The sequence below is a fragment of the Lepus europaeus genome, chromosome 2, assembly GCF_033115175.1.
Source record: "Lepus europaeus isolate LE1 chromosome 2, mLepTim1.pri, whole genome shotgun sequence".
In the NCBI taxonomy this organism is placed as follows: Eukaryota; Metazoa; Chordata; class Mammalia; order Lagomorpha; family Leporidae; genus Lepus; species Lepus europaeus.
The window spans coordinates 85,193,473-85,263,441 of NC_084828.1; the positions used below are offsets into that span (position 1 = coordinate 85,193,473).

General features: G+C 56.8%; 1 protein-coding gene across 1 annotated transcript; it reads left to right on the plus strand.

Annotated features, from left to right (window-relative positions):
• The first annotated feature begins 250 nt into the window (after nucleotides 1-250).
• CPN2 (carboxypeptidase N subunit 2) lies at nucleotides 251-13,944 on the plus strand. The gene is made up of 2 exons (XM_062177323.1): nucleotides 251-340; nucleotides 12,055-13,944. Exons 1-2 carry the CDS (start codon nucleotides 338-340, stop codon nucleotides 13,687-13,689), a joined length of 1,638 nt encoding a protein of 545 aa, XP_062033307.1. The 5' UTR covers nucleotides 251-337; the 3' UTR covers nucleotides 13,690-13,944.
• The last annotated feature ends 56,025 nt before the right edge of the window (nucleotides 13,945-69,969 follow it).

Below are 69,969 nucleotides of genomic sequence, written 5' to 3' on the forward strand. Positions count from 1 at the left end.
GTGTGCAAGGCTCTGAGAACTCTGCAGCGCAGACTTCTGGAGCCTTCTAGGGCTGCTGGGTGACCTTGGAGTCCTAAAAGCCCCAAGCCTGCGACCTCTGTGGGGCTTTGGCCTCGCCAGGTGTCTGTCCGAGGGAGCAGTTCAGGGTCATTGTGTAATCTTCAGAGGCCCTGTGACCCTGTTGACATTCCAGGAACACTGGGGCCACGTGAAGGGAGGAACCACTGCTCGGACCTTTGATCAGCGCTGGGGCTGGATTCAGCTGGCCACAGACCACACAGACACCCCCTGCTCCCAAGAAAAAGCCAGGGTGCTGTCGCCGGACACAGAGCCACTCATGGTAGGCGGCCTGGGTGGCTCCCAGCTCCGTGGAGGGTGGAGGAGGGGGAGTGTCTGGCCTGGGGGCTCCACGGGGGCAGCACGGGGGCTTTCAGCTCTTCCGGGTGCAGAGTACTCCCCAGCTCCAGGTGGGCTGCAGGGTCTGCCCCCCCCCTCCCCCAGGGCCTGGGGAAGCTCCTGAGGGCTCAGCTGGGGTGGGCATGGGGAGAGGAAGTTGGGCAGGGGGGTTTGAGAGGAATGCCAGTCTGTCCTCAGGGCCTTGCAGGAGACGGGGAATTCGGGTGGCTGGGTTGCCTGGATCCCAGCTGGTCTATTCCTACACCCTGGCAGCACGGTGGCTAGTCCCTCCTGCCATTCCCGGAAGTGACTCGGCTTATGAGATCCAGCCCACGGTCGCTCTAGGAGTACAGTCTGCACCGAGTTACCTTTTACTGAGCGTTCACTGATTGCCAGGCCCTGTGCTGGGTGTTTTATATTGACTGCTCCTGCATGTTTGGCACCCAACCCGATCCCTGCTAGCCCCAAGGGATGAGTTTGAATTATGGGGTGGGGAGGGACTGGGCCAAGCCCACGCAGGTAGTAGGCATCACACTGGAACCCAGGTGGCAACTTGGCAGAGCCAAGAAAGTGCTTTCCCCGTTCCCCTAAGCGGGATGAGGAGCCGGGCCTCAGGTTCAAGGTCGCAGAACGCTGGGACACATCCTGTTCAGTAGCACACGGGCTTGGGCTCCTCCTCTGGGCCCAGCCCCAAGCCAGGTGCCTGGTGCAGAGCTGGATACAGAGATACAGCAGCATGACCCTGGCTCCCAGGGGTGCTGGGTGGGTGGGTGCCACTGGCTGGAAGGCGGCGCCGAGGGGCCCGCAGAGGCGGCAGGGGACGGAAGTGACCTGCAGATCCAAAGGAGAAGCAGCAAGGTCGTGCAGGCCTGGGAGGGCGGCAGAATCCGGGCGCAGCAACAGGAAAGGCAGGCCCAGGTGTATCAAGGGACGGAGGCGTGCGGTGGAGCCAGGGTGCTGGCCCGTGGCAGGGCCTGGTTCGCAGTTCCGTCTTGCTTCAGCTGTCTCCTCTGTGGACAAGCTCCCTCTGGCGGCCTTTGCATGGCCCCTGGCAGGAAGGAAGGAACTCGTGAACTGGGCTGCGGGAGCTGCCACCTCGCACAGCCACCAGCTCCTTCCGGAGGGGTCCATAGCTGGGTGCTCGCGACCACGCCTCGTGTGTTCCACGATTATCTCAGTTTTTGAAATAAAATGTCTTCCCACCTTATTACCAACACGATACGTGTTCACTCTTTAGCATTGTAGACTACACATCCAAATATTTAGTGTACAATTGATTTATTATTTATTATGTTGTCCAGGCACAAGTGCACTCTGCAAGTGAAAAATCAGTATTTTAAGCCTCAATATACTTGATTTAAGATGGTGCAAGCCTCTTGTCCATAAATACTGACCGGTAATACAACAGTGTGGCCAGCACAGGAGGCCGCCACACACCTGTGCAGTGTCATTCCCCCAGGAACCCCTCATGTGAGATATTCAGGCTGTTTCTGGCATCATCCAATGCCTCTTCTCTCATGTGAGAGCCACAGTGGCCCTAATGGTGCTGCAGGTTGGGTGTTAGGATGGTGACCCGCAGATGCAGGGGCAGGGACTCAGGGCGCTTCTGTCCTGGGGACACTCGTGGGCAGCAGGTGGGGGCGGGCTGCCAGGGAAGAGGCTCAGGCTGGAAGCCAGCCCAGGCGTCAGACCTTGACCTGCTCCGTGGTGTCTGCTCCAAGGTCTGGGGAGCAGCAGGTCCTCCCTGGGGCTCCAGCCGGGCCTCAGCGGCTGCTCTTGTTCTGGCAAAGCTGGCGTCCAAGCGGCAGAATCCGGCCCTGTTGGCGAAGCAGATTCCAGGGCAGTGAGCACTGAGTGTGTCCCCTGGGGCTCTGGGCTCCTGCCTCCCTCTGGAACTCTGGAACGGGTGAGGTTTAGCTCTGTGGTGGATGACAGACTGGCTCGAGGCACACGCAGAAATGCACCCGCCCAAGAGCAACTGCAGAGGAGCAAGGAGTCCACTTGCTCCCAGACAACCAAAAACAGTTCTACAAAACATTACAAAAAAGCTTAAAAAAAGCCAGACTCCCCTCTGCTTGTGGAACATTTTTGTGGGTATCTGCTGGTCTGGCTCCCAGATGGAAAACAGGAGTCTCCTGGCCCCTGTCCCACCGTGGCCCTCTAGTGCCAGTCTCTGCTGTCCCCAGGCTAGGGGATAGCCCATTTCCAGAGTGCCCCAGTGACCTGCTGTCTGGATGGAGGGTGAGTCGGGGACCTGTCCATAGGCCTCAGGGTCTGTGCACCCCTAAACCAAAGGCAAAACCACTACACTTTGCCTTGGCAGGAAGGGACCAGAAAGTGCACAGACAGGCCCCGGAGGGGCAGTGGGATGATCTCATCGGGTTTCCGTGGCTAGCCCCTGTGACTGCTTGAGAACCGAGCTGGGGCTGGCTGAGCTCGGAAGGCCCGAGGTCCCGGGTGTGGCTGCACGCTCACCGTGTGCCAGGCTCAGGGCTTGCAGCTCTGCACCCTCCTCACTCAGTCGTCACAGCAGCCCCTCTGGGCAGGCAGCATTGTACCACTGTTATGTTTTTTTTTTTTTTTTTTTTTTTTTTTACAGGCAGAGTTAGACAGTGAGAGAGAGAGAGAGAGAGAGACAGAGAGACAGAGAGACAGAGAGAAAGGTCTTCCTTTTTCCGTTGGTTCACCCCCCCCCCCAAATGGCCGCTATGGCAGGCGCACTGCCCTGATCCGAAGCCAGGAGCTGGGTGCTTCCTCCTGGTCTCCCATGCAGGTGCAGGGCCCAAGCACTTGGGCCATCCTCCACTGCCTTCCCAGGCCACAGCAGAGGGCTGGACTGGAAGAGGAGCAACCGGGACAGAATCTGGTGCCCTGACCGGGACTAGAACCTGGGGTGCTGGTACCGCTGGCGGAGGATTGGCCAAGTGAGCCTCGGCGCCAGCCTGTGCCACTGTTTTGAAGATGAGCAGAGTGAAGCACAAAGAGGTCCAGGGGTCTGGTCAAAGCCACACAGGCCGTCATGGGTGGAGACAGGACTAGAGTCCTGACTGTCTGACCCTCAGCCATGACAGAGTGACGCGGGGGGCCAGAGTGACGCGGGGTTGAACTCGGGCCCAGAGTGGGTCGTTGGGCACTTATCAGTGTTTGCACTCTTGTAGTTTGCACCATCCCTGCCTCCTTTGCCCCCGTAGCCCAGGGCCAGAGGGGCCTTGACCTAGCCTTTAGCAGGCCGTTCCCCAGTGACACCCTAGAAGGTGAGAGGCTGCCAAGGCCAAGGGCGCAGGCTTACCTGGAGGTTGTGCCCTTACGTTAAACTGCACTTCAGGGACCCAGGACCCCAGCCTGTTGGGGGCTGTCCATGGTCTGTCTTCCCTAGGTGGACAATGCCAGGCCTGTGGGTGTCCCTGGGCGGCCATAAGTGGGGTCCCTGGGCCCTGCAAATGTGGGGAGTGGATGTACCATCCCCCACCCCCGCCTCTGCCTCGGCAGGAAGTGTCATGGTGTGGCGGCGAGCACTCTGCGTGTGGCTCATGTACGCCCACAGGCCGCTCACTGTGGCTGTGGGAAGCCCAATATCCCTGTCCTGGGCACTTCCAGGCTTGTTCTGGGGATCAAGGTGTGTGTGGGAGAGTGCTGAGATCTGGCAGGTGGGCATAGCACCCTCTGCTCAGCCCCCGTGTTGGCAATGCTCCCCCCACCCACCTCGGGCACCTACACAGATTTGCCTACCCTGACTTCCTGTGCCACCAATGCCATGGTTAGGATGCAGGACCTGGAGCTGCTTCCTCTGTGGGATGCTCCCACAGTGCATTGCTCTGAGTGACAGTGGAGCAAATGGGAGAGGCCCTGGGGAAGAGAGCAGCACGCAGGCTCTGGGTGTCTAAGCAGAGGAGGCACAGGCTCCCCAGGAGCACGGGCTGTCTTTTCTCAGGCCCGCCCACCTTGGCCACCGCTGACCGGCTGAAGCAACTAGGAAAACCGGGAGACAGGCTCTCCATCCAGCTCTGCAGGGGCACCCTGGGGCCCTGTCTTGCTATCTTGGATGCATGTGGGGAGGCTGGCCACAGTCCTCCTGTCTCAGTGCTGAGAGGCCCAGCATTCCGGTGGGACTTTTTTCTAGAAACTTCCTTGTGAAACCAGCAGCCAAAGAAGTCAGTAACGTAGACTGAGTGGTACATAACTAACATCATGGCATGTTAAAAAAGGAGATGGGGCCAGTGCTTTGGCATAGGGGGTAAAGCTGCCGCCTGTGATGCCGGCATCCCATATGGGTGCCGGTTCAAGTCCCAGCTGCTCCACTTCCAATCCAGCTCCCTGCTAATGTGTCTGGGAGAAATTAGCGGAAGATGGCGCAAGTATTTGGGCCCTTGCCACCCATGTGGGAGACCCAGGTGAAACTCCTGGCTCCTGGTTTCAATCTGGCCCAGCCCTGGCCATTGCGCCCATCTGGGGATAGCTTTTTCTCCCTTTGCCTCTGTAACTCTTTCAAATAAATAAGTAAAAATCTCTCTCTCTCACTATAGATATCTATATCTATATATCTATGATATCATATATACCTCTATATATCATATATGATCTCTCTCTCGAGAACTATAAATACCTATATATCTCTATATATCATATATCTGTATCTGTATCTATCTCCATCTCTGTCTCTCTATCTCTATCTATACCTATACCTATACCTATGCCTATGTCTATCTATATCTATATCTATATCTATATCTATCTATCTCTCTCTCTCTCTCTATCTCTATCTCTCTCTCTCTCTCTCTACCTCTATCTCTATCTATTTCTATCTCATCTATATCTATAGGAACTGCTCTCCTTTTCCTCCCAGGTGGAATTGAGGTATGACTGGGGCTCATTAGCCCTGGCTCCAACCATTCTGGGGCCCGGCAGCTCTGCCCCCAGGCTGCTCATCCCATCCTTGGAGGGCTGCACTCAGCACCACTGTTACTGGGCCCACAGAGGCCAACACCATGCTGGATGCTGGGCAGAGGGATGAGAACCCCCGACTTTTCAAAAAAACAAATACATGAAACGAGAGCTGTGAGGCGTCCTCTCCCCGAGACCATGCCGAGGGTTAGGGAGACGCATCTGCAGGGCCAGAGAAGGAGGCTCCTTTCAGGGCCCCTGGGTCTTGTGTAGTTGCTTCAGGGGCAACAAGGTGCTGCAGGTGCAGGCAGGACGATGGTTACCCCATCCGCTTCATCCAGAGCCTGGTGCTTACCGTCTATCCTCTGTACAGGTGCAGTCCTAGGAGAGCGAACAGGCTCGAGCTAACGTTCACCTCTGTGACTGCTGGACTGGGGAACACACACAGGCATCTTAAGCAGCAAGGATGTTTTTCTTTCCCTGGAAGTAATGACAGCGGGGAGGTAGCTAGCAAGGAGCAGCTGAGGTCCCCAGCCCCTCCCTGTAGTCTCACCGGTGATGCAGTCCCACCTGTACCACCCCTCCCCCACCTTCCATGCAGCATCTGCCATTTGGTAGCTTAAACCCAGAGCTGGCTTCTTCCAGGTTTCCCACGTGGTTGCAGGGGCCCACACACTAGGGCCATCCTCCACTGCTTTCCCAGGGCACAGCAGAGAGCTGGATGGAAAGTGGTGCAGCCGGGTCTCGAGCTGGCATCCATATGGGATGCCAGCGTTTCAGGCAGCAGCTTTACCCACTATGCTACAGTGCTGGCCTGGCAAATCATTCTTGCGTCTCTGCTGACCTTTAGCTACATCTTGTCCTCAAATTCCCTCTTGGGTCAGAGACAAGAACCTGGACCGAGACACCCCAAGAGAGAAGGAGCCATTGCAGAGTTCAGATTCGCATTCCAGTCCCGTGGGTATTATTATGAGCGAGTGCTGCCTTCTCAGCTGCCAGGTGCACATCAGAGGAGCTGCAGGAGGTGCACGTTTTCTCAAGGAGACATTATTCCTTCCCTCTTGATAAGACAGAAACGCTGGCAGAGGCTGTGAGCCACTGAGTGTCTCCAGGGGACGGGGGAGGGGGCTGTTGAAGTACAGAAGCACTCCCTTTTCTGGCATTTCCTTTTCCATGTTTCACTTCCAGGAAGCCATCGATTACTGTCTGATGATATTAACTGGAATATTCCAGAAGCAAACAACTTAGGGGTTTTAAATTGCACACTATTCTGAGTGGCATGCCCAGCGTGTCCGTCCTGTATACACTGTCCACCTGTTAGTCACTTAGTCTCCAGCCTCAGCTACGGACCAACCTCTCAGTATCTCAGTGCTTGTGTGCAAGTAACCTTATTTCGCTTAATAATAGCCCCAACGTGCTTGAGTACTGATGCTGGAAATATGCATATGCCAAGAAGAAATTGTGGAGTGCTTTCTTTTAGTGAAAAGGTGGAAGTTCAACATAGGTGTGTATGTATAGGGGAAAACACATGGCGTACATAAGGTCCATCACTGGCTGTGGTTTCAGGCAGCCACTGGGGCCTCAGAACAAAGCCTGGGGGATAAGGGGTGACTGCTGCACTGTTTTGTGGCTTGGACAGCAGGATTGACGGAGGAGGTAGCCAGCAGAGGGCAGCAGAGAGAGGGTCAACGCTGAGTCAGGAGCCGGGATTCCCACCCTGAATGAACTCTGACCAGGAAGAGGTAAACTGAGAACAGTTAGGATCCTGTTCACTACAGAGAGAGCCAGGGATCTTTCTTTGTCAATCTTGGTAAGTTCAAATGTATTCTATCTAAAGGGCATTTTGTCCTCCCTACTTTTTTTTGTGAAATAAAACCTCTTCTGTCACAATAGTGGCTTGCAACCTTGAACATTAGTGAATAAAGTCTATTACTTGGTCACTCTCTGCCAGAGCCTGACCTAAAAGGTCAGCTACACTTACAAACTTAATCCTCACCATCGCCCTAGCACGGTGGGAACTACTACATCCCATTTGACAGATAAGCAAATGGAAATCACGTGCCCAAGACCTCAGGACTAGAAAGTCTTAGGCTTAGCATTCAAATTTACGGATTTCCAGCCACTCCCTATCATGTACACGAATCACACTTGATTTGTGACCTATAGATGCTGGAAACTGCTTACAAAATAATATTTGGGGGCTGGTGTTGTGGATCAGTAGGTGAAGCTGCTGTCTGCAATGTCAGTGTCCTGTTTGGGTGCTAGTTTGAGTCCCAGCTGCTCCACTTCCAATCCAGCTCCCTGCTAATGCACCTGGGAAAGCAGTGGAAGATGGGCCAAGTGCTTGGGCCCCATGCACCTGTCACTGGAGAAAAGGGCCGTGGAAGCCGTGGGGTCCTTGTCTTCATGCGAGAAAGACTTCAGGTGTGAGAAAGAGAGCAGAGTGATAAGGCTTTATTGGGGACAGGGCATCCGTCACAACGGAAGGGACAGAGAGAGAGCGCTCAGTCGCTCAGACTGGCGGAGGTCAAGGTTATGTGGTTGAATGGAGAGAACACACCTGGGCAGGCCAAGTGGGTGGCTCAGCAGAGAGGCAAAGGGCTGAGCGCACAGTCTGTTTGGACACCCCAGGTTTTTAAGAGAGTCTGTTTACCCACCTCCCCCTCTCCTCCAGGACAAAGGATGGGGAGTCCTGGCAGAAGGGTTTGTTGGATGAAAATGAGCAAATTCCTCCCCAGGTTTGTTCGGGCCTCGGCTGATTAGAGGGAGGAATTTGCTCATTTTCACAACAAACCTTTCCACTGGGACTCCCCACCCTTTGTCCTGGAGGAGAGGAGGAGGTGGGTAAACAGACTCTCTTAAAAACCTAGGGAGTCCAAACAGACTGCGCGCTCAGCCCTCTGCCCCACTGCTCAGCCACCCCAGGTGTATTCTCTCCATTCAACCACATAACCTCGCTCTCCCCCAGTCCAAGTGACTGGGTGCTCTCTGTGTCCCTTCCGATCTGACGGATACCCTCTCCCCAGTAAACCCTTTTTCTGATGTCCTACCTAACAGGAAGATGGCAGAGGATGGTCCATGTGCTTGGGCCCCTGTACCCACATTGGAGACCCACCTGGCTTCAGATCAACCCAGCCCTGGCCATTACAGCCATCTGAGGAGCGAACCAGCAGGTGGAAGATCTCTCTCTCTCTTTCTCTGTCTTTCAAATAAATAAATAAATATTTGATTTGAAAGAGTTATAGAGAGTGAGTGAGCAATAAATCAATATTGATTTACTTATTAGAAAGGCAGAGTTACAAAGAGAGATTTTTTCTGTCTGCTGGTTCACTTCCCAAATGGCTGCAATGGCCGGGGCTGGGCTGATCCAAAGCCAGGAGCCTCCTCTGGGTCTCCCACATGGGTGCAGGGGCCCAAGGACCTGGGCCAACTTCCGCAGCCTTCCCAGGCACATCATCAGGGAGCTGGATCGGAAGTGGAGTAGCCGCAACTTGAACTGCCGCCCATATGAGATGCCAGCTTCGCAGGTGGAGGTTTAACCTAAAAAAATCTTAAAAACAAAACAAAACAAAACAAAACTATGGGGCAGTGGAATCTCCAGGTCTTGGAACTGAGAGTGGACACAATGGCCTGTTGCTTGTGATGTCCTCAAATAATCAGCTTCAAGTGTGAGTTGCTCAAAAGAAAGCTTTTATTTACCTGTGACGATGTTGTGGGGTGGCATGTCTGGGTAGCAAGAAAGAGTTCCAGGACAAGAGGTGAGTAAAGGTCAGCAGAGAAGCAAGATTTATTTGCCTGCAAAGCAGAAGTACACACTCAAGGAGTGCAAGCGTGCTCATCAGAGGTGTGGGGCCGGCGCTGTGGCATAGGGGGTAAAGTCGCCGCCTGCAGTACGGCATTCCATATGGGCAACGGTTCGAGTCCCGGCTGCTCCACTTCCGATCCAGTTCTCTGCTATGGGCCTAGTAAAGCAGTAGAAGATGGCCCAAGTGCTTGGGCCCCTGCACCCGCATGGGAGACCCGGAGGAAGCTTCTGGCTCCTGGCTTCAGATTGGCGCAGCTTCGGCCGTTGCAGCCATTTGAGGAATGAACCAGCAGATAGAAGACCTCTCTCTCTCTCTCTGCCTCTCTGTAACTCTACCTTTCAAATAAATAAATCTTAAAAAAACAAAACAAGAGGATTCCACTCAGTGAGGTTCAGATCCATCCCTTTATATGATGTGGAGACATAGGGGGTGTCTGGGGTGGGACTGAATTGAGTATTCACAAAAAGGGGTTTGGGGCGGGGCTTGAGCACCACTTATTTGGTCTCTTTTTGAAAACTTGAGAGTGTCATGGCATCACATGCATGATGGGAGTAGGAGTGTCAGCCATGGTGATTTTATTATAATGACATTATAATTACCTAAAAGTCATTATGGTGGCATAGTCAGCAGCCATGTAGGGTGTTTTTGGCTACTGTTAGTTCTGAGTGGTGTTGTCACAGAAACTTGTGGTTTTTCTACTGCACGGAAAGTAGATGTGCCCTTAGCTTTTGTTTACATTGATTTCAGTGAGTCATGGAAAAAGGGATGTGCACACTAATTGTCCCAGCATCTTTGTTAGCCATCTCTCTCAGCAAACAAAACTTACCTGTGCTGTGATTCCAGCTGGGCTGCCCCTGGGCACAGGTGGGGTTGCAAAGTGCAGGTGCTGGGCTAGTATGGGATGAAAGAGAATCAGGGCTTGATTCAGCACCCCTAGGGAGGGTTCTAGCAATGGGACAAGCTGAGCCCGAGGGGCTGGACCCTGCCCACTTGACCCATCTGTCGACTGTATTGTGAAGCTGGTGTCCCTAGGAGGGCGTGGGCGGACCGAGCCTGCAGCTCCCCCTAAGGGTGGGCTGTGGAAGGGCGCCCTGAGGGCCTGGCTGTAGGGAGCATTGAGCATTTCTTCTCTCTCACAGAAGAGGTCCGTTTGAAGGACAGGATGAAGGTTGAGGGGCCCATGTGGTGGTCAGCTTTCCCCCTTCTGTAGCCTAGACTGTGGCCAGTGGTGCAAGAGGAAATGAGCTTTTTCTTGATGTAACATCCAGTGTAAAGGCTTCCCAGTTTTTAAGGAGGTAGCCCAGGGTGAGTCCACGGGGATGGATGGGGAGTTACCCATGGTTGAAAAGGCCTCTACGAGAACTTGGGGACAGAAAAAGCAAGGTAGGGAAGGAGCAGGTCACGGCTGGCTGAGAGCCCAGTGGGTGGGCTAGGTTGGATCTGGTGTCCCTGGATCTTGACCATGTCCTCTAGTGTCCCGGGGGTCCCTGGGGATCCCCTGCGGACTGTGACTGGTTCCCAAGTATGATCCTTGGTACCTAAGCATCCTCAGCTCCCTTCATTGTGCCCAGGCATCCATAATCCCTGGGGCTTCCCGTGAGTAGGAAATATGGGGTTGGCCACAAATGAGCTTAGGCCTCATCTTATTTTAGCAAGGTGGTGACCTTCATGGCACTTCAGATGCAGCCAGTAGCAGCTCAATATGACTGTTAAAATAATCCTGAATGTTGGGGCTGGCATTGTGACATAGCAGATAAAGCCATCACACATGACACAAGCATCTCATATGGGCATCTGTTTGAATCTCAGCTACTCCATTTCTGATCCAGCTCTCTAATAATGGCCTGGAAAATCAGCAGAAGATGGCCCGAGTGCTTGGGCCCCTGCACCCAAGTGGGAGACCTGGAAGAAGCTCCTGGCTCCTGGCTTTGATCTGGTCCAGTTGTAGCCATTTGGCGAGTGAACCAGCAGATGGAGGATCTCTCTTTCTCACTCTCTCTCTCTCTCTCTCTCTCTCTCCTTCTCTAACTCTGCCTTTCAACTAAATATATAAATCTTTAAAAGAAAATCAGGATACATTTGTTAAAAATGATCCTGAAAGTTATCATTTGATAACTCAGAGGAACTTTTGAATGGAGCATTCTTTAGAACACTTGTCAGTCATGCCCCAGGACCACACAGTTGGGAAGCCTGGGATGAGTTATGGTTTCGAAATTTCCAATTCAGGAATCATCTCCCCAGTTTGCATACAGCATTGAAAAATTCTACCATACCCATAGCCTACTTTCCACATTTGTCTTTTATGCCTCGTTGGTCTCTTTTCTACTTTTTCCTCTAATTTGGAAAGGACACAGGAAGTCCAAAAGACCTGGGTGTTGGTCTTGCCGGGGCCGCTACCTTTCGGGGTGACAGTGGACAGCCCACGTGGCACCTTCATGCTCAGGAGGTGAGAACCCTGGCCCCACCTATCCTGCAAGGTTGCTGTGAGGTGGTGTGCAACAGCTATTAAATATACCAGCTATGGGCGGGCGTTTGACCTTGAGGGTAAGCTGCCACTTGAGATGCCCACATCCCCTCTGAGAGGGCCTGAGTTCGAGTCCTGGCTCCACTGCTGACACCAGCTTCCTGCTAAAGCACACCCTGGGAGACAGCAGGAACTGGCTCAAGTATTTGCATCCCTGTCACTCACATGGGAGACCCAAATGTAAGTCTCAGCTCCGGCCTTTAGCATAGCCCAGCCCTGGCCACTGTGGACATTTGGGGAAGAACCAGCGGATGGAAGAGTCCTTTCTCTCTCTCTCTCTCTCTCTCTCTCTCTCTCTCTCTCTCCTAAACAGTGGCCTCCCTGATGAGGCTAGCTCTCGCTCACAGCCTGACCCCTATATGTGCTCTGTGTCCAGTGCTCTGGCCACTGTGCCTCACTGCCCTTGGTAAAGGCACCGTTCTGTTCTCTCTCCCTCTGGGGATCTAGGAGATGCTCCCCGGAGCCTGGCTGCTCTGGGCCTCGCTCCTGCTGCTCGCTGGGCCCGCCCAGGCCTGCCCCATGGGCTGTGACTGCTTCGTCCAGGAGGTGTTCTGCTCCGATGAGGAGTTGACTGCCATCCCCTTGGACATCCCGCTGCATGCCACCAACGTCGTCTTTGTGGAGACCTCGTTCACAACGCTGGGGACCAGGGCCTTCAGCGGCAGTCCCAACCTGACCAAGCTGGTCTTCCTCAACACGCAGCTGTGCCACTTTGGGCCGGAAGCCTTCGGTGGGCTGCCCGGCCTGGAGGACCTGGAGATCACGGGCAGTGCCTTCTCCAACCTCAGCGCCGACATCTTCTCCGGCCTGGGCTTGCTGGGCAAGTTCACCCTGAACTTCAACAAGCTGGAGGCCCTGCCCGAGGACCTCTTCATCCACATGAGAGCCCTGGAGTCCCTGCAGCTGCAGGGCAACAGGCTCCAGACCCTGCCAGAGAGGCTCTTCAGGCCGCTGACCCAATTGAAAAGCCTCGACCTCGCCCAGAACCGCCTGGTGCAGCTGCCTGAGGGGCTGTTCCACCCACTCGCCAGCCTGCAGAGCCTGAAGCTGAGCAACAACGCCCTCTCGGGCCTGCCCCAGGCTGTGTTTGGTCGCCTGGGCAGCCTGCAGGAGCTCTTCCTGGACAGCAACGCCATCTCTGAGCTGCCCCCGGCCGTGTTCTCACGGCTCTTGAGCCTGGAGACACTGTGGCTGCAGCGCAACGCCCTGGGGCACCTGCCATCCACTGTCTTCTCCGCCCTGGACAACCTGACCTTCCTGAACCTGCAGGGCAACACGTTGCGGACGCTGCCCGCTGGCCTCTTTGCCCACACGCCGCACCTGGTCGGCCTGTCCCTGTCCCACAACCAGCTGGACACGGTCCCCGAGGACGCCTTTGCCAACCTGTCCAGCCTCACTTCCCTCACGCTGTCCCACAACGCCATCACCCACCTCCCTGCCAGCATCTTCAGGGACCTTGGGGCGTTGGCCAAGCTCTACCTGGGCAGCAACAACCTGACAGCCTTGCACCCGGCCCTCTTCCAGAACCTGTCCAAGCTGGAGCTGCTCAGCCTGTCCAGGAACCAGCTGACCACCCTCCCACAGGGCATCTTTGACACCAATGACAACCTGTTCAATGTGGCCCTGCACGGCAACCCCTGGCAGTGCGACTGCCACCTGGCCTATCTCTTCAGCTGGCTGCGCCAGTACAGCGACCGGTTCTTCAACATCCAGACCTACTGCGCAGGCCCTGCCTACCTCAAGGGCCAGGTGGTGCCTGCTCTGCAGGAGGAGCAGCTGGTGTGCCCCGTTAACCGGGACCGCTTTGGCTTCCTGGCCCCAGGGCTGGACGACAGGGAGCCAGGGGCCAGCTGGGATCTGGCCGTGGAGGGAGAAGTGGCCCCGAGCCGGTGCACCTACAGCAACCCCGAGGGCACGGTGATGCTGGCCTGCGACGAGGCCCGGTGTCGCTGGCTGCACCTGCAGCTGTCTCCCAGACAAGGCTCCCCAGGGCTGGCGTACAATGCCAGTGAGGAGTGGGACTTGAGGTCCGGCTGTGGCTCCGTGCGGGTCACTGTGTCTATCCAGGCGCTGGGACCCTAGGTTCAGGGTGTACTGAGCCAGGAGCCTGGCAGATTGGGCTTGGGGTGGGACCAGGTGACAGGTGCACAGGGGCTGGGGAGCTGGGGCTCGAAGCTTTGCCTTTTCCAAAGCAAAGGGACAGGTCGCGTGTCCTGGGGGGGTGGGGGTGTCAGGCCTGCTCTACCTTCATCACCTCCTCCCTGAGTCTGAGACCTCACAAGACCACCCTCGTGGGGAAGCTGCCCATGTGGGCAGAATAAAGAGCCCGGGCCCTGCCGCGATGTTTCCTGTCGGTTACTACCCAGCCTACTCCTACCGCACCCTGGGGCTCCAGCCCCTGGGGTCCAGTCCCCGCTGCTCCAGCAACTTGGAGTGGGCGCCACCTCCTGGTGAAGACCCAACTCAAAAGGCAAGTGACTGCTCCCATTCCTCTCCCGGCAACTTCATTTTTAACAGGTACAGAGAACAAAGTGGGTGATGGAGGCTGAGGCAGCCAGAAAGTGCAAGGGCAGGGTCTGGTGGGGGCGTGTGGGAAACAGGGGCGCCGTGCCAATCCCCCGCTCCCAGGCTGTGTCCAGGGGAAACTGCCATCAGGAAGGCAGACCCACCCTCCACTGTGACAGTACCAAGCCCCAACGGGCCGCTGCGGCTTCGCCTGTTCGCCCGCAAGGTGCAAGGTGGCTGACCCCCCAGAAAGGAAGGCAGAGCTGGCCGGGGAGGAGGGGCGGACACTTTGGGGTCACTCATGTGCTGCTACTGTGCCCCCTTGGTTTTCCTGGTGCTTCCCAGTCTGCTGCTTCCTCACATCCCCAGAGTGGGTCCTGCTCCAGCCGGCTCCACACCAGCCCCAGCCTGCCTGGCAGCCCCCGTGTCCTCCCGTCCACCACTCGCAGGTCCAATCCAAATGGTCCCACTGCGGGTTCCCCTTCCACAGACTGGCAGGCTCACCGCCCCTCACCTGAATCCTCATGGCCAACATCAGGCCTGGTTGGAGATAAAGGCCAAGAGAGCCTGGGATGCTGAAGCAATGGAATCAAATGGGATTAGCAACCTGACAGCTGGGGCGAGGGGACTACAAAAAGCTCCAGGAAAATGTTCATTGGGAAAAGACTGCATGGATGTTAAAAACAACTGGTGCTACAATAAAATCACCTCTGATCCCCTTCCCCCAACATGGTGGAGCACCCTGTATTCAGATGGATGGAAAGACCCACGGGCCATGCAAGAACGAGGAAGCTGCACCCCGCTGCGGTGAGGGTGTGGCCCGGGGCAGGTGCAGCCGCTCTGAGTCAGAGAAGCGGTGAGGGTGGGCTTGGGAGACGCAGGGAGGGGGCAGGCTGGGCAGCTGGGTCAGGGAGGCCATGGGGCAAGGGCCCCACATGACACAGGAAGCATGAGTTCTCCTTCATCTCCCATGGGAACGTTCTGGAACACATTTCCCCAGAGAGTTCAGCAGGTGTGCCGAGGCGACAATCCCGACATTCACTTGGTTGGTCCATTCCCCACACCACCTGGCTCATGACTCATCCTGACCAGTTCTTGCCAAGGCTTCCTCAGAAGGGCAGGGGCTGCTGGGGCTCTCCGGCTTCTGGCTGGGTATTGGGTCTGCTCTCACGGGTGTAGGTGAAGCTTCCCTGTCTCCCTCACATGCACGCCTGTGTGAGCCTTAGACATGGTCCAGCCATTGGTGTGCTGGCAGGGACGAAGGGATACGAGCATCAGGCAGACATTTCTGTCAATTATACCCCCCCCCCAATAACTATGAAATTAAAAGATAGTCATTTCTCTCTATGCTGCAAGCTGATTGGGAAAGTGCACTGGCCGACAGGCAGCTAAGACCAAGGTCACCTGGGGAGAGGCGGCTGAGCGTGCTGTGCACCCCAGGGGTCCCCACGTCCTATCTCCTTGTGGGCAGCCAGGTCTGGTCCAAGAGCAGAGTCTCTGATGAGCTCTGGACTAGAGATCAGCACCTTCCCTGCCCTTCACCTCTTCCTTAACACCCGGCGCTTGGCGAGTCACAGCTCCTTGCTGGGGGCTCACTTCCTCAACTGTTTCACAAAGAGGTCGGTTCTCAACCAGGTTCATCCCAGAAGGATGTCAGGGTCAGGTGTCAGGGTCAGGTGTCAGGGCTGCCGTTGTGGTGCAGGGGTTCAAGTCCTGGCTGCTCCACTTCCAGTCCAGCTCCCTGCTAATGTGCCTGGGAATGTGGCAGAGTGTGGCCCAAGTGCTTGGGCCCCTGTCCCCCACATGGGAGAGGCAGATGGAGCTCTAGGCTCCTGGCTTCCGCCTGGCCCAGCCCCCATCATTGCAACTATTTAAGCAGTGAACCAACAGATGGAAGATCTCTCTCTCTCTCCCCCTCTCCCCCTCTCCCTCTCTCTCTCTGTAACTCTGCCATTAAAAAAAAAAAGACATGTACTTGGGCCCTACTTTTCATGAGATTCTGATTCAGTCTCCCTGAGGGGAGGTGTCCTGTTATCAGCTTTTGGAGGGGGGGGGGAGAGAGAGAGAGAGAGAGAGAGATCATCCAACTGCTGGTTCACTCCTCAAATGGCTGCAACAGCTACAGCAGGGCCAGGCTGTGACTAGGAGCCGGGACCCCAGTTGTTGGCAGGGAGGGCTGTAAGCAGTTGGGCCATGATCTGCTGTCTTCCCAGGTGCATTGGTGTGAAGCTGCATTGGAAGTGGACTGGACTCCAGCGTGGCACGTGGGCACCCCAGGTGGGGACTTACCCTGCTACAGCACAATGCCTGCCACAGCCTTTTAAAAACAGCTCCTCCGGCGGGGCCGGCACGGCACGGCAGCTTAAGCTGCCACTTGAGACACCTGCGTTCCGTGTCAGAGTGCCACTTCCATCCCCTGATCCTCCGATTCTGATCCAGCTCCCTGCTGATGTGCCTGGGAAGCAGCAGGTGACGGCCCAAGTACCTGGGGTCCTGTCACCCATGTGGGAGACCTGGATGAGTTTCCTAGCTCCTGGCTTTGGCCTGGCCCAACTCTGGCTGTTGTGGCCATGTGGAGAGTGAACCAGTGGATGGAAGAGCTCCATCTTCCCGCCTTTCTCTGTCACTCTGCCTTTCATATAAATAAACAAATCTTAAAAAAAAAAAAAAAAGTCCACAGAACATCCCCCAGTGACTCCAACACAGAGCCAGGGCTGGATTTGTCTCAAGCGCTGGACCCAGGGCAGAGGGGCCACTGCCCCCACTCAGATCCACTGGTGTCATGCTCTGTAGGCTCAGGAATGCCACCGGACACAGACATCACATGCTGCCTTGTCTTCTTCCAGTACAGGGCGGTTGCTTCTGGCTGGGGAGTGCTCCTCGGTGATTCCCTGCTGCTGGCCAGCCCTGCGGCCTCGGGCAGGCGACTGACTCAACTCCCTGTGCCTCAGTTTCCTCTCCATGGTGTCCCTGACATAGCAGGATCTGCCTCATTAGCATTATCGGTGAAGGTAGCACTAGTGCATCCACGGAGAGCACACAAAACAAGGACACAGTACATTCTGAAAAAAGAGAGCTACCATCCATTATGGTTCTATTATTTCTAGACAAGACTTGTGGGTGGAGACGAGGGCAGGAAAGTAGTGGCCAACTGCTTTGGCCACCGCATTTGTCTCTCCTGCTCCGGCTGGTCTGCTTTCGGGAGATCATTAAAATTGCAGCTTGTGGGGCTGGCCGGCATTGTGTGGGTAAAAGCCACCGCCTGCGATGGGATGCCGGTGCGAGTCCCAGCTGCTCCACTTCCAATCCAGCTCCTGCTTATGGCCTGGAAAGGCAGTGGAAGATGGTCCAAGTACTTGGGCCCCTGCATCCACGTGGGAGACTTGGATGGAGTTTCTGGCTCCTGGCTTTGGCCTCACTGGATCCTGGGCATTGCAGTCATTTGGGAAATGAACCAGCTCTCTACTCTCTCTGTGTAACTCTCTACCTTTTAAGTAACTTAAAAAAAAAAACGTTCGGTGCCAACAGTGACTTGGAAACCTGCACGAAGCTATCAGAGACCAGACGCTCCAGCGTAATGCAAGCGCAAGGGCGAGCGTCTGTTCTTAGCTAGCTTCCGCCGCCAGCATCCGCACGCATCCCGAGTCCCAAATCTGCCACGGCAGCGATCCTAGTCCCGGAGCGCCGCCTCGTGTCGCAGGCGGAGAGCGGCCCGGGGACGCCGGGCGCGGGCTGGGTCCCAGGAGGGTTCGCGGCTCGCTCCTCCCGGAGCCGCGGGGCGCCGGGCTTCCTTCCGCTCAAGTCAGGGACGGCGGGCACACGCACTCGGTGGCCTAGGGACGGCTCCTGGCGGGCGGGCAGAGCGGCCGAAGCGCAGGGTCCCCACCGCGCCGCGGGGCTGGGAAACGCCGCAGGAATGCGCGCCGCATCCCAGCCAGTGCGGTCCCAGCCAGTCCCGCGCCTGCAGCGCCTTCCAGCTCCAGCCAGACGAGGATCCGGGGACCTCGCAGCTACACCCGGACCCACTCGCTTCACACCAGCCCCACAACAACATACAGAACTGTTCCACCTCGGAAACCTGATGGTTCGCACCACTTCGGCTTCAGTCTTACTGCGACTATGAGCAACTCATCTCTCTCCAGGCCTCAGAATCGCCACCTGGTAGCCAGGGGCTGAAAGTTGGGAGCGCTGAAGTCCTGTTCAGGTGGACGAGTGGAGGGTGTCACCTCCGGCTCCCACCTTCCATGGGGTGGGTCATCTCGGGCAGGCACCCCACATCTCATTTGACGTGGGGGAGGTGGTGCGCCTGCCCTGGAGGACCCAGGCAGAATCGAAACTCTCAGAGCTCCTGGGGCCGCTCATGTCCTCAGCCACAGCTCCTGTGCAGAGAGCACCATCACACATCTGGCCCCGCCCCTAAAGAGCCCTCTCAGTAACCTCTCTCCTCTGCTCGTGCCCAGTGACTGTCGGCTCGCGTGCTCCTCAGGTGGCCCAGCCTTCTCGGGGCAGTGGATTGGCCAAGCGATCCGTGACATTACAATATTCCTGCTGTCCCTGTGGTTCAGAGTAGATGCAGCCTTCACAGTCCTCCACGTCATCCCCTCCCGGAGGCTGGCTCTCCAAGCACTTGCTTCTCACAAGTAGTGTCTTCAGCTCCTCTGTGTCCCTATCAGAAAAGCCACCTAGAATGGGCCACCTAGAATGGTGTGTCTCTTTGCAGGCTGGGGCTCAGCGACCCCATGGCAGGTTACATCTATTGCTGACTTTGGGTGATTTTTTTTTCCCAGAGCTGTAAGGCTGTCCTGCCTGGGTCCTTTGTTTCCAACCTTGTAGAATGGATTATCCCAATAACAGCCTTTCCAGGCGTTCTCTGCCAAGTTCAATGTCACAAGGATTCTAGGGACACTGGGGTCAGCCTTCATAACCAAGTGCCACATGGCCTTGGGTGTGAATGTTCCTGCAAGGTTGCAAAAGTGCAGTGTGTGCAGGGTCTGCTCGAGGCCTTGGGAGCAGGTGCTCCAGCTGGCGGACCCGGGTGCTCAGCGGTTTCTAGATCTAAGGTGCTCAGGCACCACCTTGCCAGGCACAGAAAGAGATGCCCAGTATTCGGAACGAATCTCTAGAAGAGACTGCTAGATGGCCTTGAGGGCTGGAGGAACCGGTCCTGAGGAATCTTGATGAATCTGGAGGTTTCTTTCCCTCCCAGGGGCGCAGGGAGCTGGCTGGCCTTTGTGCACTTGGTTGAGGGAGAGAGACCTGTGCCCTCCCCGAGAAAGGCTTCCAGAGACCGTGCTGGCTGGAAGCGCTACCGCTAGCAGAGGCCAGGGTCGGATGCCGTCTCTCAGGCTTCAGGACGACCCAGTGGGCCTGGCTGAACGGAACATTCAGGACAAGGGGTGGGGAATTTTCCAGGTGATGACTCTGAAAGCAGGAGAAGCTCAGCTCAGGTCCCCAAGGGCATGTCTGGTGGCAGTGAAGCTGTTCTCCTGGGAGCTGGGACCCGCCCGGTTAGAACAGCTCTTGCCGCTGCTGAATTCCACAGATGCAGGTTTTGAGCTCAGCATGGGGACGCGTGCAGATTCCAGCTTGGAGGCTGATTACATCACCCCCTTAGAAGGTGGCATGGGTTCTTCTCTTGCGAAATTTGGGGAGTTTCTCCCTGGAGTCCCCGAGGCAGTGAGCTTGTCTCAAGCACCTGTCACAGCCTGTCCAAGCTCTCATCCACGAGCGTCCTCCTCAGGTGGCCCCAGAGGACCCCCATGTGGATGAAGTCAGCATCTCACTGCCCCCCCTCCCCAGGGCCCTGCTGTGCTCACAGTATCACCAAGGCTGCACCACCCTCAGGGGCAGCAGGGGTGTCAGCCCCGTGACCGTGCTGGCACCCACCGAGCCCAACCTCCCTGTGGCAATGACCACATCCTCATTGGCAGCCCCCGCACTGCCCCCAGCTCTCCATCCACGCATCAGAGGCTAACCCTGCAGCCAGCATTGCTCCATCCTGACAGCCTGTTAGACAACCATGGCCCTCCCACTCTAGCCCCACTGCTCCCTGCAGCCATGCTCAGAACGCTGGTCTTTGGGTCTTCATGGCCATGGCACTGGACTGGGGCCCTGGGACTCCAGGTGAATATTGTCTGGACTTGTCTAGACTTCATGTTCCTCTTCATTAGGGAGCTCTTGGCCACCACGTGCAGCTCAGCCTATCCAGGGGGGAAACTCCCGTGGCCTGCCTGTCCTAGGGCAGTCCCCGCTGTCAGGCCCCTCCTATCTTCTGTCTAAGCGTTCCTACAGCAAGTCCCCACATGCTCATGCTCACCCCCCATCGTCATCAGCCCAGAAAACACCTGGGAGACAGCCTCACTGACCCTGCCGCCCTCACCCTCCTCCTCCTGGGGCTCAGGTATGGGCTATGAGCGGTAGGTCTGCTGGAGTTTGTTCTTGCACATGAACCTGCAGCTTGGTGTTTGGTGGACCTCACTTCACTGCACCCTGTGCTCCTGAGCATGAGAAAGTTGGAGGGGAGGGAGGCAGGTCCCCAGAGCAGGATTCCACCAACATGAGGAATCCTCTCAAGCCCCCACAAAGCCAGCCAGGGTGGGCACACCCCTCCTCCGGCCCACAAGAGGGGAAGCTGGACTCTGGGTTAGACTTAGAGGCTGTGGGGTGGGGGTAGGGGTTTCAATCCCTGCATTGATTTTGTTTTTCTCTGAGGTCTGTAGGAAACCACTGCTTTTAGTGTGTGACATTGTCTTGACATCTGTGAATAAGGCAAACTTGTGAAGACTCTTGGAGTCTTTAAAACCTAGATCTGAGACACTGGTGCACCTTAATGCATAGTCTTGCTTTGTGATAAGCGGTATCAGACACCACAAAGTTCACCTGCAAACACAAGGCCATGTTTAAACTGAGATGTAAGAACTCACACGAAACATCACTCTCCAAATTACAGCTCTAAACCCTGGGGTATAAAGTCTCCTGGGCAGCCCACCCAAGCACCAAGGACCATGCACGGAAGCTCAGTGCGGGCTCAAAGGAACGTCCCTCCCCTCAGACTCTGTCCCGTTCACCTCGGCCACACGCCTTCTAGTTTGGTCAAGTGAATCCCAGCCCATGACAAAAAATGACCAGTTTGGGAGGAGGGCGGCAGTCCTGTTGGAGGAAGCTGGCCCACAACACAGAGAGTGAAAGAAAAACTGCAAAATCAGGCCCAGGCTCCCAAAGAAGAGCAGTCCGGGCCATCGGGTCGGGGCTGCGTGCAGCTCCTGTGGGCAGCACAGTTCCAGCCCAGGGCAGGAGCCGAGGGGAATGGTGGGGCCCTGAGCTCCCTGGCAGAGGCGACATTGTTGATGACACCATCTTTGTTTGCATTTCCCTGAAAGCAGAGTGTGAGACAAGATCTCCGAGGTGGGGTGGAGGGGGGTAGCTTAACTGGGAGGCGACCCCAAGGAGCCGGGGCATGGACAGGGAAGGGGAAAACAAGGGGAATCTGTGTGATGCTGAGATCTGCTCGCTTGTTCCAGACGCCCCCTGTGCCTCAGGTCCGGCTCCTCTGCAGACCCTGAGCTCAGAGTGCCAATGAGGTGAGTTCTTGAGAACAAGGGATCCCAGGAGAGACAGGGAAGGAGTGGGGGCCACAGGCCAGGGATGAGCTGAGCCGGGTGTGTCTCGGGGAGGATCCAGCCCCAGCTGGACCCTGTGCAGGGCAGCTCCCAAGGGTGAATGCTTTCTCAGAGTTTGCCCGCCCCGGCAGGGGAGTCGGGCATTTAGGGTTTGCCTGGCTAAAAAAGGCTGCATCTGCTGCAGCCCATGGGGTATGGGGGGGCACGAATGTTTCTTCCTATTGTGTGGCAGGTGCCTAGGTTGATGTGAAAGAACACAGAGGTGGGGAAGGACCTTGGAAGCAGGAGGGGACCTTGGGTGGGCCACTGTGTGCCCTCTGCCTCTCGGGGCAAGACTGGTCTTGGACACTGCTACTCCCAGTGCACTGCACCCTGGGTGACCTGGTCCTCCATATGACCCTGGGACCCAAGGGAAGTCACTGCCTGTCTTTTTTTTTTTTTAAATAAGATTTGTTTATTTATTTGAAAGAGTTACACAGAGTTAGGAGAGGCAGAGAGAGGTCTTCCATCCGCTGGTTCACTCCCCATCTGGCTGCAACAGCCAGAGCTGCACTGATCTGAAGCCAGGAGCCAGGAGCCTCTTCCAGGTCTTCTATGCGAGTGCAGGGATCCAAGCATTTGGGTCATCTTCCACTGCTTTCCCAGGCCATAGCAGAGAGGTGGATCAGAAGTGGAGCAGCCAGGTCTCGACCCGGTACCCATATGGGATGCCAGCACTTCATGCCAGGGTGTTAACCTGCTGCACCACAGCGTCAGCCCCAACTGCCTGTTTTTTTAATTTTAAGACTTAATTATTTATTTTGAAAGTCAGACAGCCACAATAGTCAGTGCTGGGTCAAGATGAAGCCAGGAGCCAGAAGCTTCCTCTGGGTCTCCCACATGGGTGGCAGGGACCCAAGCACTTGGGCCATCTTCTACTGCTTTCCCAGGTGCAATAGCAGAGAGCTGAACTGGAAGTGGAGCAGCTGGGACTCGAACTGGTGCCCATATGGGATGCTGGCGGTGTCGCGGATAGCAGCTTTATCCACTCCATCATAATGCCAGCTCTCTCTCACTCTTTGTTTTAAAAAAAAAAAATTTACAATTTTTATTTGAAAGGCAAAGAGAGAGAGAGAGTCTGTCTCTTTGTACTTCTGTTTTCCGTATGTAAGCGAGGGGGCTTGGCTCTGTAAGACCCCTCCCCTCTTCTACCTACAGAAGCTCAGCGCTGCATGGGGGGCGGGGGGAGTTACTGATAGGAGAGGCCATTTTGTCTCCTTTATTTGCCATCTAGAGATAGATAACTGATGCTCTATTACAAGCCTGTGCATGATGAGATAGCCAAATAGTGTGAGGTGCTAGACCCAAGTCGTTAGGGCGTTTCATGAGAATGCGTCACAAGAGCTCAGGAGAGTTTGAGAGGCAGAGGAAGTGCCTTTTGGGTACTGCTTTGTGGGGAGTTGAAGCAAATAAGGCTTAAGAGCAAAGGGGAGAAAGCCAAGGTCACTGCCACCGGGACCAGGACAGGGGAATGTAAGCAGCGGAGTTACTGCCCGCACGGCCTTTTGCCCACCCACCTTGCCCGGGACGCAAAGAGCCAGTTTCCTAGGAGCTGCAGAGGGAGACCCCTGCCATGTGGAGTCCACGGTGACCAGACCCAGGGCCTGGATGGACGCTGCTCCCTGGAGGGCTCCTAGAAGGGGGCGGGATGTTGAGTGATGGGCACTACGTGCCTGTCTCTGGCAACCATAAAGTATCCCAGCAGGACTCAGGGACTGTGCAGAGCCGTGTGCTCCCAGCTGACTCATTCTGGGCCTGGCCAGGGACTCTGTGCCCCAAAGATTGCTTGGGGCCCAGGCCGGGTCACAGCGGAAGCCTGCACGCCAGGCAGTGATTAGGGGAGATGGATGGGAGGGGCGTGGTTCCGGGAGGCCGGGGTCTGTTGCCTTGCACTGCTGTTATTTATGGCCTGCTGGGGCCGCTGTCACTGGGCTGACAGCTCCCTGTAAGCTGACCTGCCTGTCCACAGCCTGCCCATCCCTCGGCGTGTGGAATGTCAGCCTCCGAGACAGTGGTGTGCAGGAAGGATTCCAGAACACGGCCCAGCCGGAGACCTCTGGACCCAGAGAGCGGTGTGTGCGGACACACGCTTGTTTCCCTAGGCACTGAGGGAAGCGCACGCTTGTGAAATACACACAGCACAGCTAAGTCGGCTCTTGTCTTTGGGACACAAGAAAAGGGCACAGATTATCCTAACTACTAAGTGGTCCAAAGCAGTTCTTTGTAATTGGCTTGGGGAACACACAGGGAAGGGGTTGGTTTGTGCGTGTGCTTTGGGCTGGCTTGTTTTTGCTGTGTGTGTGTTTCTATGACGACAGAAGTACCTGTCTGAGCCTGCTGAACCTGCCTGGGCTTAAACAGCCTCGTGGACAAGGAGTCCAGAGCTGTCCTGGGTGCGTGCTGCTAAGAGGTGGTCAACGGTCTGGGCGATGCAGGCCTCCCCACATGCACACAGAGGATGCACCCTGGGGTGTGTCTGGGGGTTGAAGTGCGCGGCGCAGTGGTGTGGAGCCAGAAGTCCCAGCGGGAATCCTGGTGCCACCACATCCTTGATCCGTAACATGGGCCTCTTTCCTCCAGCGTGGCTTGCCTTGGGGGACAGCATGGAGCTTCAGCGAAATGACGGAGGGGGAAGTGTTTGGAAAACCAGGAGGTGCTCACGGGGAGGTCTGTGTGGCTGTAAAATCCCCTGCCTGGGGGACCTTCTGAGATAGCAGGACAGGTTGTGTTTGGGGCCCCTGGGGTGGCTCCCTGGGATGCAGCCTTGAGGGGTGGGGGAAGGGATGCATGCCGCCTGTTATCTGGCGTCACAGCTGAGAAATACAAACACAGGAACACAGGGATGGGCTGACTTCCACCACTCTCCAGGCTGCCAGGCTGGACCCCTGAGAGCCCCCCGGGGAACCCCAGGCTGATATGGCCCCTTCCTAAAGCCACAAAGCATGGGACAAGTTTCATTTTCGCCAACATTTCATGCATTTAGGAAAATTTTCTCTGACGTGTTAAGGCTTATGGAACAGCTACTTCCATTACCTGGGAGGTTTTTTTTTCCAAAAAAAAAATTGATTTATTTATTTGAAATTCAGAGGTACAGAGAGAGAGAAGGAGAAGCAGAGAGAGAGAGAGAGAGAGAGAGAGAGATCTTTCAACCAGTTAACTCCCCAAATGGCCAGGGTGGGCACAGCAGAAGCCAGGAGCCAGGAACTTCTTCTGGGTCTCCCACGTGGGTACCATTTTCTGCTGCTTTCCCAGGGAGCTGGAGCAGAAGTGGAGCAGCCAGGACTCGAATTGGCACCCTTATAGGATGCTGGTGTCACAGGTGGCAGCTTTACCACTACGCCACAGGGCTGGCCCCAGGAGTTAGTTTCTGGTACATCACATAGTCTCTCTGATTTCCCAAGTCTCGGTGGATGAACCTCCGTCCAGGGTCCCTGTGGCGCCCTGAGTACTGCTGCCCCGGCCCATGGCTGTGTGGATGACACAGTGGCCCTGGCCCCCAAGTGCTCACTCTGCCAACTGTTGCCCTCCTGAGAAAATGCTGTGACACAGAAACGCACAGGTGACCTGGAATTCCACAGCAGCATTTTTGTCGACGGCTGCAGGACAAAGCCCCTTCCTCTTGGTGGTTTAAAACAACAATAATCGTTGGTGATCTCCTGGGGTCTCTGCAGAGTGGGCAGACAGGCTGGCCCCGTGCCATCACATGTGGCCTCGGCTGGAGACGCGGGCAGCAGCCAGAATGGCCCGCTGGTCCCGCACTCACTCGTCTGCCGGTTGATGCTCTCCCTGTGCCTGGGGCTCCTTGCATCATGGCAGCTGGGCTCCCACGGCAGGGGAAGAAAGACCAGAGTCGCACAGCATCATTTCCATGGCGTCCCCTCCATCAGGGGAGTCGCAAGTCCCAGCTAGGTGCCAGGGGAGGGAATGCAGACCCCTCTCCTCGGGGACGGAAATGTTACCTTGCGAGAAGTGAGGCTGGTGCAGGATGGCGCGAGCAGGTGGCAGGGCCCAGCGTTGGGAAATGCAGCTGTCACTTGGGTCTGGCACAGGAGACCAGGCTGTCAGGGGAGGCACTCCAGGGGAAGTGATGCTTGGACGGGGTCTGAAGCCTGTAGGAAGTAAGATCTGAGGAGGGGGTGGTGCAGGTGGCAGGAGCAGCATCCACTTCGGGCTGTGGTGTTGGGGCAACCGCAAGCTGCACCCTAACACTGGAGCCATGAGAGGCAGGGTGTGGAGGAGACAGGGCTGCAGGGTGGAGAAGTCATGACCCCTGCCCCACACCCCAGGTTTACCAGCCCCTCTGAGACCCAGGGGAAAGAAACCCCCAGCTGTCAGGGGCCTGCGTCAAGCTCCCTGATCCAAGGTCATTGCAAAGATCCTGCCCTGCGCCTTCGGTCCCACAATTGCTTGAATCTGTGAATGAGACTCTAAGGGAGGGAGTGACAAATTCCAGTCTCCACCGTGCCAGGAAGAGTCCGGGCCTTCTGTGAGGGAGGTGTCCCTGAGCCAAAGCCAGCAGCTGACAAGCCCCAGATGTGAGTCCCTGCTGCGCCCTTGGCGGCAGGCACCCTGGGTACACAGAGCGTCACCAGTGCATGGCCCGGAGCTTAGGGGCAGGCCTTCAGCAGGTGCCAGGCACGTGTGCTGCGTGACTCAGCCCCGGTCCGTCAGTATGATGGGGTGGGAAGGTGGGTGCACATCTGAGGTCAGCGTTTCAACACTTAGACTCATGGACCAGCAAAGAGCATGGGTGCAAGCAGGCAGGTGTGTCTTGTACCGATTAAGCACTTGGTCACGGTCATGGTCATGGGTGTGGGTGTGGTCCGCTGGGAGCCTTATTTCACCAAAGGACACTAGAGACCACACAGAAGGATGGACCCCACCTCAGGATACAGTGCTGTCTTCCTCAGGGCGAGCCCAGGCTGGTATGCACGGACACATCGCCGTGTCCTGCACGCTCTTCCCGGGGCCTTCCCCTTCTCCTGTGCCATGGGCTGCCCCAGGCTCTCTCAGGCCAGCACCTGTGCAGACCCCATTGGGGTTTACTGTCAGCTCCATTGCTTCCCTGCCTGGAAAGGAGGAGGCTGATGGTTCTTGCTGGGGTCCCACCTGCTACTGAGCTTCTCGGTCATTATACATAGAAATGGGACCGTACAGCTAAAACCCACCAAAAAGGAGACTGCTTGTAGAGCAGTGGGCAGCAGGGCTGTGGCCCCTGCCACCCTGGATGTGCTGTGGCCTTGGGGGGGGGGGGTCACACTCACTCCGGCCCGGGGCCTCGCCCAGCCGGCAGCATCACCAAACCCTGGCTGGACTTGGCATCCCCTTGGCATCCGTGCTCTCCCTCGCTCCCTGTGCACAAGACGTTTCTCTGTGATTTGATTTGCATAGTAGTGAGGGTTGCTGTGAGCACTGGGGCGGTGCTACAGGTCCCACGTAGCTTCTCAGGGCCAGCCCTGCTTGCACTGCGCCTGCCAACCGGCCCATCACCGCCACCCAAGACGGCTTTGCCCCTGCTCCACTCAGAGGCTCCGCTCCTCCAGCACCGGGTGACTCAGGCCGGAGGCGGCTTTGCCCTTGGCTGGGAGAGGCTGAAGCAGAGAGGCACTGCCAAGCCCGCCACGCCTGCGTCCCCGCACCACAAACCAGACGCTCCTTCCTGGAAGGTGCCACACACTTCCTCCTTCCCTCCTTCCACTGAGCTCGGCGTCAGTGCTCCAGGTAGCCAGGGATTTGGGTGCTGTGTCTGGGCTGGGATGGCAGGTGCTCAGGGTACCAGCTGCCCACCCAGTGCCTTGGAGAGGGGCCTCCCAACCCCGAGCCCCTCCCTGTTGGAGCAGTCGCCTCACCTGGAGTTAGGACCCATCCTCTCCAAGCACCAGGGTGGTCCATGCCAGCGACACTCTCAGGGGTGCTGGCTCAGGTTGCGATTCTCTCTGTTTTCTGCAGTGCCCATAGCTGAGTAGGGTAGCCAGGCATGTCAGAGAGTGGGCCCGACAGAGGGGAACCCACACCACCCACCCCACTTGTACTTAGCAGTTAAAAAGCAGCCCTCCTGGAGCCTTTTGGGAGTGGGTAGAATGGAGCCCTCCCAAATGACTTGCTTGTCAAAGACCCCCAGTCATGCCTTCCTCACAGCCTCAGAGTGGAGCTTTGCCTCACGGTAGTGCGCTGCTGGCCTCTGGACAGCTTCACTCTTCCAGAAACTTCCATCAGCGTCACTCCCCTGCATCACAGCTCAGTCGGCTTGCCCTGAGACCTGGATAAAGCCTCAGCTTGTCAACTTGAAATCCCAGGCACTTCCTCCCTGCTCCACCCTCCCTCCTCAGACTTGGCTCTCATGGTGGGAACCCTGTTTTCATTCAGACCCCCTGATTACAGATTCCAGGCAGGCCACCAGCTGGGCCTCTCCACCTTGTCCCTCAAGTATAGGTTCCACCAATGCCCTGCTTGTGATAGCTACACCCCCTCCAAGAAGCCTGCTCTGATTTGCCTTGCCCACCTGCTCCAAATGCTACCCCACTGCTCCTCATGGACAATGACACCTCTGCAGCATTGTCATAGCAATGTCATTGTCATTATCTCACGTATTTGTCTAGTCTCATCACCTGGATTCTAACTCCGTGGTCTCTGTGTGCCCCTTGAGACTGCCTGCATGAATAAAGACCCCAGAAAAAGAACTTACATGTGACAGCAGCGTAGCTCAGAGTCCAAGTTCTCATCATTCACCTGTGGTTCAACACCAGCCAAAGGACTGGTGCGCTCGCCTGCAGCCCAGAGCTGCCCGGGCAGCCGCTTTGGCGTCAGGACACAGGTTTGCTCCTGGTGCCGAGCAGGCCTCTCACCTGCCTCTGCCCTGAGAATTCAGAATCTTCAGAAAAATGGACATGAGTCTCAACACTTAGGGTCAATGGCTGACACTCCACTTTAAAAAAATTATTGGGATTGTTATGGTGTAGCAGGTAAAGCCACTGCCTGTGATACTGGCATCCCACATGGGCTCAGGTTCAAGCTCGGCTGCTCCACCTCCAATCCAGCTCCCTGCTAATGTGCCTGGGAAAGCAGTGGAAGATGGCTCAAGGGCTTGGGCCCCTGCACCCATGTGGGGGATCTGGAAGAAGCTCCGGGCTCCTGGTTTCCTCTTGGCACAGCGCTGGCTGTTGGGGCCATTTGGGGAGTGAGCCTGCAGGTGGAAGACCTCTCTCTCTCTCTGTGTCTTTCTTTCTCTTTCTGTAACTCTGCCTTTCAAATAAATAAAAATAAATCTTTTTAAAAAATCACTCATTTTATTTGAAAGACACTCACAGAGATGGAGAGAAGAAGAGAGGTCTCTAAAGCCAGGAGCCCAGACTCAACGCAGGTCTCCACATGGGTGGCAGGGACCCACGCACTTGAGCCGTCACTGCTGCCTTCCAGGGTGTGCACTGACAGGAGTGGAGCTGGGACTCAAACCCCAGACACAGCAATGTGGGATGCAGGCGTCCCAAGCAGCGTCTTAGCCACTGTGCCAAAGGCCCACCACTCAACATCTAAACCGGGGTCACCCCGTACGGGTCACTTCCTGCCAAGTCCTCCGCCATGGATTTCCCGTGTCTCTGTCCCTGCACCCAGAGCAGCGGGGAGGCAGCCTGGGCCACAACAGCCGAATTCAGGGCTGCTGCCCGGGATGGAGATCAGAGGCGGTGTGGTGCCCCGTGGAGGAGGAGGGGTGGTCAGTGTGTGCCAGGTTTGAGACACCCAGGAGGCTGAGCCGCCCTGGGACCCAGGGCAGGTCCCGCTTTTCTCTGTGCCTCAGTTTCCCCCATCTGTCATGCCAGATAACTTCCCAGATAATCTGGAAAGATCTGTCCAGCTATCATCCAAAACTGCTGCAGAGGTTGGGGGAGGAGGGACGGGGTCCTGCTAGCACTCCACGCAGCCTGGTCGTGGAAAGCCTGACCAAAGCGCGCCAGGAGCAGCGCCCCCAGCCCTGAACACCCTGTGAGTCACCTACTCGGAATGGACGGCAGACCCCCGAGGCTTTTAACAAGGCTGGCAGCTGGGTCCCCGACCCCAAGGGTTCCGCCTTAACTGCCTCGGGTGCCTCCAGCACGTTTTCACAGCCCCCCAGGAGACTGTACGGTGAGCTCCAGGACCTTTGGAACGCGCAGAGCACGCCGGCCGGCCGCTTCCCCGCCCCGAGAGGTCGGAAGCCGCTCCGGCCCGCGGCCCCTAGGGAGCGCTGTTGCGCCGCTGCTGCGGCGGGTAGAGCTCCGGGCTGGGGCTCCGGGAGCGGCTTCCGACCAGGGTCCGCAGTCCCCGTGCATCTGCACCCAATTAATGCTGCCCGCGGCCTCGCTGCGCTTGACGTCAGCGATGCGTACTGCAACCGCTCTGCACAGGTCATTTGACTCCGGCCAACCCTGCTGCCGCCTCCTCCAGGCAGAACTCCAGCCCACCCCCAGGACTGAGCCCCTGTTCAGGGTGCGCCTGTGACAGGGAACCCTTCCCCACCTCCACCCTTGTCCATTTTTTCCCTGGCAGTTCCCTGCCCCTTCTCTGCCCCGTCAGTACCCTCAGGGTCCCAGGAAACCCCCCAGGCCAGGGCAAGACTAGGTGCGGCAGGAGTCCCCTCATCCTCCTCCCTCCTCGCTCTCACCCAGGGTTCTGAGCGCTGGGTGTTCATGGGTGTTCAGAGGGAAGAGGGGGGCTTTCTGTGACAGGCGCAGCAGTGCGGTTTGTAAGGGACACTGCCTACGCAGGGTTGTGGGAAACGCCCCTTACCTTTCCCATTTTTCCATCACCCGCGTATGTTGGGGAAAAGTGATGTCCTGGTGTTGATGCTCATCTAAAATAATTAAAAATAGCCACTCCCTTTAAATCGGCTGTCCCTCACTGGGGTGCCAGGGCCGCCTCCTCACACTTCACCCCTGCTCACGCCCCTCCCCCAGTCTGCTCTCCTGGGCTTCCAAAGGGCGGGGCTTGAACTCCCTTGGTCTGGGTGGTACCCGCGGACCCCCTGCCTTCCAGCGCTCCTGATTCTAGGAGGAGGGCTTCCTTCCTGACTCCTGCTGGCCCTGACTTCCGGTGCCTGTTCCCGTGTCTCCCATTCGCACCCCAGCCCAGCCCTGGCCAGTGGGCCTTCACGGCAGCCCCAGGGGGAGGGCACCAACGTTGGAGAGGGACACAGAGGTCAATGCTGGGCCAGCTCAGGTGGGGAAACTGAGGCCCAGTCACACCACGGCTCCCTGACAGACCCCTTTCCCCTTGTTCCCCAGAACTCCTGTGCCCCTCCCCGCCCCCGGACAACCTTGGGCCCCAGGGGACCAGGCTCTTGGATTGGAGGAATGCCATCCTCTCCTGGAGTCCAAGTGACTGACCCCTTGTGGCAGGGACTAAGTGGAATCTGCCTCCTGGGGCCCCAGAGGGGACAGAGCCTTCCAGGCGCTGGGCTTGCCACAGGGCACAGGAAGAGGTGTGGGGAGTGGGTAGGGACCTGCTGCTTCCAACGCGCATCTCAAAGTCGAGAGCAGGCCTTGAACTGGATCTCAAATGGGGCTGGGGGCTGGCCAAGGAGACTGAGGCAGCCACACGTTTGGGCAAGCTTCCCTCCTGCCTCCACGATGTGGCTGGCCAGCGCCCAGCTGGAACGCGGAGGCTCACCAGACATCAGCGGCCGCGGAGTCAAAGCGCCTCCTGCTGCTGCTTTGCGGGCAGGAGACCCAAGGGCAGGCCGAGTGCAGGACTGGCCCAGGGGCACGGGACAGCTGGGAGCAGAGCCTGAGCCGCAGGGTCTGGGTCAGGCGTCCCCACCATGTGGACAGACATCCTGACCCCACTTTGCAGCGTGCCGTCTCTGGGTGCGTGTCAGGGGTCCATGTGTGGAGTGTGGACATTTCCTGTTTTGTCTCTGCTTCCAAACCATATCTGCCCCATAAAACCCGGAGACAAGAGTTCTGTAGCTGCAGCCACCTCTCCCTGGCCGGGTGGGTGTTAGGAAATCCTCCCGGCTCATCCAGATCCCCCAGGCGCTACCTTAAGTCCCTCCAGGTGGGGCTTGCTCCAGGGTCTTCAGGCAAGCAGATGGGGCTGGGGAGAGAGGGAGGGAGCCCCCCCCCCCGCCCGCCCGCCCGACCGCCAGGGCTGTGCTCTGCTGATGGGGCCGCCTTGGGCCCCAGGTGCAGGCCCCTGGCTGGCTCGCTGTCTGCCTAAAGTCTTGAAGGATGCTACTCTTTACAGGAGGGGGGGCGGGGAAGGTTTGCTGACTCCAGCCACTGATTTATCGTCTGTTTACCCAGAGACACTGCTTGCTGAGTTCTGGGTGGGAGGGCAGTGAGGGGAACGGGTGTCCCTGAGCCGCAGAGAGAGCCGGCCGGGATGGCTTCCACACACCCCTGACGGGTGACCTCCAGGAACTCTTCCTCCCTGTCTCCCGTGCCCTGATGAGAAACAGGCCCGTACCACCAGCCGCCTGGAAGGCTTCTCCTGCATCCTTGGCCATGGCAGAATTCCACCCCCCCCCCCCAGCGGAGAGGAGGAGGAGGGAGGGGAGAACTCTGTGCCGACTCCTCCCATCGAGTCCCTGTGTCTCGATCCCAAGACACCAGCCTCGCCTCCATTCCACTGGTGGGAATTTATCTTGGCACAAACAAGATTTGAAATCCACACATGGTTTTTTTTTGTTCACAATATGCATTTTTTTAAATTATTATTTGAAAGGTAGAGTTACAAAGAGAGAGAGGCAGAGGGGAAGAGCGATCTTCCATTTGTTGGTTCATTCCCCAAATGCCCACAACAGCCAGGACTGGGCCAAGCCCACACCAGGAGCCTGGAACTCAATCCAGGTCCCCGGTGTGTGTGACAGGGACCCAAGTACTTGGGTCGTCACTTGCTGCATCCCAGGGTGTGCATTGGCAGGGAGCTGGGTCAGAAGCAGAGCACTGGGTATGGATGCAGGCACCCCAGGGGGTGACCGAACAACCACGCCTCACGCCTACCTCTGCATAAACTTTTTAAGGTACCACATACACATCAGTACTTAGAAATCCTGCCTCTTAGCCTGGTGTTTCTTGTCCACGCAGAGGACTTTTACTTGACAGGTCAGGAAATATCTTCTCAAATCCAAGCGTGACTTTAGGGGTTCAGGGGTGGAGTGGGGGGTGGAGCAGGGGCAGGCACTGTGGTGCTAGGGGTGAAACCACCGCTTGGGATGCCTGCACCCCATATCCAAGCTCCTAGGATGCAGCCCCGCCTCTTGTGCCGATCCAGCCCCCTGATAATGTACCGGGAAGACAGTGGACGTTAGCCCAAGTATGTGGGCTCCCGCCACCCATGTGGGAGAGCAGAGTCCCTGGCTCCTGTCTTTCACCGGGCCCAGTCCTGGCTGTTGCAGGAGTTTGGGGAATAAACCAGATGATGGAAGATTGATCTCTCTCTCTCTCTCTCTCTCTTGCTCTTTCAAATAAGTAAATAAAAGAATGAAACTGGAATCCAGACTTAGTGGTTGTTCCTTTTATGACTTGATAATTGACCAATAATAACGAGAACGGGCACAGTGTTCCTGTGACCATGGCTGAATCTGGAAAGTTCCGTGTTGGTGCAGGACAGGATACTGATGTCATGTGCAACCCAGGTAACTGAAGCAAGAGGTTGGTGTCTGGGACGCTCACGACTTGGAAGACTTGGATTCTAGATCAGGCCCGACTATGGGGAGCTTGGGCAAGTCATTAGCTTTGAGGAGTTTCCCCTTCCAAGTTTTGTGGAACCTTCCTTTATTTCTACCCTGCCACCACCTCCACGACCGGCCAGTCTGTGTGTCTGTCCTGCCATCCGTCGTCTGCAGCACCAGCAGTATCGTATCTCCCCCCCACCCCCCTTCATCATCATCATCTTTCCGGCACAGCCTATATTCAGATCAGCAAAATTCCAGGCCAATAAACCAATTTGGAACACGCCTAGGACTTACTGTGAAGCAGTGTAGCCTGAAAAAAAAAAAAAATAAGGAAGAACAATGCAGAGAGGGTAATTAGCTGGGATAGTGAAATGTTCAATCTTGGGAGATTTGATCAGTGAGGTTCAAGGTGGGGTTCGCGTCTGGGGAAGCCAGACAAGTGTCTTGGAACTTCAGCTGTGGTGGAGCAGCTGTGAAAGGCAGCGTCAGATTTCCCGTGATGGCGGGCAGCCTGGCCCCAGTGCCCAGCCCGATTAACTGTTGGCCTCCCAGTGGCTGGGCTGAGCCAGAAACATCGTCCGCCGTTTGAAGTGCTTATTGGAAAAGCAGATTTCTTCTTGGCTCGAGCTCTGAGCAGTTCCTTGTGTGGGGTACTCCCCAGGGCTGTAACTGAACACAAGAAAGCATCGGCCCACTTTTGGCATTCTTGCTTTCATCTCAAAGTCACATTTTAAAATTTATATTTAAAAAAAAAAAAAAAAGTCAGGGAAAGGGGCCAGCATAGGCTCACGCGGCCACTGGTGCCAGAACAGCCAACACAGCAGGCTGGGGCCAATGCGGTGAGGATTAAGAGGAGGAATTAGAACCATACCTTGGAGCAGTGCTGCACGCCAGCCTCCCGGGGCTCAGCCGCGTGGCTGGAACCGAGAGGTGCTTATTTGAGGCTGGGCCCTGGTGTGATCTGGGCTCTGCAGAGCCAGGGTTCTGTGGGTGCAGATCAGGGCTCCCAAGTCCGATCCAGGTGCACGAGAAGTTTCTGAAAGCCCTGCAGAGCAGGGGGAGCCCAAAGCCTGCTTGCACAGCCACTGCAGGCCCGGGCAGTCAGGCCAGCAGGGTGGTGATGCGTCCCCGCGCTGTTGGGGACCCTGGTGATTGCGAGGGGGAGGGAACCCTGCTGGTTCCGGGAGTGTCGGTGCTCTCCCTCCTCCTCTGGCTCCTCTGCAGAACTCTGAAGACAGCAGGCATCTAACGGGTGCTTGACATCAAACCCTGACCCTAGAGCGCGTGAGCACCACCACGCCTTTTCCTGCAGCTCTTAGTAAGATCTTCTCCAGGGGGCAGAGGCGAGGCCGAAACACCCAGGTTCCTGGAGGACAGAAATGAAATAGTGCCGTGGAGGGGCAGCGGGCGCAGCCACCCAGGTGCCTCGGCGGAGCTGCCCCTGGCCACGGTTATTGCGGTATCGGCAGCTCGTGCCCCACTGTGCCCTTCTGATCTATTCCAGGAACATTGTTTATAGGAAGTCATCATTGCTGTGCAGTTGGTTTCCTCTCTGAGTCTAGGATCCCGCATGTATGCCTGTTTTACATTAAGATCAACGATACCTTGTGTTTTGAAAAAAGAGGAGGAGAACTAAGTGGCTTCTAACAAAGAAAATACATTTGATGCAATCGTTAACATGGTGATCCTGCCTTCGGGACTGCAGGAAAGCCCTGGAAGTCAAGACACAAAAGCAGAAACCGAGGTGAAATGTAACTCAGGCTCTCACTGGGCTGGGCGGCAAAGGGGAGAAGAAGGGAAGAGCTGAAGTCCGTCTTGTTCCTGACGCAGTTCCTGGGGAGTGGCACGGCGGCCCCATGGACAGAGGGGCAGAGGCAGTTTCCACATGGGTTTTCTGTGATGCCCCTTAGTGACTCGTCTGTGAGGTGTCGGTGACCTTGGTGGGGGGGATGGAATGTAGGAAATGCCGAGGAGGCTGACGACGTCATCTGGCTCGTACTGCGCGTGCTCCATTCTTCAGGACACTTGGAATTGGATCTGGGGCAACTAAGTAGAAAGACAAGCTGTGGGGGTCTGACCCTGTGAGCCAGAGCTGATCTCAGGGGAGTCCTCAGCCCACCCTCCGCAGGAAATGAATCCTTTCATTACACAGTGATTCAGCCGGCGCCCAGGTGCATGTGTGTGTGCCCATGTAGGTGTGTGCAACTATGTGCGTACATGTATTGCATATACGTGTAGGTGGTGGGTGTGGGTGTGACTACACGGCCCCCTCCCCTCAAAGCAAGACTCTCTGTGGCCTAGAATTGGCTCCTTCTGTGGGTAGCTGATTTTGAGAACTAGCAAAAAACCCAGGATCTTTTTTTTTTTCCTGAGTATTTTTATTTTTATTTATTTTTTATTTTTTTTGACAGGCAGAGTGGACAGTGAGAGAGAGACAGAGAGAAAGGTCTTCCTTTTGCCGTTGGTTCACCCTCCAATGGCCGCCGCGGTAGCGCGCTGCGGCTGGCGCACCGCGCTGATCCAAAGCCAGGAGCCAGGTGCTTCTCCTGGTCTCCCATGGGGTGCAGGGCCCAAGGACTTGGGCCATCCTCCACTGCACTCCCTGGCCACAGCAGAGAGCTGGCCTGGAAGAGGGGCAACCGGGACAGGATCGGTGCCCCGACCGGGACTATAACCCGGTGTGCTGGTGCCGCAAGGTGGAGGATTAGCCTGGTGAGCCGCGGCGCCGGCCAGGATCTTCTTTTTTTTTTTTTTTTAAAGATTTATTTTATTTATTTGAAAGACAGAGTTACAGAAAGACATAGAGACAGGGAGAAAGGGAGGTCTTCCATCTGCTGGTTCACTCCCCGAATGGCCACAATGGTACCTCAGGCTGGAGCTTTAACCCACTGCCCCACAGTGCCAGGTCATTAACTCTTTGGAAGAACAACAGGACAATTTCTGAATGCTCAGGACCAACAGCCTGTGGGTAAAAGGCTTAATTAGTCCAACTGAATATTTGGGAGCAGGACCTGGCCAGCCACGAGCACTGCGGGAGGGGATCTGTGCCCAGCAGAATTCCTTGCTGGGCCACATGAGCTGCCCTGTGCTCAGGGCGAGATTCCCAAGCCCTCCCAGGCCTGCCTCTGATGGTACTTGCCCCCTCCATGGGAGGCAGTGACTTTTGACGACAAATTTCAAAGATTTATTCATTTATTATTAGCCGAGGACCTGGTGTGTCCCAGCATTGTACCAGCCCCTGGACGTGCTGGCAAGCTTGACCCTGTCCTGGAGGAGGTGGAGAAATACACACCTGCCCCCAGCGTGGGTATAGCTGTGAGATGATGTGGTCTCCTCACTGACGGCAAAGCCACGCCACACCCCAAAGGTCAGCCATGGCAGGGCCAGCGTTGTGAGCAGTGCATTCAGGCGTCACTTATGACAATGGCTTTCCACATGAGTACCTGTTCAAGTCCCAGCTGCTCCACTTCCGACCCAGCTTCCTGCTAATGTGTCCTGGGAAGCACTGGATCATGGCTCAAGTGCTCGGGCCCCTGCAGCTCACGTGGGAAACCTGGATGTTGTTCCAGGGTCCTGACTTCAGCCTGGCCCAGCCCCGGCCGTTGTGGCCGTTTGGGGAGTGAAGCAGCGGATGGAAGATCTCCCCCCAACCCATGCTCTCTCTCTCACCCTCCCTCCCTCTATCACTCTGCCTTTCAAATAAATAAATCTTTATTTTCAATAAATAAATATCTCAGGCCACAAGCATGATAGAAAGAAAGTGGGCCTGTGGCCGTCGGGAGGGAAGGGCAGAGCGGGGGGATGTCCCCATCACACTGCCATCCTCTTGCTGTGTCTGACTTTAATGCACTTGTTTGTTTTGTCTCTAACAGAATCCAGGCTGCCCAGCTCCAGATGGTCATGAGCAGAGCCTCTGGCCTAGTGTTTTCCCAGGCCACCTCCATCACCAAGGCACAGAGAGAGATTACGTAGAGCCAGCTCTACTCCCAAGGGCCAGCTTGCAGGAGCTGCAGAAGACAGGCCTTCACCCGTTCTAGCCCCATACGCTTAGGGGTTACTTCTCCGGAGCGGAGAGTGTTAGCAGCAAGGTAGCCATTAGCCCATGTGCATGACAGGGGCTGTAGAACAAACTGGGTTACGTGCTGCAGGTTTGCTTGCCCCTCTGAACCCCGAAAATGGGCTTTGCCTTCCGCTGTAGCCCACAGCTGGTGAGGGCTGAGCCCAGCAGAGAGTGGCTGCTTGGTGGCCCCGGAGATGACGAGTGTCGGCCCCTGCACACTGCTCTTTCCGGGTGACCAGAGGATCCATCCCTGGGAGGTGGCACACACCAAGGCCATGGGGGGATGGGACGGATACCCTCTCTGCTCACCCAGCCCGAAGGTGATGATCCCCAACCTTAGGCCAACCCTGGATGAACAGGGCCAGGGAGGCCTGCAGGTGCGGACGCAGTGGTACTGGACTGTGACACCAGTGGAGGTGGTACCTGCCGGTGCTTGTCTCAGAGCCGGGAGTCTCAAGCCTGTCCCCCTGCCCCTGCCGGGGGGGGGGGGGTTCGTTCGCAGCCCCATTGTCAGCATCAAGAAGGGCTCCAGAGGACTGTCAGGCTGTCCGTGGCAATAAACAGAAAACAGCTCTTCTCAGCACGCCTGAAGGACCTTTGGCCTGTCCTGGACCAGAGACACCAGTGGCACCTGAGAACTTGCTAGGGAGACGCCACCTGGGCAGCTGAATCAGCGTTCCACGGTGGGACCGAGTGGCTTGTGTTGGATTGAGCCTTGCATGTGCTGCTACCGCAGAACAACTGTCTGGGCCGGTGGTCCTGGGCCAGGGGTGTCCCCTAAGGCATGTACCAGAATCTCTGGAATTGGGAGGGTGGCAGTTGTAGCCTGAAAATGCCCCGAAAGTGATTATAATCTCTTCCCCCTCCCCTACTCAAGAAGCATCCATCTAGAAACTAATTTTGCCTCAGAGGAAACACCTCTGGCAACTGTCCCTATATTCCGATGGCTTTGTAAACTTTAGAAATTCTATCATCAGGGTGACATGTGCTTGGCCTGGAAACCTCCTTCCACAGTTGGGTACAGTTTATATGCCAGGGAGGACTGTGGCCCCAGCAAGTGCCTGGGTTGGGTGGCCAGAGCCGGGCAGGAGTGAGGCTGTGTCGCTCACCATCGGGCATGCACGCACGTCTGGGTTATTCCTATTTTTTTATGGGCTCCCTAAAAGCCACAGTCTTCAGGAGTTTCTTGTTAGTGCCCTAGACGGGGTGAAGGTACACAGGATGTCTAAAACGCTTGCCAACAGTGTCGGCTGTGGGGAGGCCTTTTCCCCTAGAACTGTAACGGTGGAGAAGCCGCCCCAGGTTGGAGGAGCTGGTGGGTGTTACCTTGACGTTAGCCCAGGCCATCTAGCTGCTCCCTGCAGCTCTTCCCGATGCCTCTGCTGTCCAGGACAACAACAAGAGGAGGAGCCTGGCTTCTTGGAAGCGCCATCTTGCTGAGGAAGCAGGCAGCCCGGGCCAGCCCAGCCTGCTCACCTGGAGAACCAGTTGCGCCTCCTCCAACGTGGTGTTCCCCTTGGAGCTTAAGAGGCAGGAAGCAGGTGGCAGGGAGCTGCTTCCCCCACCCCAGCAGCCCCCAGGGAGCCCCATGCTGTGGCAGGAGTTGAGTGGCTTTGAATCTCTGTGAGGTGGAGTTAGCTGATGTGCTCAGTAGCCGGCAAGCTGCAGGCCAGGGCCATAGGTCAGGAGGTCTCTGGGCCTGGCCGTGTGAACACAAGGTCTGAAAGAACCCAGTGTTGCCAGCTTGGGCAGATAGAGGACAAATCCAATGGCCCAGCGGGAGCCTGACCGGGGAGGCGGCGGGGGGTGGGGTGGGTTATGGCTCCGTAAGAGGGGCCCCACCTGCCCTCCGACCTCCCCTCTCTGGAACGCAACTCCTCTCGGCCGTGACCGCGCAGGCGGCCCAAGCACCTGGAGCAGTGTCACACACACAGTAGGTTCCTGAGAAAGTATTTGCTGACTAAATAATTGAATGTCTCTCCCATCCTTCCACCTCCTCACTCCCCCTTAAGCACCCTGGGGAAGGCATGCAAAACCCCGTCCCTGGCACTGTTAACTGTTCTTCCGGTGCCCTGGGGACACCCTTCCCCGGACATTTCCAAGGGACAAAGCGAGTTTCCAGGACCAGGGGCCCCAGGCCAGCCTGCCCCGCTCCCATCCCTGCCCAACTAGGAGCTGGCTCCAGGGGTTCCTCAGGCACACAGGCTTCTCTGGCAGCTCCCCCAGAAGTTGGAGGACCACCCTTCCGGGCTGCAGAGGGCTCCAGCGTTACAGCGGGGCTGGCCTAGGTGTGGGCTGCAGCCAGGGGGCGCTGTGGGGTTTGGCTGAGCGTAGTGTGACAGGCAGCTCCCACTCAGCTCCCCAGAGCCCTGGATTAAAGGACTCGGCAAGACCCTCACCTCCATCCCATGGCTCCAGCCTCAGACCAGAGATTTGAAATGGCTTAAGCAGTGAGTAGCGTTCACAGGATGATAGAAAAATGAATGGAAAGACATTGCCACGGAAGGGCCTTGTAGCTTGCAAAGGCGAGGGGTCCTGGGTGTGGGTCACCACCTCCCCCAAGGCCTAGAGGTGGCGACACTAGCCCTGCAGTGCCCTCCCTGGTGGGGCTGCAGCAGTGTGACAACAGGAGGCGATCAGAGAAAAGGAGAAGGAATGCAATTGGGAGATGCTACGCTGATCTTAAATCCCACAGAAATGGTCATTTTACAAGGAGGCCTAGGCCTAGCCCCTGCTGGGCTCAGCCAGCATGGGAGAGCCGGGGGAAGACCTACCTGAGGCCCTGGGCAGCCCCAGGGTTCCAGGGACCCCACGAGCATGTGGGTCAGGGTGGCCCCAGGCCTCTGCGCAGGGCCCCCTTTAGGACAAGGCTGCACTGCTTCAGGTCCTGCCATGATCTGCCTAGTCTGAACGTGTATGCGATCATTCGATCATTCATCACCCAGCACGTGCCTTCTGAACACACCAGTACTACCCAGCATGATGCAGGTGCCAAGGGACAAAGGTGAGGACGAGAGGCAGGGCTCCTCTGGCCCTGCTGTCCTCAGCTTGTCGTCCAGCTGGCCTGTCACCCGCCAGCCTGCCCTTCCTCCTGGGGAGGGCTCAGCTTCCTGTTTCGCTGAGCAGATAAACGCCGTCAGAAGTGAGTCAAGAGCTCTGGCCCCAGGATGATCCCCCACCCCTAGCGCGCAGCCCGCCTGCCTCGTATCCATCTCGGTATCTCTGCTTCTCTCCTGTGACTGGGCGGGGACACAGCATGCCCTGGCTCCCCCAGGGACCTGGCCCGGCCTCGCCCTTCCCTCCACACCATCCAGCCCTTTCTCCACACAGGTCTCTCCTTGTAGCCCTTCTCGCTGAGAAAGCTACCTTCCCTCAGCCCCGCTTCTTCCCCGGGGGAAAAACGGCCTCTACTTCTCTCCTTTTTGCAGTTAAACTCTTAACATATGTTTCCAAACACGCTCTTCCCATTCTCTCTCGAATCCACCCGTGACAGGCTTCTGGTCAAGGTTCCAGCGTCCTCACATGGCTAAGTCCCATGGGCACATCTTGACCCTCCTCCTGCCGCAGCCCCTCCCTGGGTGGTGCACGCAGTCGGTCCACACCCTGACTCTATTTCTCGATGCTCCGTATCAGTCTTTCTTGCCAATTTTTTTTTTTCACATTCCTCATGAAGGAAGGACTCAGGAGCACGTCAAGCCCAAGCCCTTGGAATTCTATTTATGCATCATCATTCATCCAGTTTTCTATATTTGTTTTTATTTTTTTAAAATATTTTTATTTATTTGAAAGGCAGAGTTCAAGAGACAGAGATCTTCCATCCATTGGTTCACTCCCTGAAATAACCGTGGCGATCGGGGCTGGGGCAGGCTGAAGCCAGGAGCCAGGAGCTTCATCCTTGTCTCCCACGTGGGTGCAGGGGCCCAAGTACATGGGTCATCTTTCTGCAGCTTTCCCAGGTGCATTAGTGGGGAACTGGATCGGAAGTGGAGCAGCCGAGACTCGAACTGGTGCCCATATGGGATGTTGGTGTTATAGGCAGCAGTTTAACACACTGCATCACAACACCAGCACCCCGACTTTATTATTTAAAAGAATTTAGTTGTTTGAGAGACAGACACACAGAACTCCCATTCACTGGTTCACTCGCCAAATGCCCACAATGGCTGGGGCAGAGCCAGGTGAAAAACCAGGAGCCTGGAACTCAATCCAGGTCTCCCAGGTGGGTGGCAGGGATCAAATTACTTGAGCCATCACCACTGCCTCCCAGGGTGTGCGTTTATGGGAAACAGGAGCATCCCACCCCTGTATTCCAATATGGGAAGCAGGCGTCTTTACCAGCGGCTTGACCTCCATGATAACTGCCTGCCCCAGTTTTTAAATGTGACTGGGACGCTGCTTCCAAAGTTACGTCTCCTTGGCAACCATTCCAGAAGGAGCTCCTGCTCACCCCCCTCCAAATTCCCCCTGGCCTGCATTTCCCCCTCTCAGCTAATAGCAAGTGCAGAGAACCTGTGTGTCTTGTTTGACTCTTCTCTTAGGCTCACGCCTCGCACCGCCTCTGTCGCGGAACCCTGTGAAGTCTGTTCACAATGGGACACTTTTCATTGCCTTTGTCACCCACCGCCACTGGCGCATGGCTAGAGGATTATAAAACATTCCTAACTGGCTCCCCCCACCCCTTCCATCACTCCCCAGTAATCCCCTGCTGTCTGTTCTTCATGCAGCATGAAGGAAAGGAAGTCGGATCACGCCGCTTCCTCCGCTCTCACTCTCGGGGTTAGCCATGTTCATGCCAAATGCCCGGGGGCCCTAGGTGGCCCGACCTCCCCCTCGTTACCTGACTGCTTGTAGAGGACATAAAAATAACCACGGAATGGGCATGGCCATCCCAGGCAGGGGTGTGCGTGGGGCTCCTTCCTGCCAGGGCTGGCGATCTCCACTGTTGCAGCTCGCGGGGAGTCTGCGTTCCCTGGTTGACGTCCACATCCCTGCAGAACCTGAGCTCCTCAAGGGTGGGCTGTCGCCCACTTTGTTCACCACCATGGCCCAGCAACTGCCCTGTGGCAAGTGCTCAGTCAGTACCGCTGAACGAGTGAATGAAGCAGAGGGCACTGTGGGTGCCCACAGCGGGTGGTCCTCAGGAGGGCTTCCTGCCTGAACGGGTGTCTCTGTCGCCCACCCCTAAGGAGGAGAAAGGACCCAGGCAGCAGGAGCAGCAGGTGCAGGAGCAGCTTCACTCTGGGGGACATCGGTCAAGGGGAGGAGCCAGGATTCCTGACTTTCCCTGCCTAATGCTAATGTTTAGTAAGTCAATGCATTGTTGATCACCAGTTGGTCCCTGGTCCAGATGACAATCTGGAACATGGAACTGCTGCTGTCCGGAACATGGAACTGCTGCTGTCCGGAACATGGAACTGCTGCTGTCCGGAACACAGGCTGCTGCCTGTCATCCAAACGGGGCTTCCCCACTCCGGCTGAAGCGCTCCAGGCCCCCGGACGCGAGCTCACTCTCCCAACACGGTCAGAACCTGTACTTGTCCCCTTGCTTTAGGTGGGGGAGCTGGAACAGCTGTGGTTATGGCTGGAGGTGAGGTGAGGGTGGGGTGAGGGGGGCGAGGCTTCTCCCTCCTCTGGGCAGAATGTGTACCTTCCTCCTTCAAGTTCCCTGTTCATTTCTTTCTTTATTTTTAAAAAAGATGTATTTATATATTTATATGAAAGGCAGAGCGACAGGAAGGGATGGAGGGAGAGAAGGGGGGGGGGAGGGAGAGAGGGAGGGAGAGAGAGAGATCTTCCATCTGCTGGTTCACTTTCCTGGTCTAGGCCAGGCTGAAACCAGGAGCCAAGAACTCCGTGGGGGGGTCTCCCATGCGGGCCATCCTCCACTGCTTTCCCAGGCACATTAGCAGAGAGCTGCATCAGAAGAGTACCTGGGACTCAGAACCGGCACTCAGGTATGGATGGGATGCAGGCATACTAACTGGCGGCCTAACCCTCTGTGCCACAACGCCCCTCTCCCCCAGCACGAATGTTACCCTCTTTGTTTGCTTCCTGTGTGCATCTTCTGCTCAGTGCCACTAAAAGAACAGAAACAGTGCTGACTCATTTCAAAGCCAGATCCTTAGCACAGAACAGTGACACAGGAGGACATCAACAAATATTTGCTTAATGCATAAAACTATGTCAATATCAAATGCTTTTGTATGCCAGTCATAAGGATCAGTGTGGCGATCCATAGTGTCTACAATTCACAGAACATGCAAATATATTTTTCCTATAAAGATGAGGGGTCACTTTGTTCTCTAAAGTTCCCGAAGCCTAGTATCATCTACAAGTATTCAAACGCTGTCAACAAGGTGTTTATTTTATTTATTTATTTATTTTGACAGGCAGAGTTAGACAGTGAGAGAGAGAGAGAGACAGAGAGAAAGGTCTTCCTTCCGTTGGTTCACTCCCCAGATGGCTGCTACGGCCGGCACGCTGCACTGATCCGCAGCCAGGAGCCAGGTGCTTCCTCCTCCTGGTCTCCCATGCAGGTGCAGGACCCAAGCACTTGGGCCATCCTTCACTGCCTTCACGGGCCACAACAGAGAGCTGGATTGGAAGAGGAGCAACCGGGACTAGAACCCGTAGTACCGGTGCCACAGGTGCAGGATTAGCTTAGTGAGCCGCAGCGCCGGCCGACAAGGTGTTTATTAAGCATCAGTTACGTTATAGCCTCCCAAAGGATATGAACTGGACTGTTGACTGTTCTTTCTTTCCTTCTTTCTTTCTTTCTTCCTTCCTTCCTTTCTTTCTTTCTTTCTTTCTTCCTTCCTTCCTTCCTTCCTTCCTTTCTTTCTTTCTTTCTTTCTTTCTTTCTTTCTTTCTTTCTTTCTTTCTTTCTTTCCTTCTTTTCTCTCTCTCTCTCTCTCTCTTTCTTTTTTTAAAGATTTATTTATTTATTTGAAAGGCAGAGTTACATTGGCAAACAGAGAGAGGTCTTCCATCCACTGGTTCAACAGCCAGAGCTGGGCCAGTCCAAAGCCAGGAGCTTCTTCCGGGTCTCTGATGCTAGTGCAGGGGCCCAAGGACTTGAGCCATCTTCTACTGTTTTCCCAGGCCACAGCAGAGAGCTGGATCGGAAGTGGAGCAGCTGGGACTTGAACCGGTGCCCATATGGCATACCAGGACTTCAGGTGACTGCTTTACCCACTATTCCACAGCGCCAACTCCTGTCTTTTCTTTCTTAATAAGTGATGTTAACTTAAGTGCTGCTATTCTATACGTGGAGAACACGAGCTGCACAACTGGCCCGGATGCCCACAGTTGGCAGGTGGGCCGTGCCTGCTGGACAGAAACCCTGCAGGTTTCACAAATAAGTCTAGTGCACCTGTTCAGTATCAGAGTTTGAAGACAGCTCAAGTAATATGTAAGTATCAAGTTAAGATAGGAGGTTGCACAAAACAAATTTTGAAAAATTCACAGAATTTTTAAAAAGCCAACCTGTAGACTTAAAACTGACGGTTTCATTACATGTGATGCCTCTGAGTACGAAGGCAATGGTCAGTGTTTTCACTGAGCAGATTCCTCCCCAGACTCTGAAAACCACCCTCAAAAACATCACATCCTCCCCTCCCCAGGATGCACACAGACACCGCTCATTTTGAGGTCTTGTCGCAGCACAGCCGAGCAAGGCGTCTGACCCTTGGATAATTCCACGCCTCAGTTGACAGAAGAGGCCTGGGAATCTCAGCGTGGCGCCTTCCATTTCCTTCCCAAGCCAGCCTCCTGGGGAGGCCCAAGACTTTGTCCTCTGTCCCAGGCCTCAGACCATCTAACGTGTTTCTAGAACGTTCCACAGCAGAGCCATCATTCACTGCACTGCCTCAGGCGGAGAGAGGTGGTGTGGCCAGTCGTTCTCAGTAAGACTTCGACAGGGCTCCTTGTACTTGTCGGACAGTGTCCCCTCACGTGGGAGTGACTGGGTGTCACCTCAGATCTGGGAGGCTCTGGGGGGAGGAAGGAGCATGCTGAGGAGAGAAATGATCGTATCTGAGAGGATGGCAGGCGGAGCCACTGTAGAAACCCGGGGCCCAGCAAGGAGTGCCAGCCTTCCTACCCAGGCCTGACAGGCACCCGCACACAGCAACGCCGGCTGGCAGTCATTAAGCACTTTAGTCTCAGCCAGAACTTTCTAAGTTTTCAGATTGTCCAAACGGTCTTGTTTCTTTTTTTAAAATTGGGGCCAGCGCCGTGACATAGTGGGCTAAGCCTCCACTTGTGGTGCTGGCATTCCATATGGGTGTTGGTTCGAGTCCCAGCTGCTCCACTTCTGATCCAGCTCTCTGCTATGGCCTGAGAAAGCAATGGAGGATGGTCCAAGTGCTTGGGCCCCTGCACCTGCTTGGGAGACCTGGAAGAAGCTCCTGGCTCGTGGCTTCAGATTGGCCCAACTCTGGCCTTTGCGGCCATTTGGGGAGTGGACCAGCGGATAGAAGACTTCTCTTTCTGTCTCTCGCTCTCTCTGTCCCTAACTCTACCTCTCAAACAAATAAATAAACAAAATTAAGGAAAAGCACGCTTTCACAATGAACTCATGACCACACAGAAAAAAGCAGGGAGGAAATGTAAACAAAAAGTAAAACAGATAGACATTTGCCAGAAATCAATCCAGCAAGAAAGACAGGATATGCTTTGGAAACAACAAATTTCTTAGTTGTGCCATGCTATCTGGGGGGGATGCGCCCCAGGACCCTGTGAGTACCCAGATTATGGACGCTCAAGTCTCCTGTAGAAGACAGCATTGCAGCAGCCGGCACTGTGACTCAGCGGGGTAACTCTGCCTGCAGCACTGGCATTCCATATCAGAGTTCAGGTCCCGGCTGCTCCACTTCCGATCCAGCTCCCTACTAATGCACCTGGGCAAGCAGCAGAAGATGGTCCAAGTGCTTGGGCCCCTGCCACTCATAAAGAAAACCAACAAGGAGTTCTTGGCTCCGGGCTCCTGGATTCGGACTACCCAGCTTTGGCTGCTGCAACCATCTGGGAGTTTACTTCCTGTGTGTGTGTGTGTGCGTGTGCACGTGTGGTCTCCCTCCCTCCCTCTCTCTGCCACTCTGCTTTTCATTCAAACAAGTAAATCTCTTTAAAATGGATTTGCATATAAAAAAGGTATTGGGATATAACCTAACACACCCTTTCCGTAAACTTAAAGTAAGACATCTCTAGATTACTCAGAATACCTAATACGGTGTAAATGCTACGCAAATAATTGATGTCCTGTGTTGTTCAGGGAATCGAGACAAGGAAAACCTGTCTGCACACACTTTATGTATTTGAAAGACAGAGATGGGGCCTGTTCTGTGGTGCAGTGGGTTAAAGCCCTGGCCTGCAATGCCAACATCCCATATGGACACTGATTCGAGTTCCAGCTGCTCCACTTCTGATCCAGCTCCCTGCTATGGCCTGGGGAAACAGTGATGGCCCAGGTCCTTGGGCCCTGCACCCACGCGGGAGACCCAGAAGAAGCTCCTGGCTTCGGATTGGCTCTGCTCAGGCCATTGAAGCCATCTGGGGAGTGAATCAGCAGATGGAAGACCTCTCTCTCTCTGGCTCTACTTCTCTCTGTAACTCTTTCAAATAAATAAAATAAATCTTTAAAAATACATACATATATACACACATTGGCCAGACATTTTTAAGAAAAGTTACAGAGAGACAGAGAGAGACAAGTCTTCCATTTGCTGGTTCACTCCCCAGATGGCCTCAATGGCCTGAGTGGAGCCGATCCAAAGCCAGGAGCCAGGAACTTCTTCCTGTCTCTCATGGTGGTGCAGGGGCCCAAGGACTTGGGCCATCTTCCATTGCTTTCCCAGGCCATAGCAGAGAGCTGGACCGGAAGTGGAGCAGCTGGGACTCAAACCAGTGCCCATATGGGATGCCGGTGCTGCAGGCTGGGCTTTAACCTGCTGTGCCACAGTGCAGCTTTTTAAAAAACATTTTCACCTGTGGTCGAGTCCACAGGTGCAGAATACACAGGTACAGCAAGCTGACTTCACTTCTTCCTGCCCCGAGGGAGTGGGGTACAGCCCTGCAGTCTCGGCCCAGTATGAACCCCACGAAGGCGCAGGCATGCACTGGGCCGGCTGCTGTCCCACGGGACCCTCCTTGCTCCCAGCCAGTAGCCCTGATCAGCTGCGCCTGGATTGTGCGGACATTGCTTTGCATCCCCGGCTTGCTGTGCTCCCTGCTCCACTCTGAGGCAGCTCTCCTCCCTTCCTGGGAGAGAAGGAGCAAGTGGCCTTCCGCTGGGACAGAGGACAGGAGCTGCAGCTGTCCCCACTGGGTGCTGCCTCCCACCTGCCCTGCCCCAGCCTCCCCCATGGTCTCTCCACCATGCCCAGGCTGGCACTGAGAAGCTGCAGTGAGTGCTGGGGTCCTCGGGGAATCCCTGGGAGGCGGTGCTCTTAGTCTACTGGCGCCTGTTCTTAAACCCACAGCCTGTGGGCGCCGACCGGATCCTGCGTGAGGAACGGAGCCTGGCCACGCGTTGGCCCGGAATGGCCTCCCAGCCGCCAGGAGAATCCGAGTGTTGCAGGTACCCTCTGGCCCATCTGGCTTGGCTCTCTCTGTCTCTGTCTCTGTCTCTCTCTCTCTCTCTCTCTCTCGCCTGGATTTGGCTCCATTCTCAGAGGAGAAGCGCAGTGGGCAGACGGTGGGCAGGGACGCAGGCATTCTCCCTGTGCAAGGGCACCCGTACGACGTGCCTGGCCTGCCGTCTGCCCCCACCACAGACCTCGAAGCTTCCCAAGCACTTCCCAGAGCTGCTGTCCAGATGCGGCTGGCCGGCCCACACCGGGAGTGTGATGACGCCGTAATTACCACTCAAGAGGCGCCTGTGAGAAAGAGGAGGGTCCTCCTTGTGGTTGCTCACCGTTCAGACTGCCTAGCTCCACTCTGACCAGAGGCCCAGGGAGCCTCGCCGAGTTCACACACGCAGCTACTTTCACCTCCATAACCAACTCTGCATCCCATGTCAGTGCCTGGCTGTTACGGGCTCCCCTGCGAACAGAACTTGACAAGAGGCCAACATCCAGCCTGCAGGCAAGGTTGATGGGGGGTGCCCCGGGGTGCCCCCCCCCCCCCCCCCCCCCGAGAGAGGCAGCACTGGCGGGAGTGGTTCTGCCCTCTGGCTCATGGCCGCCGGGAGCTGGCAGGGGTTTTGCCCTCTCAGCACAGCGGTCCCTCTGCCGCGGCTCAGCATTCTGGGCAGCTGTGCTTCTTCAATACGCTCCAGAGAAAATCACACAGCAGTCACACTGGGGTCTCCTGAGCAGGTGTTCAGGGCAGGCGAGTCCCTAACAGCCCGACAGGGGGTGCCTTTTGTGGCCGGCCTGAACCATCATTGCTCCAGAGCCCTTTGGAGTTGGAGATGGATCCTCAGCAGGTGTGGGGGACAGGGGCTTGGATTTGAGAGTTCTAGTTCTGTCTTCCTGTCTGCTTTGCTACTTTGCTTCCCATCCAGCTGCCTGCCACTCCTGCCTCAGCTGCCTGGGTACCTGCCACCCAGGTGGGAGATTCAGCTGGGGTTCCAGGCTCCTAGCTTCCTCCTGGCCCAGCCTGGGCTGTTGTAAGCATGTGAGGAAGAAAACCAGCTGACGGCCGCTTTGCCTTGCCAGCAAACTAACTAAAATAAACTTATTTTTGCAATGCATGAATAGTCTGAAGACTATTCCCACAAACTGTCTGAAGATCCTCCCGCGTAGACTCAGCTAGGTCTGCTCACTGGCTGGTCAGCGGAGGGCAGGCAGGACCCGGGGGGTTGGCTCAGGCCCCGAGAGCTTCCCCACTGAGGAAGGGACGCGCGGGGAGCTAGGTGCAGCTCCCTCGTGGGTCCAGAGGGGCCCGGAGAGGTGCGCGCGGAAGCATCGGGCAGTTGAGGAGGCTTACGGGGCTTGGGGGGAGGAGGAGGAGCGAGGCCGGGAGGGGGAAGGGAGAAGGGGCGGGAGGCCCGCGCGACGGGCGGGGGCGGGCAGTGGCCGAGCTGGGCCGCGGAGGGGCGAGGGGCGAGGGGCGAGGGGCGGGCCGCGCGGTGTGGCCGATGAGCCCGTAATGAAGGTCGGCGCCTGGGCCTCCTTTGTTCCCGGGAAACCATTTACAGGGCCCTTCCAGAGCCCCCGTGCTTGGCGAGCGCGGACACAGGCCGAGGTGGGCGGTGGGCAGAGCCGCCCGCCCCCGCCTCGGGGCCTTTCCAGCCTCGCGGCCCTGCTCCGAGGCCCCTGGCGCCAGCAGCTCGGCCCGAGGCCGGGCGCGCGCCGCCTTGAGTGGCCAAGGGGCCAGCAGTGACAGAGCGCGCGTGGCGCGGGGCAGGGCGAGTCCCTCGGGCCGCGTGGCCGCCTCCCCGGACCCCGGCTGGCGCGAGTGGCCGCCTGTAGCCCCCGACGCCACCGCTGCCCGCCCGGCCCGGCGGGGGCCCGGGAAGGGACCTGCCCCCGCCCCCGGCCCCCGGCCTTCCCCGGGGCCTGGAATGATCTACTTTAGCAGTTCAAAGGACATTCCATTCCCATGACGAAACTAGAGCCGGTGATGTTGGCATCCCGGAGCCTGCTCTCTTAGAGCGAGCTCGGGCAATAAATCATAATGAATGCAAACTCAAAACCCGTTTATTTCGCGTGTAAATGATCTTCAAAGGGCCACTAAGAGCTCCCTGTGGGTCCCGACGTTTTACCTGGCAATGGTGAATTTTATTCCTTTAATAGATTCCTAAAGAACATGGGGTGAGAGAATTCTTTGGAATGTCCCCTCAGCTCCAAAATTCCTTTTCATCTAGCACCGCACCAAAACGGACAGAGGATGTTGAAAGAGACTGGAAAAAGCCATCGCCAAGGCAACTTAATCTATCCATCTACTTCTTGCCTTTATTGCTCTTCTTTCCCCGGCACATCACGCACACCTGTTCCGGAAGCAACGATGCACACAGGGATACACGTGGGCTCACCCAAGGCAGGACCCCCACCCCCCCCACCCCCGGTCAGGGTACCAGAGCACCTGCCAGAAGTGCATCAGAAACATTCTCAATGGGAGCCCTTCTTGTGGCCTGCTGGGTTATAACAGTCACAGGTTGGAGTCCCGGCTGCTCCACTCCTGGTCCAGCTCCCTGCTAATGAGCCTGGAAACAAGCAGAGGAAGATGACCCAAGTCCTTGGGCCCCTGCACCCGTGTGGGAGACCTGAAAGAAACTCATGGTTCCTGGCTTTGACCTGGCCAAGCCTTGGGTTGTTCAGTCATTTGGGGAGTGAGAGAAACAGCAGATGGAAGATATCCCTTTCTGTCTGTCTGTCTCTCTCTAACTCTAACTCTGCCTTTCAAATAAATAAATAAATCTTTAAAAAAAAAAAACTACTGTTATTAGCCTGTGATCCAACAGGAGACACCAAGGCGGACAGAGGGACAGAACAGGACAATATTTCCTCCCACAGAACACAGCATTCTAAAAGCCTGAGCCCGTCTGGAAACCAAACAGCATCCTCTGTTCATCTGTGACTGCTTCGCAATTTGCAGCCGGGCTGTGCCGGTGAGGAATTGTTTCCAGGGAGGGGCCTTTTTGGCCCCTAGAAACCTGACTCCAATATGTCACCTTGCGCAGGTATTTTTCGCAGGTCGTCAGGCTGCTAACTGTGAGAGCGTTTAAGGCTGCCCTAGAGAAGAGCGCCCCAGGGGCTCCTGCAGGAAGCGCCACGGAAGGGACAATGGGCCAATTACCGGCAAAGCCTGCGGTCCCCCTGGGAGAGGTTAAGGAGGAGAGCACGCAGCCTTTGAGCTCCCCTGTCATCCGTCCCGGCTTAATCAAGTTATCATATCACCCCGGTGTCTGTCGGCCTCCATCCCACGATTTGAATGAAGACAAAAATTTGCAGACAAATTTCTAGCAGCAGGAAGTTGGTGCTCTCCTGCGAGGCTGGATGAAAAGCACCTGTAACCTTGCCGGCCTCCCTCCAAGCTCCTGCTGGGAGCGGCTGCAGGCAGCAGCCTGCTGGCTTCAGAGCCTGCTTGTCAGCGGAGCTGGCTGGAGGGGGAGGGGCGCTATTATGTGTTGCCAGAGAACAGGGCAGGGGCCGGGCTGGGCCGGGGCAGGCTCAGCTGTGGCCGGGACGGCACAATGTGGCCAGCTACCCATGAATGGGTGAGTGCACACGGTCTCCTGGAGCCGGCTGAGTGAAGACCGGGCTGCCTTGCCATAACCCTCCTGATGCTGGGAAGGCAAGCCTGGCTGGTGCGAGGGTGTCTGCCCTGCACTTGACTCTGTGAAGGTCAGGGCTGATGCAGTGTATGGGTGATCTTCAGGGGCAAAGGGGGTGTCCTGGGGTGGCTGGAGCCTGGGTGGGGGTCGGGAGACATGTGTTCCGGGGCTGGCTCTCTGACTTGAGAGGGGGGAGCTCCAGGCTGCGGTCTGCGTCATGGGCTGCGAATCCAGGAGGAGACTTTCAGTCCAGCACGCCTCCCAGCAGCCCTACTCCATGTGATTCCTCCCCACGGGCAGGACTAAGAGGGGAGGAAGGCTATTAATTAGCCTTAAAATATGAGCTCGGATGCTGAGAATAAGTTAATTGCAGACTGAATCTCACAGGCATTCGCAGGAGAAGCCAGCGGCTGGCTATAGCTTTAACCCTCTGTGGGACATGTCGATCTGATCAAAATCTACTTTTCTGAATCTCCCGGAAACTGGACTTTTTCACCTTTTGATGGAAGGCTCAGGAGGCTGAAAAGCTCGGTGGAGACCCAGTCCATAAATTTCTCCTTTTGTGGCCCCTACCCTGCAGACTGCACGCTGTCAAGCCACTCCGCCACAGGGCACCCTGACCTTGAATCTAGTTGGCAGCTCCCTCTGCTTCCTCCTTAGCTCATGCTAGCCTTGGTCAAGAGGAGGGGAGATGCTTTCGCACAGTGTAAGGGGTCAGATAGGTTTACATGGGCCATGGCAGGATTGCCCCGTATTGGCTGGCTCCGAATGCACAGCTATGGGGTGCACTGCCGCTCTCCCGAGGGGGCGCACGGATCTTCCTTGGTCTGCCCAGTCACAGTCTCACCTGTCCTCACTCTTCAACCATTCCTAACCTCTGACACCCACTAGCTTGTTTTCCATCAGTATAATTTTGTCATTTCAAGTATTTTTCAATAAATGGAATCACACAGTAGAAATTTTAAAGACTTATGTATTTATTTGAGAGGCAGAGTTATAGCCAGAGAGAGGTCTTCCATCTACTGGTTCACTCTCTAAATGGCTGCAAGGGCTGGAGCTGGGCCGATCTGAAGCCAGGAGCCAGGAGCTTCTTCTGGGTCTCCCACATGGGTGCAGGTGCCCAAGCACTTGGGCCATCTTCTACTGCTTTCCCAGGCCATCAGCAGGGAGCTGGATTGGAAGAGGAGCAGCTGGGACTCCCATATGGGATGCTGGCACCAGAGGCGGAGGCTTAACCTAACTACGTCACAGCGCTGGCCTCAGTATATAATCTTGAATTTGTTTTCAATCAGAATAATGCCTTTGTGATTGCTCCAAACTGCTCTGTGTATGATAGTTCCTTCCCATGTGTTGCTGAGCAGAGATCACAGACCTCCGTAGCACTCTTTGCTTATCCACTCACCTACGGGGGAGGGGGGCATGCTGTTTGGTTCATTTTTGGATATGACAAATAAAATGTCCAAGAAGAGTCATGCATAGATTTTTGTGTTGTCATGGGTTGTCATTCCCCTAGGATAAGTACCCAAGAGTGTAATTGCTGCGGACAGATGGTGAAAGTATATATTTAAGTTCTTAAGAAACTGTTGGGCTGTTTTCCAGAGCGATTGTCATTTTATGTTATCACTGGCAAGGAATGAGAGTCCTGGCTTCTCTACGCCCTGGCATGGCTTGGTACTGAGGCTGTTTTTGAGGTCCGTGGTTCTGATGGGGATGTGGTGAGTTGTGTCATGAACCTGCATGGCCAGTGAGCGGCCAATCCTTTCGCGTGCTGTTCTGACGGCTGTGTCTCCTCATCAGTCAGGTGGCTCCATGTCTCTTGCCCATCCCATTTTACGGTTGAGCTTTGAGAGTTTGTGTTTTTTGTTTGTTTCTTTTTTTTTCTTTTTGACAGGCAGAGTGGACAGTGAGAGAGAGACAGAGAGAAAGGTCTTCCTTTTGTTGTTGGTTCACCCTCCAATGGCCGCCGCGGTAGGCGTGCTGCAGCCGGCACACTGCGCTGATCCGATTGGCAGGAGCCAGGTGCTTCTCCTGGTCTCCCATGGGGTGCAGGGCCCAAGCACTTGGGCCATCCTCCACTGCACTCCCTGGCCACAGCAGAGAGCTGGCCTGGAAGAGGGGCAACCGGGACAGGATCGGTGCTCCGACCGGGACTAGAACCCGGTGTGCCGGCGCCGCAAGGCAGAGGATTAGCCTAGTGAGCTGCGGCGCCGGCCTTTTTTGTTTGTTTCTTTAAAGATGTTATTTACTTATTTGAGAGGCAGAGTTACAGACAGTGAGAGGGAGAGACAGAGAGAGAGGTCTTCCATCCACTGGTTCACTCCCCAATTGGTCACAGCTGCTGGAGCTGAGCCAATCCAAAGCCAGGAGTCAGGAGCTTCTTCCAGGTCTCCCATGTGGGTGCAGGGGCCCAAGGACTTGGGCCATCTTCCACTGCTTTCCCAGGCCACAGCAGAGAGCTGGACTGGAAGAGGAGTAGCTGGGGCTAGAACCAGCACCCATATGGGATGCCTGCACCACAGGTGGAGGATTAACCTACTGAGCCACAGCACCAGGCCCATGAGTTTGTTTTAAGAATTAATTAACTAGGCAGGCGCAGCGGCTCACTAGGCTAATCCTCCGCCTGTGGTGCCGGCACCCCAGGTTCTAGACCTGGTTAGGGCGCCAGATTCTGTCCCGGTCACTCCTCTTCCAGTCCAGCTCTCTGCTATGGCCCGGGAAGGCAGTGGAGGATGGCCCAAGTCCTTGGGCCCTGCACCCGCATGGGAAACCAGAAGGAAGCACCTGGCTCCTGGCTTCGGATCTGCGCAGCCCGCCAGCCATAGCAGCCATTTGAGGGGTGAACCAACAGAAGGAAGACCTTTCTCTCTGTCTCTCTCTCACTGTCTAATTCTGCCTGTCAAAAAAAAGAAGAAGAAGAAGAAGAAAGTTAATAATAAACCCTGGTAGCCTTTTGTGATCCATAAGATGTGTACTAACATTATCTTTTTATTTCTAATATGGATAATTTGTGTCTTTCTTTTCTTATCTGCTTGTGAAAGTTATTAATTGATCTCTTCAGAAAGCTAGCTTTTGTTTCTTTGATATTTCTCTATTGTCTGTTTTGTATTTTATAGATTTCTGCCTTTTTTGGTATGATTTATTTATTTATTTATTGAAAGATTTATTTATTTATTTGAAAGGCAGAGTTACAGAGAGGTAGAGAGAGAGAGAGAGAGAGAGAGAGTAGACATCTTCCACTCCCTGGTTCACTCCCTAGATGGCCAAAACAGCCGGAGCTGCACCAATCCGAAGCCAGGAGCCAGGAGCTTCTTCCAGGTCTCCCATGCAGATGTAGGGGCTCAAAGGCTTGGGCCATCTTCCACTGCTTTCCAGGCCATAGCAGAGAGCTTGACTGGAAGTGGAGCAGCTGGGACTCGAACCGGTGCCCATATGGGGTGCTGGCACTATAGGCTGCAGCTTTACCTGCTATACCACAGTGCCGGCCCAGAGATTTATTTACTTATTTGAAAGGCAGAGTTACAGAAAGAGAGGGAGACACACACACACACATCTTGCATCTGCTGATTCACTCCAAATGGCTGCAATGGCTAGGACTGGGCTAGGCCTAAGCCAGGAACCTGGAACTCCATCTGGGTCTCCCACATGGATGCAGGGGCCCAAGCACCTGGACCATCTTTTGCTGCTTCCCAGGTGCATTAGCAGGGAGCTGGATCAGAAGTGCAAAAGCCGGGACATGAACTGTGGCTCTGCTATTGGATGCCGGGATCACAGCGGCAGCTTCATCTTCTGCACTGAACCCAAAGGTCAGAGTAATTTCAGGATTAGAGATAATTTGGCCTAACAGAGATCGGTCCCTAAGTGAACGCTGAGGGTCTGAACCTCTCCCCAACATCCCTCTCTGCTAGTTGTCCCGCAGAGGCAAGCGCTCATGGCCTCTGTGGCGACAAACCCGCGCACTGGGACTACTTTCCTCTGAGATGCCCCAAGCGTTTTCATTCCTGCTTCCACTCTTCTGCCCACGTCCAAGCCCTCCCTCCCGTGCCCCCACAGAACGAGCCCTATGCCCTTTCCTGGCCAGCCGCCCTCAGCTGTGTTGTGGGCCCCTCCAGCTGGTCTTTCTGAGTGTGGGATTTCCAGTCCCCTTAGCTTTCTGGTCACCCTCTTGTGAGCAGGGCCCTGCACCTGGGTAGCTTCCTGAAGATGGGTCCAGAAAGGTCCAACACCGCGGGCAACCTGCGTGCCACGCCTCTCCATTCGCACTTGCCAGACAGGGAATGCAGTCGGTGGGGGGCGGGGGCAGTTACCACCATGGAAACCCCGCCTCTGTTCATTACAAAACACATCACTCCGCGTCTCCAAGGCGTCACACTTCCATTTGCGTTCTCAGCCATCCTCCGGTTAGGAAATTTCTCTCCGGGTGTTTTTCTGTGCAGATGATCTGACCTAGCTTCCCAGCTCTCCCTTCGCCCCTGGCTGCAAAGGGGTGGGAGTGCCTTGTCCCCAGGAACGAGGGGGAGGGGGTCTCTAGCCGCAGACAAAAGCTCAAAGCTCAGGTATGGAGGCTTGGCCAGCCTGACCTTTTGCGTGCGCGGAGGCGAGCGGCTGGGAGGAGGGGACCGCAGCACAAAGGGGTCTGAGGAGCGACCCGGCCGGCCTCAGCTACCTGCTGCTCGCCACAATGGGGCTCCGGGAGAAAGGGGCCCTGCACAATGACGGCTCGGCCACCGCTGCTCTCTTCAGAGAGGAGGGAGGCGGCAAAGCCTCGCGGATAATAAAGAAGTAACAAATGAGGCACAAAAGCGTATGGAAGACATCTTAACGCAGGGCTGAACAGCCCCGGCAGCATCCGCGAGGCCCCGCGCGCCGGCAGACCCGGGCGCTCGCCGGCCCTCGCAGGAGCACAGGCCACAAGGCTGCGCTTTTCCCGGGGGACGCCCAGGGCTACGCGAGGCCGCCCCGGCCCCTTGCGGAAGCTGCTGACCCGCGCACTGAGGTTCACCCGCAGCTTTATCAAGGGGCTGGGGGCAGGAGCAGAGGGGTGAGGTGGGTGGGTGGCTGGGGCGAGGGGCGGGCTGGGTGTCTGCGCACGGAGCCCCCGGAGAGAAGCCCGAGGAATTAGAGACATGGCTGTTTAACAAGGGTCTCTTTTGACCGGGGCCTTTAGGAAGGACGAGGCTCCCGGGAAAAGTAATCCTCTTAGCGCAGGACTTATGTGTGTGTACAAAACAGGGAAATCGAATCTGAATGTCCTCATTGCATGCGCTAAAATACCTAATGAAAACACAAAGACTCCTCCTCTGAGCCGCACCTTTCATCCAGAAGCTGGAGGGTGGCAGATGTTTGCTTAGAAGGCTGGTTTGGAAAATTGGAACTGCGACATGGGGGTGGGGGAGGAGCTGACCCCACTCTCTCTGCCAGAGGTGTGGGCTGCAGAACCCGGAGCCTTTGTGTCTTCCCCCAGGGGTTTTCCACACCCTCCTGCCTCGTGGGTTATTTCTGCAGCATGCACTCTGTTCAGAAAGAGGAATGCCGACAAATGAACTTCTGGGGAAGAGAAATAGCTCCCGGGTTTGTGACGGCTTTGCAGCTGGAAATCGCCCGTGTCTTGGCCAGAGACGCCAACATGGTCCTCATCCCCCCCCCCATCCCACTTAGACACACCCCTACACCACCCGTGCCCCCACACTTATGCACACACGTGCACTTGCCCACCCACCCCACACCCTCATGCAGACACACGTCCACCTCCTAGCTATAAATGCAGCCCTGGTCTCCAGCCCCAAAGACACCTGCCACCACCTACAGCCGTGCGCCTATCCCCCAGCAGGACTTCTCCTCATACGGGTAAGCGTAACACAAGCGTCTGGACCCACTGTTTCTGTTACGCTGTGTCTCTAGAATGAAACAAGACGCACACGAGGACCAGGATGAGTGTCTGGGGCATGGTCAAGGAGACTCCACTCCAGCCCAGGCAGGACAGTGCACCCTGATGTCTCCTTCACACGTTGGAGCAGTGGCTGTGGGCATACTGAAGGAGCAGAGACCCAGTGGGCAGCCACCGAGAGGCTGATCGTGGCTCCTGCTCCAGCGAGGGCTGTGGTCCCAGGCTGCCAGGACACGAGTGAGCATGATGGCAGTTGGTTGACCTCTGCGAGTTTATTTTCTCTGTCTCCTCTCTGTTCGGCGCCCCTTTTCCTTATATTTGGTGCCCCGTGTGAGGCGGCACCAATCTGCACTCTCTTCCTTACACTGGGGACAGCAGTGCGGTGGAGAGGCGCACACAGTGGGGAGCAGCTGCGGGAGTGAACTTGGACATGGCAAGAGCCACACCGCAGGTTAGCCGGTGCTGGCTGTGGCCAGGGAGGATAGTCTCTCTACAACCTCACCAGAGACCTGGTGCCGGAGCTGCCGGACCAAGCCGCTCCCAGGCTCCCGACCCGAAGGTGCTCTGAGATAATAAGGTTTGCCGCTGGAAGCGGCTGCATGTGTGGTACTTTGCCATACAGCAGCAGAAAACCTAGACCTCCCCTGTGCAGTGGAGACACCCAAGGCTCTGCCGGCGTCTCCCCTACCTCCCCAGAAGACTTTGCACAGTGACTCCGAGGCACCCTCTTCTCCAGCGTCTTGCCTCGCTCTGCCCCCCACATCGAACTTCCTCGCACAAATCGGTGGGAAGAAAAACGGAACTGGGCAGCCCTCCGCCTGCCTGGGAGCATGGGTCTGCGTGTGCGGAGAGTGGCGTGGATGGGGCAGGGGTGGTCTTCGAGGACACAGAGGCCATGGGGACAGGAGGGCACAAAACGGGGCTGCTAGAGAGCGTGACTGTCCCCACGTCTGCCCCTCTTCCCCTGGGCTCGTGTTTTGGCTGTCATGGGAGGTTCAACCCACGCATACACATTTTGAATTCAATACCGACCTTGCCACCCAGAAATGACTGTGTGAAGAAAGTGTAATTTGCCTGTGTTTATTTATTTCTTTTTATTATGAACTTAAGCAAAGTTTATGGAAAACAGGGAACTGGGTGATCCTGAAACAGAGCTATTTACCTCTCTCTCCAGATCCTCTTGGCACAGCTGGAGCGGCCTGTGCAGGCAGCCTGGGCTTTTGCCTTCCTCACTCAGCAAGTGTCCGTTGCGCCCCAGGCCCTGTGTGCTTGGGAACTCGGCACCCGCTGTGTCTGGCACTCTCCCGGCGGGGCTCTGAGCCCTTGGCTGCGGGCCCGGCTCGCCGCTGGAACACAGCTGTGCACTGGGGCCTGGCGTCCTGCAGGCCTGCTGCCCATTCCTCGCCTGTCCAGGCTCCTCACGCCTCAGGGGCAGTGAACGGCTCTGGCTGCCCCTGTCCTGGGTGTCCTGTGACATCTTAGTTTCCCAGGCTTCTCAATGCGTCATACTCCAGGACCCTCCCACCGTGTCTGAGTCACGGGGAGCTGGGCCCTCACCCTGTCCTCCTGAACCCAGAAAGGCTGTTTGGGAACCTTCGTCTTTTACCAGCTCTGCCAGGAAAATGCGAGAACGGGGACTCTGCTGCCCCTCATCGCTCACCGTGACTTTGAAAAGCTGCAGGGTGGACCTGGGCTTCGGTACATTTTGAAGACTGGCTAAAGCAACCCTAGTCCTCTGAGGCTGAGCTTCAGCTCCCGGGGTCCTCCTTCCACCTGTCTGTGCTGGCTTCTGCCTACTGCCTTTCTCCTGCCCGTGACTGCTTTTACTGACAATGACAGCGGGTCAGAAAAATCCCACATGTCGTCCTCATTGCTCCATCCAGGAAGCAAGGGCGGGACTGGCAATCGTGGGCCAAATCGAAGGCTAAGAATTTCCCACTGATGTCTACGAGCTGGTTTCATAGGGATGGGTCTATGGCAAGGACCGTGGCTGGACTCCAGGCAGGTGCCTGATGGCTGAGCCCCTCCACTACATCCTCTCTTTGTGCTATCTATGGGGTTGAGTCCCCAGGGCTTCCGTATATCCCCTCACCCCTACACCGAGAGAGGAAACTGCTCCTGGGTTGCCAAGAATGGCTGGCATCCCTGTGTAAGGTGGGCAGGTCCCCGCCCTGGGCCTGGGTGACCCCAGCTTAGGATGAGGGGTTCCGAGTACATAGCCTGGGAAGTCCCCTGCATTTCTGAGGTTCTGTGACGTTCAGGACCATCCCCCACCTCCCATGGTGGCCTGGTCCCCAGTGTTGGTGGCTTGCTCCCTTCCTCTGTAAGTAGAGATCAAAACAAGGGCTCCCTCCAGGCGAGCCTTGTGAAATCCAAGCAGGCTGCAGGCTCAGCGGTCTGGGTCCGCAGTGGGAGGCCAGCGGGAGTGGCTTCGGGAGAGCTGTGGCTACGAGCGTGTTTACTTTCACACGTGCCCTACCAGTGCGGCTGGGCCGGCACCACGCCGAGCAGCAGCCGCCAGCTCCTGGCTTTTGCAGATTTGCTCCTAGACCTGGGGTGCCTGAGTTCTCCCCGAGGCGTTTCCCCTAACTGCCTGTCTCTTGAGAAAGGCCCCAGCAGCTGGGGGAAGCTGTAATCCAAATCTAAACAAAGCCTCTGTGGAGAGACGCCAAGTGTGCCACAGGGTGCTGGCAGCAGCCCCCAGCACCCCACGCAGGCACCTGAGGATGGAGACCACCTTGGGAACAGGCTCCGAGACTCGTCCCTTGCTTTACCTCTCTCCCTCTGAGTGAGACAAGCTAAAGACACTTCAGATTCTGGGGCCTTTAGCCCAGGGGTTGGAGCTGTTCGTTACTAGGCTTCTGACGGCCCCAGCTGGAGATGATCTGGTAAATCCTGACTCAGACACATGGCCAATGGGGTGGATGACGCCAGGAGCTGCCATAAACAGGCCTGGCGTGTCTCCGAGGGTCAGAATGTGGTAGGGGGCAGCAGCAGAAGACGACACAAAGACGTGCTCACCAGGGCATGGTTGGGATGGGCCGCAGCTTCCAGGACTGGCTCTGCCACTCACTCCCTGGCTGGCCCCGGGCAAGCCAGGCCTCCATTTCCCTGGTGGTAAATGCCAGGTGCACTGATTGACAGGAAGGACTGCCCCGCCTTACTGCTTCCTGTTGTGTTTCTCTTCTGCAAGTTTCCAGTTTCCGAAAGTACCTTTTTGGGAGAGCAGACAGGAAGTGGGGTCTGGACGATGCGTGTGTGAGTAGAGTGTATCCAGGAAGCTAGTTCTCAGGATCACAGAATTATCTTCTCCCTTCCAGGAGTGAGGAAAAGAACCTCAGAGGGCTAAGTGAGCCCGCCCACAGGAGTGGGTCTGAGCCGGGGCTCGGATCGTGCATCTTCTTGCTCTGTTGTCCATGGCCTCTTCGCTGGTCAAGATCCCAGCACCTCCAGACTCCTCGGTGTCACCTCCGTGTGGCACTCCCTGCGGCCCCCAGGCAGGCTCAACTGAAGCCCCTGACATGGGATCCGCAAGGAGCTGAGCTGGAGAGACCTGTAAGCCACAAGCCCCACCCCGTCCACCTGCCAATCAAAACCCCCCTTTTCTCAGGACCCATCTGTTTCCTCCAGGACCTGGGGGACGATGCCAGGGACACATGGAGGTTAAGATCCATGTGGAGTTTTCTGGAGGTCCCAGAACACTCCCACACTCCCAGGCTGCTTTACGCCTGTACACGCGCCCACCTCTGACCTCATAAAAGCGGGCGACCACCAGGGAGGTGGGAGTTCTCTCTTGCACCAGAGACCACGACTGGAGGAGGTGCTGGGTGCTCTCCTTCCCTTCCCCCATTCCCTTCTCCTTCTGGGCCCACTGCCCATTCGTGACAGGTACCTCGAGGACAACTATGCTCGTGTGTGTGTGTGTGTGCGCGCTCGCGCGCGCACTTTCTCATCTTTAGAATAAAATTTACCTTATTTATGTCAGCACCTAGAAGTCTTGTGCATGACAAGGGCCTGGACTGAAAACATGCACACCACACCCCCCCCACACCCCACCCCCGGCCCCTCTGGCACCGTGTATTCCCTGCTCCTGCCCCTTAACTTTTCCATAGACCTGAGACTGTCTGGGCCAGGGGCTGGGGGCCCCAGCAAGGCTGGGACTTCTGCTGGTTCTGCTCCTTCCTGCCGTGAGGAGTGGCACACAGGAGGCGCTCTGGGAATGGGTGGCAGGTTGAAGCTACTCAGAACCTACTGCCTCGGCAGGGAGTGCCCCATGCCTGTCACCTCCCCGCCCCGTACCCCCACCTGCCTGGTGTGTTAAGCCACATGCCCCAGCCAGTGTAGACAAGGCTGACAGGGAACCATCTCGGTGATTGAAGAGGACTTCCCTGAGGGACTGTGACCAGGTAGGAGAATGAGAGCTTGAGTCAGCTTTTTGTTACTGTAAAGAAATATCGGCGCCGGCACACCAGGTTCTAGTCCCGGTCAGGGCGCCGGATTCTGTCCTGGTTGCCCCTCTTCCAGTCCAGCTCTCTGCTGTGGCCTGGGAAAGCAGTAGAAGATGGCCCAAGTGTTTGGGCCCCTGCACCTGCTTGGGAGACCTGGAAGAAATTTTTGGCTCCTGGCTTTGGATCGGTTCAGCTCCGGCTGTTGCAGCCATCTGAGGAGTGAACCAGCAGATGGAAGACCTTTCTCTTTCTTTTCTCTCTCTCCACCTCTTACTGTCTGTAACCCTGCCTCTCAAATAAATAAATAAAATTAAAAAAAAAATCAAGGTAGCTCACTTCTCATGAGGAACCCTTATCAACTCAAGGTTCTGGAGAGTCACAGTCCAAGACTGGGCAGACCCCACTGGCGGGGTGTCCGGCCACGTGTGCTTCCTGCAGGTCTCCCACACATCTGGCAGGGCCCCAGGACCATGGGCCATCATGCTCTGCCTTTCCAGCAGGGAGCCGGAGCAGAAGCGGAGTAGCTGGGACTCGAATCAGCACTGCAATACGGGATGCTGCAGTGGCTTAGAGGCTGTGCCCAACACAGGTCCCTGGAATGTGTTATTCTTACCCGCCCCAGGACAGTTAGGCTGAAAGAAGGGGTAAAGTGCTCGGGCAGCGAGTCCAGCTCCACTAGGGGCACGGGGCCATTGGAAAGCCAAGGACGAGATCTTCTGAGGATCCTGCTGAGCCCCAGGTCTCACTCGCTCTGTGGCTTCTGCCCATGGGACACCTGCACAGGGGCCTTGTGGCACCAGGAACAGCGTGGGCTTTGCAGTCCAGAGAGCTGAGTGTGAGGCCTGGCCCAGTATCTCCCTGGCAATGACTTCCTCTTTCTGAACTTCACTTTCCCTGTGTTATAAAGGGAGGATAGTACGCACTTTGAAGGGTGCTGTCCTGTTTAAGAGTGCTTCAGCACACAGCGCATGCTCAGTAGCCCCAGGCACTCCCCATCCCTGGGGCTGCAGGGGGGTGGGGAGAGGAGGATGCATTTTTGGCCCTGGGGGACAGAGGGGTGGCAAGTTCCCCAACTCTGAGTCCTTCCAGGCGCCCTACAGTTTGCCCTTGAGGAGGTGCCCAGGGTGTTTTTCTTCCCTTCTGTGCTGCTGTGGCCACTGGGGCCTCAAGGAAGCTTGCCCTGAGGGTTTCTTTGACAGAATCTGGGTCCCTGGGTCCTCACCCACAGGATCAGTGGTGTGACCCAGGCCAAGCTCCTTTGCTTGTCTGGGCCGCAGAGTGCCTTGGGATCCTGCAGGGTGACACCTGCTTATCTGCAGCTGGGGGTCATTGCAAAGGCCCCGGGTGAACATTTGATACAAGCAGAAGCACTGAGCAAACCCTGGGAGGACTCGCAATCTGTGCGCACCATTATTTTCTTAAGGAAACTTTAATAAGAAATGAACGAGCCTTGCACCATACCGTATAAACATGACTTTTTTTTCTTTTAGTGGCTGGAAAGCAATGGAGAAGGAGAGGTTAAAAAGAAAAACAGGATCCCAGCCAGCGACGCTGACTCTGTTGTCAGCCAAGCGAAAGGAGAAGTGAGTAGCAGAGATTCGTTTCCAAGGGAGTTTGTCTGAGCCAAGTAGCAGGGCTGCCAGCTCAGCTGGGGCCAAGGCCTCCCCCGGGGGTCAGCCATTCCTGCCCGCCCCCCAGGCTCCCTGGCTCCCACCATGTGCAGGCCAGGGCTCCTCTGGTGCTGAGGGCAGGGTGTGGGAGGCCGCCCAGGGCTGTTCTTCCCTGGAAGAGTGTCAAGAAAGGGTGGATGGTTGGAGGAAAAGCTTCACCAGGGACTGCGGGGGCGGGGGGAGGAGGAGCTGGGATGGGCAGGGGCAGTGGGAAGGCTTCGAAGGCTCAGGGAGCCTGTGGGGAAAACCTGGAAGTTGGGGTGGGGCAGGAGGTGCCCCTTCTCTTGCCTTTCCAGCAGGATACACAGCTGGTGCCCTTGTCAGTCCACGGCGTTAGCCACCTCCCTTCCCCATCCCGGCCTCCTGCCTTTCCCGCAGCCCTGCAGGCCAGGCTCCCCAGTGTCCCTGGAGGCAGCCTCGCTGGCCCTCCTTCTGCTCCCTGGGCGGGGCTGCCTGTGGGTGGTGAGGGAGCACCACCTGGCCTTCCTTCTTTAGGCTACTGTGAGTAGTCGTGACAGCTGTCTAGGGCCCAGCTAGGGAGGAACGAGGCGGGGGGACTGGCCTTCCAGCCTGTGGCTACTGAAACCACCCCGGGCCCAGTGGCCCACACCGATGGGTGAGGAGCCTGTGGGAGGGGCTCCTTTGCCCCTGGTTGGGGTGCTAGAAGGGCCTGGCCGGAGGGCAGAGGGTGAAGCAGAGGAGGTACCTGGGGTGCCAGTCTAGGGCACGCCCTGAGAGGAGACATCAGAGACAGGTGGCCCCTTAGAGTCAGCCACTCTGACCCCTTACTTCACAGATTGGGAAACTGAGGCCCAGAGCGGGGAAGGGCCTCACCCAGTGACGGAGCCTGGATCAGGAAGACCCAGTGTATGGCTCTGAGCTCAAGGCTCCTTCTGTCACCCCTGCTGCCTCTCACCCAACCAAGTACCCATGGATGGAAGCCGTGCAACGCAGGGCCAGAGCAGTGTGTGTGTGTGTGTGCGTGTGCGCGCGCGCGTGCACATTTTCTCCAAGAAGCAAAATAGCTCATGAGCACGGATACCTCTCAGGGCCCAAGGGTTCCCTCCACTCCTTCTGAGGCATGAGTCAAGGTAGACATTTCCTGGAAGGGACCTTGTTTCTTCAGTGGAATCTGCAGATGCTAGGATATTCCAGGTGAGCTACTCAGGGGCAATTCTGGGTAGAGAGAGACTGCGCCTGGGTGACGACTGCACCTGCTCAGACCAGGGCACCTGGTGGCGGTGGTGGTGGTGGTGGAGTGTCGGGGAGGGTGAAGTCACCCTCGGGGTGGGTGGGCTGTTCCGGCATCTCAGCCCCTTCCTTTCTCACGGAGGAGGGTGGGGTCTGAGAGAGAATTTGAAACGGAGGCTTCCTGTTATCACGGTGGCTGCCAGCACCACCCCTCCCCTGAGCCTGCTGTGGCTTTGGTCCTTAACACTTACCCTGACAGCAGGTGAGCCCAGCACCCTATCAGAGACCCGGGAGACAGAGCCTGCTCCTCAGCGGCCAGGACTGCTGCTTGCTGGTTTCCCTCACCCCACCAGCTGGTCCACAGCTGGCCCTTGTCTGTTGCTTGGCTCCGGGTTGAGGCGGGGTTGGGGGAGTGGGGGGCTGGACAGACGGGAAACTCTGCACAGCCGTGGGGGTTCCAGCCCCAGGAATCCCCGGCAGCCGCCTTGGAAAGGGGCTTCCACCCAGGACCTCCCTCCCCCTGCAGACTCGGGGTGACGGGAGTGTGGATTTTGGCCGGCAGATGCCACGCACCAAACTCGTGTGTGGCAACCGAGGGACCACCCAGCCCTGAAACGCTGGCCTGCCACATCCAGGGTGGGATCTTTCCATGCGTCAACCTGTTTTTCCTGGCACTTCGAGGGCCACGTGCTCCGGGGCAGTAACTGTGAGGTGCCTCCGTGGGCCCTGTAGACACGGCATGGGGAGAGGGATACACGTACGTGTGTGTGTGTGTGTGTGTGGACAGAAGGTTACGTGGGAACAAAACCATTTCTAACCCGTTAAGCTGCCTGTCCCGATAGCCACATGGGCCCCTCCTACACGCGGGTAATGCGGACAAGATGTGAAGCGCTTTGGGCGGTACCAGCAACACGCCCTGGCCAGGCCCGTCTGTTCTGAATAACTCTCCTTGGCAGCGCTTGCTAATTAATTCCAGGGATGGCCTCGTGTGCAGTGAACGGAGAGCTCTGGGATGCGGGATCCCCAGCCTTCACTCACTCAAGAGCCCCTGGAGGCAATCTCCCCCCCCCCCCCACCCCTTGTGTCCAGTCTGGCACGAACACCTCTTATGCCCAGGAGTGCACTGCCCACAGACACAGCCTGTTGGAAAGCTCAGCTTCTAGAGAGTTCTTTCTCAGTGTGGTCAAACACTGACTCCCCCCCCCCCCCCCCCCCGCCCCGGGAATCAGCTGAAGTGCAATCCAGCTTTACCTGGAAGCCCTCCCCCGGGCTGAACGGCCGAGACCTTTCGCCTGCTTCTGCCACCTGACGCTGGCCCTTCAGTGTCTATCCAAGCCACCTAGACATGCGGCTCACCAGGCGGACACCGAGGTGGACTCAGAGAGCCAGGCCCAGGATGTAAGCTCTTTACCCAGGGCTACCTCTAGTCCCCCTTCTGAGTGGGTGAAAGTCTGATCTGACAGCCACAAGGGACCCGAGGAGAGAGCACAGAGCTGCTGGCCAGCAGCCCCCAGCCTCTCTGGAACAAACCAACCAGCAGGATTTTCTTTTTTTTATTTTTTTTAAATTTTTATTATTTTTTTATTTTTATTTTTGACAGGCAGAGTGGACAGTGAGAAAGAGACAGAGAGAAAGGTCTTCCTTTTTGCCGTTGGTTCACCCTCCAATGGCCGCTGCGGCCAGCACATCGTGCTGATCCGAAGCCAGGAGCCAGGTGCTTCTCCTGGTCTCCCTTGCGGGTGCAGGGCCCAAGCACTTGGGCCATCCTCCACTGCACTCCCTGGCCACAGCAGAGAGCTGGCCTGGAAGAGGGGCAACCAGGACAGGATCGGTGCCCCGACCGGGACTAGAACCCGGTGTGCCGGTGCCGCAAGGCGGAGGATTAGCCTGTTGAGCCACGGCGCCGGCCAACCAGCAGGATTTTCTAACAGGCTTACTTAACAGCAGCCTGATGCCCTCAGGGGCAGGGTTCATTCAGCCTCTGCTGATTCCCCCCATCCCATATCAGCATGCCTGGAGCCAATCCCATCTCCGTTTCTTGTCCAGTTCCCTACCCTTGTGCCTGGGAGACAGCAGATGATGGCCCAAATTGGGCTCCTGCCACTCACATAGGAGATCCAAATGGAGATCCTGGCTCCTGGGTTTGGCTTGGCGCAGCCCTAGCCGCTGCGGTCATTTGGGAATGAAGAAGCAGATGGAAGATCTCTCTCTCTCTCTCTCTCTGTCACTCCACCTTGCAAATAACTAAGTCCTAAAAGAACAAGCAGCCATCCTCAGGGAAGTGCTGGCCTCTGCTGCTTCTCTTTCTCAAAGCTCCAAGGCGTCAGCACCCACGGAGGTGGGCACAGCAAGGTGACAGCCCCCAAGGGTCAGCTGGGGAAGCCGAGGCCCAGCGGGCTGAGAGGAGGGGCGGTGCTCCACGGATGGCAACACCTCCCAGCAACTCGTGTATATGTGATTGGGTGTGCCCGCCCAGCCCGGCAGGTGGGGGCCCTGCCTGGCGGGCTCCTCAGTGGCCGGAAAGCCTAGGCACGAGGACTGGCTGCCTTCCCGGACAGCACAGAGCGCCGCCCGCCTGCTCTGCCCGGCAGCTCCTGGCGGCCGCCTTCCGCCCCCGCGGGCCGCCGGGGGGCCTCTGCGGCGACGCCTGCGGCCGCGTTCAGGGCAAGAGGCGGTCTCCGTAGAGCTCATAGGAGCGACTTTGTTTTCCTGAGAAGGCAGGGCAAGGGTCACCTCCCCGCCTGGATGAGTGAGTGGCCCCCAAATGGCCTCCCGCCGTGGGTCTCTGCCCGGGGGGCGGGTGTCAGGGGTCCGCTCCCCCGCGGGCACGCTGCCGGAGGCTTTGCGCCGCCCGGGGAGACTTTGTGAGCCCTCGATCCGGCCACGATGGACAGAAAGGCCTCTCTCCCGCAGGGCGGTGGGGTCAGGCCTGCTGCCGGAGGGAGGCTGACCCTGAGATGGGGGCAGGGTTGAAAGGGCAGGATGCGGTGTCAGTCAATCGCTTCTGACAGGCGCGCGCGTAGGTTCCCCCCAATGGGTGCTCAACAAGAGCCGCCCCCCGGCCGCCCTGCGCCGTATTGTTGGCCTCAGGGCCGAGGAGTGGGCCACCGGCCAGCAGCGGCCCTTTCGCCCCTCTCCTTGCCAAGTGTGAGTGCCACGTGCTGAGAAATAGCTCGGGGAAGCAGAATGCAAAGACCAGGTTTCTGGTTCCAGCTCTGCCACCGACTGCTTGCCGGAGACGGGCTCCAAGTTCTCATCTGTGAAATGCGTGTCAAAAGCGTGTCCCCTGAAAAATCCTCAAGTCGTCGTGGGCGTTGGTGTGAGACACCTTTGAACAGCCGCGTGCTGCCGGAGGAGCCTGGCCCAAGTGCCCGGAGCCTGGCAGCCGCTTGGGACCCGCCTGGATCCGTCCCCGCTAGGTGGAGCGCGTGGCACTTGCAGAGGCGCGCTCGGCCGGCGGGAGCCTGCTCCCCGCCTCCCGCCCTCCCCGACCCGGCGGGGCCTTGCTGCTGCTCTCCCTCCCGGGGCGCTGGCAGACTCTCAGAGGCCGAGGAGGAGGCCTGGCTGCCAGGAAGGGTGGGGCTGCCAGACTCGGCCAGCCGCAGTGTGACCCGGCCAGCCCCGGAAGCTCTCCAAGCCCCGGAGCCGGGGCCGCACATCCGCCGGGGGCTGTCCGGGCACCGAGGCCACCGAGGCCGTGTGGGATACCTTTGAGGTCAGGTGGCTGACGATTTCCAGTGGGAATGGCTGTGGGGTCCGAGGCTTTGGGACGGACTCCCCCGTGGACTAAAGGAGCGTGCAGCTTTCAGAACTGCTCCCGGCCCACAGCATGCCTGCGGGGTGCCTTGGGTTATGATTTTAAAATGTTTGCAGGTGTCCAAGACTCTTCTCCAAGGCCGAGCACCGTGTGCTAGGCTTGTTCCCTGCAGGGATTCTTCAACAGCTCAAGGAGAGGCTTCTGACTCTGCCCATTTCACAGAGGAGGGGGGCAGGATCACATAAATGCTCCCTTGTTGAAGTCTGGATTCAAACCCTGGCAGATCTGGCGGCTGCTGCTGTCCTGTTAAGCTTTTCCCTTTCCTGGGAGGCGGGGACCAGGGCTCACTCACCTCTGCAGCTGGCCCGGCGCCTGGCAGCTCTCCAACAAGGAGCTGTTGAGTGGGGCCTGCCACATTTTGGGGCTTTCTCTCCCGTTACAGATGGATGAAATCCGTGACAGTGCTGAGCTCTGTGGAGAGCACGTAGTGGGGCCGCATGAGCCGGACAGCCGAGGCGCATCTCTGCTCTCTCCCACGTGCTGTCTCTGTGCTTGTGAGTCAGGTTCACAGAGGTGACGGACTGCCTCGTGGGTCCCCGCAGTGGTGCGGGGGTCAGGACAGAGTCTGCAACGCTCCCCCTCCACACGTCGGGAGAGGGACGAAAGGCATCTGCTTCCCTCGCTGACGTCACCGAGGGAGCCCTCCTCTCCTGTCCTGCTCAGAGCCCTGAGAGGCTGAGTCACAGGGTCTGACCCATGGACGTGGGAAGCACTGATTCCGAAGCAGCCTGGAAGCGTGCCCGAGCTGGCAGGGCCTGCACAGCTGAGTGGGGGTGGGGAAGACAGCCGGGGCTGGTCTGGGTCCCTTGGCTCCCACAGAGAGCCACGGTGTTCTCCTTGTTTCCAAACGCAGAACTTGTCGTCCCTTCTGGAGCCCCCTGGCCTGGCCTGCCTCCTCGTCCCTCCTTAAGGTGGTTGAGATAGAGCTGTTCATATTGGCATCAGGTTACCCTCTCTGGGCTGGGTCTCAGCAAGCTCACACAGCCACAGGAATAGTGGGAGGCCCACCAGGAAACAACCCATTCTAGAAGCTTCAGTGGTGGGGTGGGTGGGTGGGTGGGGGGCAGTGCTGGTAAAGCCGGGAGAGGTGGATGCGCCACCAGCTGGGGAGTCACCCAGATTGTGCCAGTGCAGGGAGATGCCTCCATTCCTAGGCTGCAGGTCAAAGGCAGGGGATGCCGTTTCCAGCCCCCCCCCCCCCCCATGAGACCTAGAGCCACGGGGAAGGTCTGGGCAGGAGTTGCAACTTGCAGGGATG